General features: G+C 37.7%; 4 protein-coding genes, 1 long non-coding RNA gene and 2 pseudogenes across 6 annotated transcripts; 4 read left to right on the top strand and 3 right to left on the bottom strand.

Moving 5' to 3' along the window:
• Window positions 1–7,230: 7,230 nt before the first annotated feature.
• LOC111876741 (UPF0496 protein 1-like) lies at window positions 7,231–8,621 on the top strand (annotated as a pseudogene).
• Window positions 8,622–38,967: 30,346 nt separating this feature from the next.
• Window positions 38,968–40,913, top strand: LOC111876687 (calcium uniporter protein 2, mitochondrial). Its single transcript, XM_023873255.3, has 2 exons — window positions 38,968–39,610; window positions 40,384–40,913. Exons 1-2 carry the CDS (start codon window positions 39,044–39,046, stop codon window positions 40,837–40,839), a joined length of 1,023 nt encoding a protein of 340 aa, XP_023729023.1. The 5' UTR covers window positions 38,968–39,043; the 3' UTR covers window positions 40,840–40,913.
• Window positions 40,914–41,145: 232 nt separating this feature from the next.
• On the bottom strand, window positions 41,146–42,427 carry LOC111876688 (uncharacterized). Its single transcript, XR_002845078.3, has 3 exons — window positions 42,350–42,427; window positions 42,137–42,254; window positions 41,146–41,843 (listed from the first exon to the last, which is right to left on the bottom strand). It is a non-coding gene; the product is annotated as an uncharacterized LOC111876688 (long non-coding RNA).
• Window positions 42,428–52,846: 10,419 nt separating this feature from the next.
• Window positions 52,847–55,469, bottom strand: LOC111876689 (seven transmembrane protein 1). Its single transcript, XM_023873256.3, has 12 exons — window positions 55,061–55,469; window positions 54,911–54,953; window positions 54,789–54,815; window positions 54,543–54,650; window positions 54,395–54,483; window positions 54,108–54,303; window positions 53,904–53,996; window positions 53,704–53,799; window positions 53,592–53,612; window positions 53,440–53,498; window positions 53,269–53,359; window positions 52,847–53,178 (listed from the first exon to the last, which is right to left on the bottom strand). The coding sequence occupies exons 1-12, from the start codon at window positions 55,330–55,332 to the stop codon at window positions 53,113–53,115; spliced, it is 1,161 nt and encodes a 386-aa protein (XP_023729024.1). The 5' UTR covers window positions 55,333–55,469; the 3' UTR covers window positions 52,847–53,112.
• A 7,753-nt stretch (window positions 55,470–63,222) lies between these two features.
• Window positions 63,223–65,211, bottom strand: LOC111876690 (uncharacterized). 2 transcript variants are annotated; one of them, XM_023873259.3, is made up of 8 exons: window positions 64,948–65,211; window positions 64,767–64,859; window positions 64,496–64,574; window positions 64,337–64,415; window positions 64,206–64,245; window positions 63,979–64,113; window positions 63,737–63,874; window positions 63,223–63,629 (listed from the first exon to the last, which is right to left on the bottom strand). In XM_023873259.3, the coding sequence occupies exons 1-8, from the start codon at window positions 65,175–65,177 to the stop codon at window positions 63,380–63,382; spliced, it is 1,044 nt and encodes a 347-aa protein (XP_023729027.1). In that variant the 5' UTR covers window positions 65,178–65,211; the 3' UTR covers window positions 63,223–63,379. The 2 variants fall into 2 exon arrangements, with proteins under 2 accessions (XP_023729027.1, XP_023729026.1); XM_023873258.3 differs by having other exon boundaries at window positions 63,223–63,632; window positions 64,948–65,207.
• Window positions 65,212–68,505: 3,294 nt separating this feature from the next.
• On the top strand, window positions 68,506–69,118 carry LOC111876636 (uncharacterized). Its single transcript, XM_023873181.1, has 2 exons — window positions 68,506–68,875; window positions 68,961–69,118. The coding sequence occupies exons 1-2, from the start codon at window positions 68,506–68,508 to the stop codon at window positions 69,116–69,118; spliced, it is 528 nt and encodes a 175-aa protein (XP_023728949.1).
• A 19-nt stretch (window positions 69,119–69,137) lies between these two features.
• On the top strand, window positions 69,138–71,050 carry LOC111876746 (uncharacterized; annotated as a pseudogene).
• The last annotated feature ends 1,039 nt before the right edge of the window (window positions 71,051–72,089 follow it).

Raw genomic sequence — 72,089 nt, 5'->3', positions numbered from 1 at the left:
TCTATGGAAAAAAAAAAAAAAAAAAAAAACATCACTGCATCGTCTCCTGTGGTATGGTATAGTTTAAGAAAAAAAATTAAAAAATCAATAAACTAACCTCAAAATGTGGTCAAAAAACGGAATTCCTTTTCTATGGGTGGTGAATCTTCTTCCCAGTCAATAGAGAGAAATGGGGCTGTGATTTAGGGCTCCATATTATTACAAATAAAGGACCAAACATTTAGAAATTAAGAAGCAATCAAGCAACAAAACCCTTACCTTGGTGGAAGATGAACTCGGAATTAGCTTCTAGCCCATGAGATCGCCGACTGCAAGTGCGAGAGGAAAATTGTGAGGCGACTGCAAAATGAAAGCTGATTCTAGGTTTTCTTATCAGGGAAACTCTATACCGACGACATGTCGTCGGTATAGGTCGACCAAAACGCCGTCGTATAGCTTTAGTTCATTAAAAAATAAAATAAAATAAAAAAAAGATTTCACGCGGATCGGGGCCCCCTTTTTCAGACGACATGTCGTCGGTATTGCCTCGAAAAACGACATCGTTTCCATGTTCTGCAACATGGATTAAAAATAAAGGAAAATTAAATTTTAATCAACCTGTACCGACGACAAGTCGTCGGAATAGGTCGCCTAAAACGACATCGTTCCCATGTTCTGCGACACGGATTAATAATAAAGGGAAATTAAATTTTTATTAACCTATACCGACGACAAGTCGTCTGAATAGGTCGCACAAAACGACATCGTCTCGGATTTCTACTACAAGGAAATAAAATAAATGGAAAATATTTTTTTAGAACATTTTCCAGACGACAAGTCGTCTGTAAAGCTTTTCGATATACCGCCAGTTTTTCATCTTTTCCCACCTAGTCTGTACCGACGACATGTCGTCGGTATAGCCCTTCTGGTCAAAGTTTAATGGTCAACATTTTTTTGCTTTTTACCGACGACATGTCGTTGGTATAGGGTCACTTTTTCCGACGACATCTGTCGTCTGGATAGGTGTCGTCTGCACAGGTTGGAATTCTTGTAGTGTTTACTATACCCCAATTTCTAACACACAATAAACATGAAATTAATTTTAGACCATTTTTTGTAACGTATCGTTTTCACGGCAAAACATTTCATATTATTAAAGTAAACTTCCTAACTATGAATCTATTATTAAGAAAACCCTTTATTCTAAAATATATTTGAAAATTAAAGCAATATAAGTAACATGGAATCCTGAATGATGTTGATAAGTGTCTAGAGTCCCCCATTTGTAACATCCCAAAAATTTTATAAAATTTAAATTTTTCAAAACAACCTTTTTTCTATAGAAGTGTTTACAAAAACCGTTGTTCCCAAAATATTATTTAAAAATCAGAATCTCTTTCAACATAGTTTTCGGAACATTTACATTATCAGAGTTTCCCAAAATTCATAAGTCCAAAACGCAAGGATATGTATGGTTACACCTCCACCTTGCCACAATCCATGGAAGTACCTGAAACATAATCAAAACTTGTAAGCATGAAGCTTAGTGAGTTCTCCCAAAGTACCACTACATAAACATAACAAACAACATCATGCAGAAATGAGCCTTCAACCTGACTAGACTGCCTCGCAGGGCCTTCAGCCTATCTGGACCGCTCCCGAGACTTCGGCATGACTGGATCGCCTTATATGGCGTACAACCTATCCGGATCGTTCGTCGGGCCTTCGACCTAACTAAACCGCCTCACAGGCCTTCAGTCTATCCGGGCCAGCCTGGGTCTGTTGGCCTTCAACACAAAGTATGACCACCTCAACCCAACCACACACACACACACATGTCGACATATTCATAACTCATAAACACATAATCAATCAACAGGCAAACACAGATCATACAAATCTATAAGCATAGCTTCATCCTATCTACCAGGATTTAGATTTAACCGATTACTACAGTACTTAATTATACGATGACCAGCATAACAATTTGAAGGGCCGGCCTTGGTGCCTTCGACCCAAGAAGTACAGTGAGGAACACTCACCTCGAATACAGAAGCTCCCCGAAAGAAAGTACTTGGTTGCTGCCCTGTCGGCTTCCGAGCTATCAAAACAAACAACACACCCAATTAGCAATTGGGTCCCACGCTATAATCCATAATCCATACTTGGGGTAAAATGACCATTTTACTCCTAACACAACATGAAACTAAACTGAGGCTTAAAACCAAAAGATCCACAAAGGCCCACTAATGGCCTAATTTTCCGAATTGGGCCTAACCCCATATGGGTCTTATCCTAAGCCTATAGTTTTCCTTGAATCCAAATCAGGTTATCACAAACACCCGTCGGAACAAACTTGGTCAAAGACATACGTCAAAAGTCAATGTCAACGGTCCAAGTTGACCCAACACGCCGAGTTGTCCTTCAACTCGTCGAGTTTCTCCATCAATTTGCACAGATCGGGAAAAACCAAGTCAACTCGCCGAGTTAACTCACCAAATAGCCGAGTTCCTCCATCAACGTGAAAATGTCGAGGAAAACCGAGCCAACTCGCCGAGTTCATCCAACAAACTCACCGAGTTCGCCAGAAACCACCTCTTAACACATTAAGCACTTAATCTATGATGTCATGACACCAAAACATAAATCTGACTTCCTTGAGTTGGAAACCCACATAAAGTTGCCAACTTTATGTTCATGCATGTCTAAATGAAGATCTTAAGCTTGGAATAGACTTAATAATTGACTTAATGCATGCATGACACCAAAGTCCTCATAAAGTTTGCACCTTTAAGCTCAAGGTACCAAAACCAACGCAAATTTGAAAGAACAACCCCTAAAAGACTCTATTCCATCATCATCCCCAAAAAGAGGCCAAAACACAACAAAACCCAAAATAAGGAGATCTAATCAACTATTAAGCAAGGTTAGGACTTTATACCCGAAATGTGTTGGAAATGGAGCAAAGAACCCATATCTGAAAGCCCCTACTCGAACCACCACTCTGCACCAAGCTTTTATTCCTTCAATGTTCTTTAAACACACCCACAATGAACTCACAACGCTCAAGGAAGCCCTAGGGTTTCGAGATTAGGGTTAGGAGAAATGGAGGCTGGAAATGATGCCAACACTTGGGACTTAAGGTGTTTAAATAGGGTGCAACACCCTAAAATTAGGGTTTCCTTATGAGTGGCCAACTCGCCGAGTTGAGGCCCCTTAACTCGTCGAGTTGTCTTATTAAACTTCGCGGTTAATCCAGCTTCTACTCGCCAAGTTGAGGCTCCTCAACTCGTCGAGTAGACCCATTAAATCCCCACGATTCTTCATCTTCAACTCGCCGAGTTGGATCCTCCAACTCGCCGAGTTCCACTTGAAATTGGCATAATTCCACAATTAACCTTCTAGAGTCTGAGTGTTTCAGCATTCGCCTTCCCACGATCACCGATAAAACCTGAAAAAATAATAAACTAGGTAAACACAAAGATTAATGGGTTCTCCCAAAATACCACCACGCAAACATATAACAACATGTATATACTGGGCCCATAACTAACATACTAGATTACGCCTGAGTCCTCAGCATGATTCTGGCTTGCCTATCGGCCCACAATTCATGTCTGGCTAACTCCCGATCCCACAACATAAGTCTGGTTTACCTCTCAGGCCCACAACTTATGTGTAGCTTGCTCCCGAGCCCATAACATAAGTTTAGCTTGTCTTTCGGGAATGCAACTTATGGCTTGCTCCCAGGTTTGTTGGCATCCGCACCAAGCAGGATCGCCTCAACCCACTACCACCATATGTCGACATATAAACAATCATGGATCAAGTAAGCACATAATACAGGAAAACATCAATCATACAACTCACTACCGCCTACTAGTCCTTTCACGGCACATTGTCCTGCTACCAACTAACCTCTATGAAATGCGTAACCATAAGTAACCAGAGGTGAGATAGCCACCCGAACAGATGATCCTACTCTAGAGCCATAACCAAACAAGTAACAAACAAGAAAGCCTAGATCAAGAGGTCTCAGGCTATCCTACATGACTACATACAACCCTTAAGGCACTCCACTAAATAATAACTAGTATACTAATACTACGACATCATCCTATCGTATACGGATATACACAGATCCAACAAATCACTACAACACATCAACATTCTATATACCAGGATATAGATCTAACAGATCATCACATTATAACAACATCATATATACAAGGATACATAACTTAGTGGGCCGATATTTGTGCCTTCGACCCACATGTATAATGAGGAAAACTCACATAAATCGAAGAACTCTGAAACACTGTGATACGTTCCCTTTTCAGCATTGCTTGCACCCGCGAATCCACTAATACCAGAACCAGATAGAATCTTAATCAATAGCCCAAAATCCTCAAGTTTGACCCAAAGTCAAGCTTGGTCAAAAACTCAATGGTCAACGGAAGTCAATTAAAGTCAATGTCCAAGGCTGTTGAGTACGCCCAACGTACGTTTCCTGCTCTTACTCTTTCATTAATCACTTTATCCATTAAGGCCTTTTGTCCAGAGCTCAGTTCTAGACTCAAAACATCGATTTAAGTCATGAAGTTTCCACTTTTATGTCTGTCTATGGCTAGAAAAGGTCCAAAAGCTAAAGCCCTAACTTATTAATCCATTAAGACATCATAACTCTTGCGTGGAATGGATAAAAGGACAAAGATCACATTTTTATAGTTCCTAATAGCTCCACAATAGATAAAGTTTCCAACTTTATCCATTGGGATGGTGCAAACAACCAAGATTCAGTCTTTAAGTCTCAAAGGGACCAAAAGTGCATCTTTCTCAACTTAATCCATTATGCCCAAGTCTCCAACCTTCATATCTAAATCAATATGATGTTTAGATGGATAAATTTTCCAACTCTATCCACAACAAGGTCACAATATTTCAAGATTTAAACTTTGTGCACTAAAGTGACCAAAAGCTCATAACACCCAAAACTAGCTAGATTTAACAAATGCATCATCAAGATTCAAGCTTTATACCTCCAGAATAAAGATCAAGGTGAACAAGGTCTGGATCTACAAGCTCCAATGCAACCAGCACTTCTCAAACGAGCTCTTTCTTCTCCAAGACACACCAAGAACACTCAAAAGCACTCAAAAACACATTCTTTTGCCCACAAGGCTCAAACTAGCGTTAGAGTTTCAAGGGAGGACGTTGGAGAGGTGGAGGTTGAGAATGGAAATGGTTTAGGGAAGTTAAGGAGCTTAAACAGACCTAAAAACCCCGAAATTAGGGTTTGGGTTCTGATCGCGTATGCCCAACGTACCAGGTTGAACTTCTGCGATCAGCCATGCCTAGTACGCCCAGCATACACCTTGTACGCCTAGCGTACTAGACTAAACCTAAAACCTTCCTAATTTATAACAATCATAACTTCTCTGTTCCAACTCTGTTTTCAATGATCTTTATATCCACGGAAAGGTATTGAAGAGCCCCACACTATTATCTAGATATATTGGACTACTAACTTCTTGAATAAAAATCCATATTTCATGCAAGAACCCTGTTTATGACTTTCCCCTTTCTACCCTTCGGCCTACTACAAAGTTCAAGGGTTAAATCTCATAACCATCATTACCTCCTTCCATGAAGACTAAACTTTGCCTCCTTAAGGCCCATTTCCTTTACACAAACGATTTCCGGCCCACGAACCTGAAATAAGAAACGACATGAAATAGGATGTTATATTTTTATCACTAATTTTGAATGCACAACTCAAATACAATTGGTTAAAATTGTTTAGGTGAGCAATCTTACTTATTTATATGTTTTAATAAATAGTAATGACAAACTCATAATAAAAGTATACTCTATAAAATCTAAAATTTCCATACCAAAATAATTCCTATCATAACTAGACTATTAAAATATTAGAAAAAAAAACCTAATTGACTTATATATTAATTTGCAAGGTCGGTGGATGGTTCTACTAACGTTTTGTACCCTTTTATTTTATATAATAACACTTTTCACTTTTGTATTTCGTAAAATGTTACTTTCATCTATTGACTTTGAACTTTTTAAAATATCACTTTCACTCTTACGTTTTCTAAACTTTCACATTTTACCTCTCTATAGTATATATAATATGATTTTCTTACGATCACCACCATTCAACTTTATAAAATATCACTTTCACCCATCGACTTTGAACTTTGTAAGATATCAATTTCACCTCCTTAACTTTCTAAACTTTCGTGTTTACCCCGTCCTTTCTAAACTTTCGTGTTTACCCCGTCCACCGACAATCATCATCCCTCAACTTTATAAAATGACACTTTGATCTTATCGACTTTGAACTTGGTCTGTCGTACTACTTTATAAAACGTCACTTTCATCCTCTACACTTTAACCTTTCTAAAATATCACTTTCTCCACTTCTATTGTCTAAACTTTCATACTTACCTAATAGTATAGATATAATTTGATTTTTTATGGTTATCACCCTTCAACTTTATAAAATGTTATTTTGATTCCATCGATTTTGAACTTTGTAAAATGTCACTTTTACATTCCCAAGTTTCTTAACTTTAATGTTTACCCTATCCACCAACAACTATCTTCCCTCAACTTTGTAAAATATAATTTTGACCACCTCGATTTTAAACTTGGCCCCGCCGCAACGCACGACGGGCAAGCAACTAGTTATGAAGAAGATGTAAGATTTACATTTTTCTTAAGCATTATTGTCGAATATTTAACTCAAACATTATTGTAGGGATGAGCAAAAGGACCGAACCGGCCGGAACCGGCCCGGAACCGGGAACCGACTTCGGCCAAAATCAAGAACCGAACCGGCCCGGCGGTTCAACTGGTTCCCGGTTCTTACCGGTTCTTGTCGTGTCTTCAAATGTTGGAACCGATCTTCGAAAAATAGCATCATACGGTTCCGGTTTTTGCCGGTTCTACCGGTTCCGCTTATATCGGTTCCGGTTCCTACCGGTTTCCGGTTCCAAAAATCCACATAAATAACGTCCCGGTCCCGGCCCGACCGGTTCCATCAGGTTCCGGTTCCGGTGCCGGTTTCGGTTCCGGTACCGGTTACGGCCGGTTCCCCGGTCCATATGCTCATCCCTACATTATTGAGTTTAAATATTAATCGGAAGCATCGATGGTTTTATAACATATAAAAAGAATTATGATGTCAAAAATAGTTTGAACTTTGATGTGTGTAATAAGAAAAATACATATATAGAAATATTTAAAATCACGCTTTTGAGTTTTCTATCTGAAGGCAAAGCAAAGCTTATGTAATCTTTGACTGATAAAAGATCCTCTGGGCTTGCTCCCCACTCTTCTATTCCACTTTCAAACATTTTGGGTGTAAACCCCACAATCTGCTTCTGATTCTGATGGGTTGTATTTTTAGCACAAATTCAACCAACAATCATGCATCGGCGTCGTTGTCGGCGTCATCTTCATCAATGTCGAATTCGCTGCACAACCCAGATCTAGACTCCTACCAAGATGCTTGTCGAACGAATCCGAAGCTTCAGTCCTTCGATTCAACCCTCCAAGACCGAACCAGCAGAGTAATTAACACCCTCGCCGATGGCGTTGATGTTCGTTCCCTTTCTCTTGACTCTCTCCGTGAAGTCACCGGAAGTTTACTCGATATGAATCAAGAAGTAGTCAAAGTCATACTTGAATGCAAAAAGGACATTTGAGACACCAACCAGTTGTTTTCGTTGGTTGAATATTACTTCGAAATTAGCATACAAACCCTAGATTTCTGCACATCTCTTGAGAATTGCCTGAAAAATGCTCGATCTACCTTATCATTTTTCCAAAATGCAATTAACCAGTACGATTCAGATACTAATCACTTAAATACCCTAGAGCAACTCAAAGAATTCAAAGCATTTGACAGTCCGTTTTCAATAGAGTTCTTCGAATTGTTTCAAACTGTTTACTATAAGCAACTTACGATGTTAAAAAAACTGCAAATTCAAAAGGGTAAAGTGGATAAGAAGTTAAAATCAATGAAGACATTAAGGAGATTGAGTAATGTGATATTCGTGACCACCTTTAGCACAATCCTGATTTTCTCAGTAGTGACGGTTGCCGTTGTTGCTCCACCATTGGTAACAACACTGGTGGCAGCTGCCCCCATGCCATTAGGATCAATGGGGAAGTGGGTTAACTCATTATGGAAAAAGTATGAAAGGGAATTCAAAGATCAGGGGGAGATGATGAGTACAATGCAGATCGGGAATTACATTGTGATCAAAGATCTGGATAACATCAAAGCTCTTGTTGACAAAATGGGGACTGAAACGGAAGGTATTTTGCAGAATGCGGATTTTGCCATGAGGGAAGAGGGTGAGAAGGCGGTAGGGATGGTGATGGAGGAGATGAAGAACATTGTGAGTGTATTTGCAAAAACAATTGAGGATTTGAGTGAGCATTCAAGTAAGTGTATAAGGGAAATAAGGAGAGCTAGGACTGTGGTTTTGCAGAGGATTATCAAGCATCCTAGTGACTCACTTTAGGTAATTTGATGTTTCTTAAATCTTAACCTTGTTTTCTGATGCATGTGTACTCTATTACAAATTTACAATCAGCATAAACATGTTTAACTATGGAGATTTCCCAATCGGGATCCTTTCTTCAAGTTTTCGAGTAGTACCCCACATTGCTTGCTTCTTATCAAACTATGGAAATCCCCCACCCTCATACCATCACTGTCATTGAACAACGACACTGCCTACTGTCTTGAGAAAACCATCCATAATAAAAAAAAAAAGAATAAATAAATAAATAACCATCGTCAAACCACTTATCCTTTAACTAATCAACTCTATGTATTTGCTATCTGTAGAGTACATTGAACATACAGAAATGAAGTTTCTCTTATTCGTATTAACTACTACTAATACTGTTTATTATAATTATTTTATAGTTATTCGTATTAACAACTACGAATATTGTTTATTATAATCATTATATAGTTATTTTAGATGTATAAGTCATAAGCATTTTTGAAAAATAAGGAGCATGTGACTTTTCAAAAGCTCCTTTTTGAGGGGTTTAAAATACTAGTTCTAAAAACTCTTATCAATTTGATAAACACTTATTGACTTTTTAAAAACTAATCAGTCAATATTTCTTTTTATAAGCAATCCTCATTAGTTGAAATCGTTCTTGTTCGATCATCTTACAATACGATCGTTGCCTCTGAACTTGTTCTTTGATTATCGATTGTCTATTGTTGTACGTTACAACTGGTATACTTGTTTCTCCCATAATGATCCTAATTGCTCTATGTCATTGCACACGATACTTCCTCTCTGATTGAAGGCTGACCAATACCATCTTCAAAAGAAACTGAGAAGATGAAGGTTGAAAGATTCAAATTTCATCCATTTTAGTGATAAAGTTTATGGATTTTCGCCGATTTGGTCCTCTTCCCCTTTATTTATGTCACCGATTTGCTCCTTTCTCATTTTTTACTGTTCATGGTTCTCTAATCTTCAATTGAGTTTTGGGCAAAAGGTTAAGTTGGAGATGGTTCGTGATAGTGATGGCAATGGTTGATCATGAGTCATGAGAGGTAAATGGTTAGGTTGGAGGTGAGAAGTGTTTAGAAAAAAAAAGAGGGACAAGAAAGAAGGAATATGGTCTCAAATGGACGGGTTGGTGTCACCTTTTGATATTTAATAATAATAGAGTATTAATATAAATAAAACGTATTATAAAATATAATTAAATGGTAAATACGATTTTAGGTCGATCATAATATCAAATCCACTAAAAATTGTTTTTAAAAATAAAACAAAGTTTTTTTGGACCGCATCACTATATAAAACAATAACAAAAAAATAAAAATAAAACAAAGTTTAACCAATTTCTTAGTTTCCTTAACAAATAATAAACCACTAATACCATTTTTATAGTTTTTCTCTTGAAATTGTTTAAAACTTCCGGTTTTTAATGTATTCTTTTTGAAAATATCCATTTATAATATATTTTTATCTTCTATTATTAAAATGTTAATCAGAATTGACAGTGAATGTAAGTTTTTTTATTTTTTATTTATTTATTTATTTTTTTTATATTGAATCATATAGTTAGTTTCTACAAAAAAAAAAATGGCAACAATCCGATATTAGTTTATTGAACGAGTGGAGATGCTCTTCCGGACAATCTGACGTAGCAATTGATAATTATTAGTATTTAAAAGAAAAGTCGGTGTTCATCGTCTCAGCATTATTTATTGTTTCTCTATAAATAAATATAATAAATAAAGAGTTTTTAAAAATGTAGTATCATTTAGTACGAATATGCAATTATTAACCAATGTCAACTATAAATTTGCAGATCATATTTAAATTTAGGACGAAGAAATGAAATATTGTAATCATAACGCAGGTTTCTTATGTGGTTTCGGTAGAATGAATATTTATATAACTGTGTTTTATATTTATGTTTGTTATATTTTATGATTAAGATCATGTTCGACTGATTAATTAAAAAGATAGTTGGTAGCTAATAAAGCTATTTATGAATTAATAGTGATGGTACAAAATAGCTGATTGCAAATATAAAAACGTCATAAAATTTTAAAAAAGTTTTATGATTTTGACGTTCTTAATGAACATCTCAAATATTTATTGTAGTTAAATATTTTTATCAAATTTGTCCAACAAAAATATTTACTTTGTTTTGACTAGTAACCAACGCAAAAAGAACAACGAACATTAATATTTTATAATGAGCCATATATAACATGTTGATAGTTATCATGAATCATCCTAGGGTATTCGTAAAATTGCGTAGATATTGCTAAAAGTATAAGACACCTACTGTATATTTTGTTTCTTCATATTATTTTAGGTTTACTCTATATTAAAATTAATACTGCTAAACATTATCTATAATTGTTTATATGTTCTGGTTCAATATAAATACCGACAATAACCTAAAAATGAATGGTAAAAGGATCTATGTGGAATGATGTCCAAATTGTTAAACTACCCATAATAACTCTGCTAGATAGATTTTAAGTTGGCTTGATGAATCATTTTTTATATTTCTTTTTATTGAAACTATGATAAGAATTAATGCATTATCTTGTAAGAGTATCGCTTAAAAATATTTAATATTAAACAAATGTACAACTCATCAAAGATATCCTCTATATGGAAATCATTTTATACTATATAATAAAAAATATTAATCATATCTTAAATTTTAGAAGATATATTTTATAAAGTTTTCTGTTCAAATCAATTATACATAAATAATTCATTAATACTTACCAAAAGTTTAAAAACTTGAATTAAAAAAGTAATTAAAAAATCCATTTGGAACAAATAAAGATTATAAAATATTAAATGCATGTATATAAATTAATTTATATTTCTTAAACTAAACACCAATATTAATTATATTACATAAATAATATAAACAAACAATATAAACATAAGATATAAACATAAATATTTTATTTAAAAGTGTTAATTTTTTATTACATAATAACTACTTATAAAATCTAACAAATTATTTCCCTGTAAGAAACTATTCGCCAAAAAAAAATCATTTATCGCCGCTATGCGCGGACACACATCTAGTTAATTTTAAATGACATTTTTTAATCGGTTAGCATTTAACATGTTTCATAAAAACTTTGAACGAATCAAAATTTTCTAAACGTTTAAAGAATTTTATATTTTTTTTATTCATTAAGAGATGGAAATTATTCATTAAGAAATTGAAATCGTGCTTTTTATTTCTCCTGTTTTTGTTTTGCTTTCCTTCTTTGATGTACTTTTCCTTAGCAACTTGTTGGGGCTCTATTTTTATATAATTCTTCATTTGCCGGTTCAAAAAAAAAAATTGAAATCGTTAAACATTAAATGATTATGTTTTTACCAATGAAACTAAGATGTTTCCTTAAAATCACCACTTGACCGCTCCAAAAATATTGTCACCTCATTATCGCATCTTATTGTCACATGACTTATATCACCACCACTTCCCTACCATGCACCTACAAAATAGTCACCATTCCACATCATTTTTACTATACTTGTACTCTATATATTTTGGGTTGTACATTTAGTAGAGATGTGAAGAAGAGAAAGATAGACAAAGAGAAACATTATAAGCCATGGTTCGAATTACGACCTTCCCCACCACACCACCATTGGGAGGGTGTTCATGCCACAACACACACAATAACATCCACTCGAGGTGACCTAACATTAAAAATCATAGTGTCCATGTCGTAGGATGGAAAAAACGCCATGTGATGTTTTTTGTGAGACTGGCCATGATTGATGATTGTGTGGTAGGTTGTTTCGATTGTTAGTGGATGTTACGTATAAACCACTTCTTTTTTCTTATAAGGTCTAAGGTGGACCCCTACATATTTATAGAATTTGAAATTATGTTTTACACATTGTTTTGCACATTCGTGATATTTTGTTACTTATTGCGTTGGGTGATGACCGAGGAAAGAATGATTTACACGTGAAATAAATTGGGTCCGATTTCTCTAAGAGTGTATACAACCCCAACAACTAACAATAAAGAATTTAGGACCACAAAAAAAATATTTGATAACAATATTTACCAATAAAAAACAAGTTAATGGTAACAATAGCAAATCAAATATGTGGCATTAACACGTGGATCCGTTAGGACCACTACCACTTAGGTGGTGTATAACTGTGTATCAACATTCAACAAGGAGATTTTGGAAATTAGGGATGAACAGATATGTGATTTGATTAGGGCCTATTTTAAGGACTTGTTCAATTCATTAAATTTAGGCCTCAAAAAAAGAAAAACACATATATTCCGGAATTTTTATTTGATTTTAAAATATAATTTTAAAATGTTTTCATTGAAAACATAAAAATTCTAAATTATTACTTCTCGACAAAGATTGTCATCCTTCTAACATTTATTAAAACAAATTTTTCAATAAAGGCCTTCACAAGGAGTTTTATCTAGGGATGAGCATAGGCGGTTACCCGCCTCATTTGGCGAGAGCAGGGGCGGACGCAGGATTTTACAGTAGGGGTTGCACGGGAGAGTTAGGGGTTGCACGGTAGTAGAAAAAATAAAATTTTCGAAAATTTTCGGAAAATTTTCCATTGCGGCCGAAAAAGTTAGGGGTTGCCGGTGCCACTGTGGACCACCTCTAGGTCCGCCTCTGGGCGAGAACCGGAACCGGAACCGGAACCGGCGGTTCCTAGAAAGTTAAAACCGAAACCGGAACCGCTCTAGGCAGTTCTTAAATGTTTGGAACCAGTCCCGGAACTGACGGTTCCGGTTCCGAGAGCGGGTAACCCGGTTACATTAATTTTGTTGACTTTTGTCGATAAAACTGCAATTTAATTCGATCCAAATCAAATCAATTCGGACCAAGATGGAAAAAATCAGACCAATATATTCTAAACCGGTCTAAGTAACACACACACACACACACACACACACACACACACACACACACACACACACACACACACATATATATATATATATATATATATATATATATATATATATATATATATATATATATATATATATATAAACCGGTTCCAGCGGGTAGCGGTTCCGAAAAAATAAGAACCGGAATCGGAACCGCCTAAGGCGGCTCCATAATTTTAGGAACCGGAACCGAAACCGCTTAAGGCGGTTCCTGTTCCAAAACCGGCAGTCCAAGGCGATTTCAGTTCTAAAAGCGGGTACCCGGTTCCGATACTCATCCCTAGTTTTATCTAAAATGTTATTTTCAAAAGATATCAAAGTTAATCCATAAAGTTGTTTTTGTGTCATTGTAGGACTTTAATAACTTCAATTTAGAAATTTTTTGTTTTACATATGCAACAATAACATGAATAGTCAATAAAAATTATACATGATATAGATCTATTGGGAAAAAATAAATACATCTTAAAAGCTTTAAAATTTAAATACTCGGCGTCTTTTCCTTTGGCAAAAATATAGAGTAATTTTAACCTAACATATAATTCATTCATTCAATATCAGATTGTTCACTTTTCTTAAATGAAGTTAAGACCTTTGGTTATTAAGACATATATTAAATATGTGCTAATTAAGCATCAAACATGTTATCAAAACTTATTATATTCCTTGGTGTCAATTGGAAGAGTTGGAGAAGGATTAGGACCCAAGGGAGCAAAAATTAATAAAAAGACAGTGTTTCTACACTAGCGGGGTAAACACTGACAGCTTCATGCTTAGTGCAAATAAACTGAGGGGGAAAGGGGGGGGGGGGGGCGGGGGGGGGGGGGCGGGGGGGGGGGGGGGGGGGGGGGGTGGTATTTAATGTTTATTCCACCCTTGTAACTTGAGTTTGACTTGTTCGTTTGACCTCTAATTTCTTCCATAGCTTCTATACAAACTCGAAATTAGTATTTAAACCATATAATGAATTAAACAATTATGTGGGGGCATTTTGGTCATTTTGTAATGCTTTAATTGTGTTCAATGGGTGATGATAAGAAAGTATTTTGTCTTAGAAATAGTAAAGAGTTATACCGGTAATACATTTCCTTAAACCGTATTTTATGTTTTGTTCAATGGTTTTTGATATACTATATCCTTGATTGAAATATGTTTGGTAGATGTATTTGTCTACATTTACGAAAATCATTTTAAAGTAACTTTTTGAATTCAAAAAAAGCCTATGCTTGTTTTAAAACATGTTTTGAGCATCCAATATGTGCATTTACATACGATAGGTTGACTTAACTGGCCACAATATTTGGGATCCCTTATATTTGTTGAATACCTAACTATAGGGTTGTGAGAGGTGTTCTAGAATATCGTTACATGCATGAGTGGACTAGCTATCCCTTATTTGGTCTTATGTGATCGTTCATCGGTACCTAGTTTGTAAAATGGACACAAGTTGAAGGTTTGCCATGTGCTCATCATTAATGAGCCCATATTTACCATCATTTTGGGAGATTTATACTTATGATATTGACTTGGGATTGAGAATAGAAAAATATTCATTTTCATTGTTTAGTTTTACTAAATTATTCATTTGTTGTTAGTTATATTGGAACATGTTATTATTTGCTAACAAATGTTTAGCCTTGTTGATTATTTGAAGTATAAAACTTATATTATGGATCTTATGTGCCACTTTTAATTTGAAATATTAGTTATATTTATACCTTAGATTTGGTATACTGAGATTTTTGAGATATTTATGTTGTAAAAACCTTTTTTAGAGGTTTAAATTTGAGTATGGATGGCCGTTGTCATCAAATACTCTTAAAATTCAACAACGGGTATACTAACTAGACTTTTCATGCCTAACATTCCTATTTTGACATATGCTCAAATTATAGATACATATAAGTGATGATTTGAAGTTAGTGAGGATATTTTGAAAGCCATAACTTTTGTTGTATCATTTGAATTGTGGTTTGATTACTTATTGTTACTGCCTATTACTTTCGAATTATTAACTTTTTGTTTTAGGACTTTGGGATCTTATTTTCGTGCTTAAAATCTTTGAATTAATTTAAACTAAAATCAATTAGGTTATCAAACTATTTTAAAATCACTCGTGTGAGGGATGTTTCAGAACACCTACCTCCCCATACAATGCTTTGATCACTTTAATCCACAAAGTGTATTGTTGTTAAAATAAGAACAACATTTAAATAGAAGCATGTCTGAAAGGAAAAAAACTACCATGTAACACCAGTTTCCATAACAGATCGGTTTAGGGCATCAAGGAGTTAAAGACATGGTTTTTGGGTAAAACCAAGTGTCACGACGTGACCATAGAGAGATCACGACGTGACAAGTGAATAAATGAAAATGTTGATTTAACTAAGCTCATGACATGAGATGTGTTGCAGCCCAAGCCCATGATCTTTTAGGGTTTCCTTTATATTTAAATCCTATAAACTTCATTTTAGGGTTCATTAACAACCTCATTTATCCTCAAACACATAAAAACCCTAACCCTAGCCTCTCCTTGTGACTCTTGAGCTTTTGGTGGTATTTTGGTAGCTTAAAGAATAATGGATCACCTTTGGAGCATAAATCCAGCTGGGAAGCTTCATTTGCATCTTCTAGCAACATCTTTGGACCTTTGTGAGTAACCAAGATTCAAGATTTATGATTCCTTGTTGCTAGGTCTAAGATTTTATGAATGATTATCCATGGTTACATGAGTGAGAGTGTTGGGACTCCATAAAGCTAGCAACTTTATGGGTCCTTAGAGTCCCTTGGTGATTATATGTGGTGGATCTGAAGTTTGGGTGATGTTTGATCTCATACTTGAGGTTTTGACCTCCTTTTCTTCATAAATGCCCTAATTTGAGCTCAAGTATTGCATTTGACATGAAAGACCTTAAAACATCGATTTTTATGATCTTTGGGGTGTTAGGAAGCCTTCTAGAGAAAATGTATTAGTGGCTTAATAGATTAAGGGGTTTATTCATGAAAATGGCATTCAGACAGTTCTCACGACGTGAGACTATGCATGTCACGTCATGAGAATCAAAGGTTGCAATTATTTTTTCTTTTAGTGGCTCACGACGTGCCTAGTAGCTTGTCATATTATGAGGACTCGTTGGCCCTTGACTTTTGTTTACCGTTTACTTTTGTTGATTGTTGACTTTTATTAACCGTTGACTTTTTGACCACTTTAACTTTGGGTCAAACTTTAAAGATTTGGGTTATTGGTTAAGATTCTTTCATGTTTTGGTGCTAGATGGCTCATGGGAGCAAGCAGTGCAGAAAGGGAAGCATGTCACAGTGTTTCTGGGTTCTTCGTTTCATGTGAGTTTTCCTCACTGTACCCGTGGATCGAAGGCACCAAGTTCGACCCACTAGTCTTGGTTATCATTTAGTATAGGGATCACATAGGATAGAATGAGGAATCTTGATCTGGATTTGTTGTGTAACACCCAAGATTTTGAAAGCCCATAAAGTAAGAAACCCTAGATTTAAGGGGGACTCGGCGAGTCCAAGGAGGAACTCGGCGAGTCCGAGTGGGATCTGAGTCGAGGAGTAAGTGACCGACTCGGCAAGTTGGCCAAGGTGACTCGGCGAGTCTGGTCTGTGCGAGGAAAACCCTAAATCTGGGGCTTGGAGCCTATTTAATCGCCTCATTCTTCTTCCTAGGGCTCCTTTACTGTCTCTCACACCCAGAATGCCGCACCCTAAGCCTCCATTGTGTTCATTCAAGCTTTTAGCCATTTTTGAGTGGTTTTAAGGAAGAAGAAGAAGTGGGAATCTTTGAAGCATCAAGGAGTGGCCTTGGATCTGAAGTTTGGGGAACATTTCTGAGCATTTGAAGGTATTAAGTCGTTCCTCTCCTTTAGATCTTCTTTGGTTATGAGTTTTGGGGCTTTTAAGCCATGTCTAAGTTTAATCTCGAGCTTGAGGTCCAAATCTGAGGTTGCTACCTCAGATCCATGCTTGTTTTGGTTTAGAATCCCGTAAAGTATCAGCCATTGAGTGGATTTTGGAGCCTCTTGGTCTCAAACCCTAGTTCATGGTGTATTTTGCTTAGATCTCCATCTTCACACGTAAAGTTTGCAACTTTACGTGGGGGATAGGCTTGGGAAGAGTAGATCTTCGGTTTGGAGTCCCTGCATGAATCGAAAGTCCCCTGCATGTTGTGGAACCGAATGGACTCGGCGAGTCCTTCGAGTGGACTCGGCGAGTAGCTTGAAGATAAGGAGGAACTCGACGAGTTGGATGAACAACTCGGCGAGTTGGTTGGAGATTGCCTTGTGCTCGGCGAGTCTGTTATTGGACTCGACGAGTCAGGTCGCGTGGTCCCAAACCCTTCGAGTTAAGACTCAAGTCAGCGAGTCAAGCTAGGTCTCAGTGAGTTGATCAGGATTCAGGAATCAGGAGACTCGGCGAGTCAGGGGCTGACTCGGCGAGTCAAGTCGCGATTAGAAGGACTTGAGCATAAGAACTCGGCGAGTCAGTAGGTGGACTCGGCGAGTAGGGTTGACCTGGAAGGTTGACTTTGACCAGGACTTTGACTTGGGCTAGAGTTGACTTGGTTGACTGTCGGGGGTCAGTTAGACTAAGTGTTGCATTGATATTGATAGCTCGGGAAGCTAGTAGAGCCGGAGTTCAGTAAGTGGTCAGGCAGCAGCTAGTGGGATCATCAGCAAGTTCAGCCAGTGTAGGTGAGTTTCCCTTTGTATGAATGGGTCTACGGCCACAATGTCGGCCCATGTAGTTATGAGTAGAAGACCTGGGGGTTAGCCCTAGGCACAGTATGCTAGTATGATATCCGGACGAGGTCCAATGATAGAGGGCGGGTGCCCAAGAGATGGTTTATGTGATAGTTTATACTTGTTGTCTGTGTGATACTTGTATGTGCCTGGTAGGGAGGTGAGTGTGGGCGAGGTCCCGTATCTCACCAATAGCAAAGTGTGGATGGTGTTCCACATCTCAGTAGCAGCAGCCCAGGGGCGAGGCCCAAGTTAGGAAAGGAGTGAGAGTGGGTTGGGCCCGTATCTCACTATCAGCAGGAGCATGGACGAGGTTCCATGACTCATCAGTAGCAGGACACGGGCGGGGCCCAGAGATAGGCGAGGCCTTGGAGCACGAGTTGTTAGCATACGTTTAGCTTATGTGATGTTATGTGATATGTGTATGTGCTATGATATGTTAGTGGGCGGGGCCCTGTGATAGGCTAGGCCTAAGTGAAACAGATATGTATCCGAGCGGGGCTCGAAGCCAGGCGGGGCCTGGAGCGACGGGGCCGTTGTAGCGGGCGAGGCCCGAAGAAGGGGGCGAGGCCCTGGATAGCGGGCGTGGCCCAGTATGTGCAGTTTGTGGTTATGCATGGTATGTGGTAAGGTGGGGAACTCACTAAGCTTCATGCTTACGATTTTCAGTTTTGTTTTCAGGTACTTCCGGTAGCGGAGGGAGGAGCTCGGGGTGATCGCATGGCACACACCATAGATTAGTCAGCCTGGGAATGTTTACTCTGATAATGAACATGTGTTTTGAAAACTTATACTCAAATTATGTTTTGGAATGATGACTTTGTTTAAAGTAATGTTTTATTAAAAGAAATCTTTTTTGTCTTGAATTGTGGGCCATTACAAGATGGTATCAGAGCCTTGGTTAGAGGGATTCGGGCATACTCTCGGGTGTGCTTGAACTCAAACTGAGGGGTCGAATAAAAAGTTTTCAAAAAATGAAAAGACAGTTTTGTAAAAAGAATTTTGAGAACGAAAAACAGTTTTAGAAAAGCAAAAAGAATCTAGAAAGAGAAGAATTTTGAAAGGAGAGAAAGGGGTGTGGTGCATGCAATCAGCCGAGCTCAAGTAAGTACCCCAAAATACCCATACGAGTCTTTGTTATGAGTATCAGTTAGTAGAACAGTATGCTAGAATAGGACTAAGGATCTAGGGATGATGCCTTATGTGCCTGTTATTTGTGCTTTTAAGCTGCATGATAGTGCTGATTAGACAGTAGTAGGATAGCCTGTTTAGGTTATGCCTGAGTTTATGAGCTTGTGTTGCATGCTAGTTCAGATTCTTGTTATGTGGATATGATTGCTTGAGTATATTATGGTTAGATTTTCCCTTGTTTGAATGCTACTTGCTTTGTGCATTGTGGGATTATGAGTGATGGGAGTTAGCAATTTGGTGGATACAACACGTCACATGCGATCAGGGTTGAATAATCTCAGAGTGCTGGATTTGGTTCTATTGCGCAGCTCTTGTTTGAGTCCAACCGTTGTAGGGACGAGTCTTTTACTTGAAGGATTATCTGAGCCTCGTCGCATGTGATGGTATCCAGGTGATGGCTAATTGGCATCACGAGGAGACCTTCAGTAGCTGAGGACTGGTTTGAGTTGAGTCAAAAGGTTTCCCTAGGGTAAGCCTAGGATGAGATAGTGCTGGGAGCAGTAGTAGTGGTTAAGGGATCTGGTGGAGTCAAAGCAATTCCTGAGGAAAGTACGGATAGATGTGGAAGGTAGTATGGGCCCGTACTACTGAAAGCAGAGGATCCGTACTCGATTCGGGAAAGGCCGAGACAAGACCAGGAACCTGGTAGGGTATGTTTGATCTCGTATCAGTGATGAGTATTCTGATAGTGGTTGTGGTATATTTTCAGTATGGTGACATTGCGAGAGAGACCAGCGGGCGGATTAGGCGTCGGAGAGGGATCGGGCTCAGGTCCAGGGGCCGAGCAGCTCGAGGAGCGGATGAGAGAGTTGATATCAGTTGAGGTTACGCACAGTATTCTAGCTCAGACTCCGGTGATCTTTGGCACGGTCAAGGAGGGTATACTGGAGATCTTGGATGAGAGGCTGGGAGCCTTTCGTACTGAGATGATGGCATTGATGGGAGCATGAAACTTGACGTTTCGAGAGTTCAGAGCCTGCGGGGCACCAGATTATCATGGGGCTAGGGACCCCATTGCTAGCAGCAGATGGTTGGCTGATGTTGCCAACACTTTTCGTACGAGCAAGTGTCCCAAGGGGGACAAGGTCAGACTCGCTTCCTGTCTTCTGAAGAACAGAGCGAGGGATTGGTGGGAGGAGATTGGTCATGCTTTGGGGGATGATGCCGCGTTGGACGCGATGAATTGGAGCGATTTCTCGGCCAGGTTCAGGGCGGAGTTTTCGCCGATGATTGAGGTGCAGCAGCTGGCACGAGAGTTTCAGGATTTGACGCAGACTACTGGGACTGTGGCGGAGATCACCGCCAAGTTCAAGGAGAGGGCTCTTCTTGTACCGCAGTATGTCGCGGATGAGGAGATGAAGAAGGCCCGATATCATGAGATGTTGAGGGATGACATCAGGGAGTTCGTGAGCAGATCCAGCTGTAAGACGCTGGAAGATATGATTTCTCGGGCTAGAGAAAGGGAGATTGATTTGGAGCAAATCCGGAAGAGGAAGCCGGATGAGGTTCAGGTAGTTGTGGGTTCGGGCAAAAGGCCCAAGGGATCAGATTCGAGATCAAGGGATTATCAGGACCGCAGTCGGTGCGAAAAGTGTGGCAGGGCGCACGGGGGCGCGTGCAGGAGTGGTAGCGGTGGTGAGTCTGGCTGCTTCAAGTGCGGTCGGACTGGTCATTTCAGCAGGGATTGCACTGTTACCGCCGCGCAGGGATCAGACTTGATATGTTTTCTTTGCAACCAGCGGGGCCACAAGAAGGCCCAGTGCCCCAGTTTGTCTTCGGCAGGACGGGTGATGGCACCCGCCCCTGCAACCTTGAGGATTACGGATGGCCGTCAGGGCCGGGTAGAGGCACCTGCAGCAGGGAGCAGGGCTTTTCAGATGACAACCTTGGAGGCGCGAGCATCGCCGGACGTTGCAGGTATGCAATTTCCATTTGTAGTTCTTTTATTTTGTGCATGATTATATTGTTATGGTTCTGCATCAACATCGGTTTGAGTATTTTATTTATGTGCGGTTGATTATGGTCGAGTTATATGCCATCTGCATACCTTGGATATTTGGATGGTGGTTAGGGGATGTGCTCTATTGGAGAAGGTTGCGTAGGATGCAGTAGCTGTAGCATGCTTGGGAGGGATTTGGTATGTCTCGCTAGATCAGGGTCGTGTAGTGTCAGAGATGGATTGGTTAGATCCCTAGCTATGGTAAGCTTGGGTTCCTCAGGAGATTGATTATGGGATGGTAGCAAGGATTGGGTTTTCTCTTTGAGCATTGAGCAACAAGGGATAAGCAGGATCAAAGTGGGGGAGAATCCTCCGAGTAAGCCAGGGTAGGAGCACGCAGACCCAGAAGGAGTGCGCAACCTCCGAGGAGGAAAGGAAGTAGTTCAGCGTTCGATGGATTGAGGATTTCAGGGTTGGGAGTTTGAGAAACTCCCCATCAGCTAGAGCGTGTGTCGGAAATGGTTAGCTCGTGATTGGGAATTCGGGTTGTGGATCGCCCGTATGACTCGAGGGAGTCGGAAGGAGGATCTTGAGAGCTAATGGCACATGGGTGCCTTCGTATTAGCAGCCAGTAGTGGAAGTGTTGTAAGACTACAGGGCAGCTGTAGCATTCACTAGCGGTCAGCAATGGATGGTGATGTAAGCCTATGGGTAAGCCGTAGCATTCCTTAGTAGTTTCGTTAGCGGAGTTGGGCCGAGGCCCTTATCTCCTAGTGATCAAATAGGGATCAGGATAGATAGCGGATGAGAATGATAGGGAGTGGCCTGTATAGCCCTAGCAAGGTGAAACCTTGGGTGAGGCCGCTCCAGGATATAGTTGGGTGAGACCCATGGGCGAGGCCCGAGCGAGAGTGAATAGACTAGTGGGACTAAAAGGATAGAGGCGGGTCGGACCCGTGGGCGAGGCCCGTGAGTTTTAGCAGCGCAGGTGGGACCTGGTAGGGACCTTAGTGTCAAGTTAGGGGATCGGGGATCCCAGGTTTGTGGCACCGGAATGGCGCGATAGATTGAGCAGTGCTAGGTGGTAGAAGTTCTTTCAGGAGTCGCTGAGAGCGACTAAGGGTTGTGCTGGGTCCGCAATCGGTGGGAGCCGGTAAACCAGATATTGATAGGCTTGGTAGGGACCGGGGTGGTCTCAGTTCATCCGGAAGTCGGAAGATGAACAACAGAATTGCCAAGCAGTGGCAGTGCGAGTATGCAACGTTTGGTTGAATTCAGTTGGTTGATCGAGAGGTGCTCGACACCAAGTTATGACAGGAGAGGAGTGTCAGTGGTTACTGGCGGTGATGACCCGTACTGGATTTAGCAGGAATAATGGAATGGTGAAGATATGATCTTCACTGTGATAGAGGAAATAGTTGTTTTTGGAGCATCGCCTTGGGAAGGAAAGGGAATCGCGTGAGGAAATAAGGGGGTGAACCCCTATAAGTTCAGTTGCAGTACTCGAAAAGTACCAGAAGGATTGTCGGTTGAGTAAGCAGTGCTTCCAGGATGTTTAGGGTCGGGGTTGACCCAGGATTATTATTCGTAGGGGGGTGGTGTTAGTCAGAATGACCAAGTTGAAGGCCAGCGAAAGTAGGCAGCGGGTGTTGGATTAATTGGTGGAATATTGGAGGCAGATCGCAGGCGGTGGGCCATGGTAAACTTCGAGGACGAAGTTTAGTTTAAGTGGGGGAGAGTTGTAACACCCAAGATTTTGAAAGCCCATAAAGTAAAGGAAACCCTAGATTTAAGGGGGACTCGGCGAGTCCGAGCGGGATCTGAGTCGAGGAGTAAGTGACCGACTCGGCGAGTCGGCCAAGGTGACTCGGCGAGTCTGGTCTGTGCGAGGAAAACCCTAAATCCGGGGCTTGGAGCCTATTTAATCGCCTCATTCTTCTTCCTAGGGCTCCTTTACTGTCTCTCACACCCAGAACGTCGCACCCCAAGCCTCCATTGTGTTCATTCAAGCTTTTAGCCATTTTTGAGTGGTTTTAAGGAAGAAGAAGAAGTGGGAATCTTTGAAGCATCAAGGAGTGGCCTTGGATCCGAAGTTTGGGGAAGATTTCTGAGCATTTGAAGGTATTAAGTCGTTCCTCTCCTTTAGATCTTCTTTGGTTATGAGTTTTGGGGCTTTTAAGCCATGTCTAAGTTTAATCTCGAGCTTGAGGTCCAGATCTGAGGTTGCTACCTCAGATCCATGCTTGTTTTGGTTTAGAATCCCGTAAAGTATCAGCCATTGAGTGGATTTTGGAGCCTCTTGGTCTCAAACCCTAGTTCATGGTGTATTTTGCTTAGATCTTCATCTTCACACGTAAAGTTTGCAACTTTACGTGGGGGATAGGCTTGGGAAGAGTAGATCTTCGGTTTGGAGTCCCTGCATGACTCGAAAGTCCCCTGCATGTTGTGGAACCGAATGGACTCGGCGAGTCCTTCGAGTGGACTCGGCGAGTAGCTTGAAGATAAGGAGGAACTCGACGAGTGGGATGAACAGCTCGTCGAGTCGGATGAAGATGGGCATAAACTCGACGAGTTGGATGAACAACTCGGCGAGTTGGTTGGAGATTGCCTTGTGCTCGGCGAGTCTGTTATTGGACTCGACGAGTCAGGTCGCGTGGTCCCAAACCCTTCGAGTTAAGACTCGAGTCAGCGAGTCGAGCCAGGTCTCAGTGAGTTGATCAAGATTCGGGAATCAGTAGACTCGGCGAGTCAAGTCGCGATTAGAAGGACTTGAGCATAAGAACTCGGCGAGTCAGTAGGTGGACTCGGCGAGTAGGGTTGACCTGGAAGGTTGACTTTGACCAGGACTTTGACTTGGACTAGAGTTGACTTGGTTGACTGCCGGGGGTCAGTTAGACTAAGTGTTGCATTGATATTGATAGCTCGGGAAGCTAGTAGAGCTGGAGTTCAGTAAGTGGCCAGGCAGCAGCTAGTGGGATCATCAGCAAGTTCAGCCAGTGCAGGTGAGTTTCCCTTTATATGAATGGGTCTACGGCCACAATGCCGGCCCATGTAGTTATGAGTAGAAGACCTGGGGGTTAGCCCTAGGCACAATATGCTAGTATGATATCCGGACGAGGTCCAATGATAGAGGGCGGGTGCCCAAGAGATGGTTTATGTGATAGTTTATACTTGTTGTCTGTGTGATACTTGTATGTGCCTGGTAGGGAGGTGAGTGTGGGCGAGGTCCCGTATCTCACCAATAGCAAAGTGTGGATGGTGTTCCACATCTCAGTAGCAGCAGCCCAGGGGCGAGGCCCAAGTTAGGAAAGGAGTGAGAGTGGTTTGGGCCCGTATCTCACTATCAGCAGGAGCATGGACGAGGTTCCATGACTCATCAGTAGCAAGACACGGGCGGGGCCCAGAGATAGGCGAGGCCTTGGAGCACGAGTTGTTAGCATACGTTTAGCTTATGTGATGTTATGTGATATGTGTATGTGCTATGATATGTTAGTGGGCGGGGCCCTGTGATAGGCGAGGCCTAAGTGAAATAGATTTGTATCCGAGCGGGGCTCAAAGCCAGGCGGGGCCTGGAGCGACGGGGCCGTTGTAGCGGGCGAGGCCCGAAGAAGGGGGCGAGGCCCCGGATAGCGGGCGTGGCCCAGTATGTGCAGTTTGTGGTTATGCATGGTATGTGGTAAGGTGGGGAACTCACTAAGCTTCGTGCTTACGGTTTTCAGTTTTGTTTTCAGGTACTTCCGGTAGCGGAGGGAGGAGCTCGGGGTGATCGCATGGCACACACCATAGATTAGTCAGCCTGGGAATGTTTACTCTGATAATGAACATGTGTTTTGAAAACTTATACTCAAATTATGTTTTGGAATGATGACTTTGTTTAAAGTAATTTTTATTAAAAGAAATTTTTGTTGTCTTGAATTTTGGGTCGTTACATGTTGCATGTTCCTTGTTTGGTTGTGGCTCTAGAGTAGGATCATCTATCCTAGTGTCTATCTCACCTATGGGTACATATGGTTATGCATTCCTTGGAGAGCTGGTTACGTATCTTGTGTATAGGATGTTGTCGTGCTGTAGTGATCTGCAATATATATATATATATATATATATATATATATATATATATATATATATATATATATATCCTAATGCGTTAGGATACAAAAGTCGGGGTGTGTTGGTTAGAGTACAAGTAGGCTGGTTATCATCTAATGGAGTGCCCTAGGGGTTGTATGTAGTCACATAGGATAGCCTGAGTTGATAAGTCCCAATCTTGGTCACAAGAGAAGATCACCTATTGCCTATGATTCATCTTCCCATGCTCCACCTCTTCACTTTCTCTTAACCCTTGCAATTCAAAACAAATGTGAAAACCACATCCTATATCAAGGACCCAAGAATGCATAGATCTTGAGTTACTAGTTTGAATAGTGTATGTACCTGCCGACAATGGCTTCACCTTGCCATCCTTGATTTCTTGCAAGTATTTGGGGAAGCTCCTCTTCCAATGTCCCTTGTTATTGCAATAGTAACAAATGGCCTATTTGGGGTCACTAACAATTAAAATGTTTAAGTTGGGCTTCGCCTTTGGCTCATTGCTTGATGACCCTTCATGGGCCTTGTTCTTCCACTTAGCTTTAGGAGCAGCCTTCATTTTCTTCCCTTTACAATTTTCAATGGCGAGAGCGAGAGCATTAGCAGGAGGGGCCGAATTCTTCCCCTCAATCCCAACTCATCATTCTGTCGCAAGTTGTGGAGTTGGGCCAATGTGGTTTCTTTGTTGTTCAAATGATAAGCTAATATAAACTGATCATTACAACTTGGGAAGAAGCTTAAGACTATGTCAATAGCCAACTCCTCGTCAAAGTGCATATGATGAGGCGTTCCACGTATCTTTGCATTCTCTGCACGTGGTTGTAGACAGACTCTCCCTCTTTCATTTTGCAAGCCATGAGGGACTTGACCACTTCAAACTTCTCTTAATGATCTCTCTTGTGGTACTTTTTTCACAAGGTTATTGTTCATCTCAAAAGGCCAGTAGTCCTCATAGAACCTTTGCAATTAATGAGTCATTGTGGCAACCATGATGCAAGCAACTTTTGTTGCATCGTCGTAGTGTTTTCCATAGGAGGTTAGCTGTTCAGGAGTAGCAGTAGCTTCATCGACTTCAACGGGTTTCTCTTCAAGGAAATATTCTTTGCCCTCGAAGAGAAGAGCAATTCTGATGTTGTGCATCCAATCATTATAATTGGAGCCATCAAAAGTCACTTTGGAGATGATGGAGAGAAGGGAGAAACCCGAGTGGTGGGTAGAAGATGATGGGGCTAAAGCATCAATAGGAGTAGACATCTTTTGAGAAAAAGAAGAACAATTTTAGTTAGATGACAATTATCTTTAATATTTTAACCCATAAGAAATAATTAAGAAACCCACTGACCCTCAATAACAATAGAATTATCATGCGTAATAGCATTACTTTTAGCAAAAAAAAGAAACTTGGATGTTGAAAAATAAGGATTTACCCTAAAGTCCATGAGAATTATATTAATGAAAATTAAAAGACAATTATCCCCAAAGACTCTAAGTGTGTACGTAATATATGTATGTGTCATTTTTGTCACTTGTATGCTAAGAAAATTTATTTGATTTTGATGAGAAACTTCTTATCCACAACCTTTTATCCGCACTCCTTGCGCCTTGGATGTTAATAGAAATCCTATTTATTTTTTGGAACTACCATGCTGTCACACCCCAAAACCAAGAACGGCGGAAACGTTCTGGGGCGGAGGACGTCATGTTTAATATCAACAACAATGTAAAGTAGTAAACAAGCAACAACATCATCCATTGCATTAATAAAATAATTATTATACAATTGTATTCTGTCAAATTTTGATAAACACTAAAGCATAAATCAAAATGAAAGATAAGTCTTGAATAAGCTTCATCTTCCTTTCTCCTTGCATCGGTACCTATCTATGATGACCTGAGGATACAAGTAATTTTGAAAACGAGTATCAGCTTTAAAGCTGGTGAGATCATAAGCATTTAGTGTCTTAATTTGTATGTAAGTATTTGTAAGTCTATGTATTGTAAGAATTTGTAAATGTATATGAATTGTAAGTGTTTGAAAAACCCTAGAATCCCTATGATTCCTTCTAGTATGTGAAGGTGTCTTCTACCAAGACCTAACCGTTCTGTGTGTGTGTCTCTTGTAAGAGTATGTGTTTTTCCAAAGTATAACTATCATTATCCAAAAATATAGTTTGTACATTTATGTTTAAGTGAGATTATCACTGAAATATGTACTGGAAAAATTTACGTAGTACTAAATCGTAGCTCTAAAAGGGCTACTATTTATCAACAGATAGTAACTACAATACCGTGCTTCCTATGAAGAATTCACTAAGTGAATGTAATAGGAAAGAAATGGTACTATGGTGTAGTGTCGAGCTACAACCGTACCTATTACCTTAAGTCTAGGGTAATACTTCCAAGTACCATAGTATTTGGACATATATATATATATATATATATATATATATATATATATATATATATATATATATATATCAATACATCGATACTCAACTTGCCTTATTTGAAGGATAAGGTATAATGTGATGTCTAGATCCCAGACTGTTTCGCTCCCCTATCAAAGGGATTTTAGGACCTACCCACGACCCCTGCATGAATGCAAGCCGTGAGCATCCACATTACTATGATCAGGTATACTCGATATACCAATCACAATTGTAGTGTGATTTATCAGTATAGTTAGATCCTGAACTGGTTCTGAGCTATATCCCCTAGTGACGTCTGTTCTATGTATATGTAATGTAAGCGTACTCATGTAAGTGTGATCATGTAATTGTACTTATGTAAGTGTGATCATGTAATTGTATAATGGTGTGCTGAAATGTTCTACGTGTGCTAGCTGTAATGCGTGTTCTCTCTATCTAGCAAGTATTGTCATGTAAGCGTTCTAGTATAATTGTATATGTTCTCGTTTCTAGTATAACTGTATATGTACTTGTTTCTAGTATATCTGTATATGTACTTGTTTCTAGTATATCTGTATATGTACTTGTTTCTAGTATATCTGTATATGTATTGTTTCTAGTATATTTGTATATGTATTACACAGTAATGTTCTAGAAAGTATTGACTCATGAATGAACTGACTCATTGTATGATATCGCGTTCTAGTAATGGTTCTAGTATCTTCCTGAACTACCCATATGGTAGCTTACTAGTAATCTAAGTGGTACGTATGGACGTGGATGTATACCCTTGCTACCCAAGGGCATAGGATGAATTGGAAGGACCTTTTATGACTTTATATGTACACATGATATATAACAAATATTTAAACGACCTTCGGACGAGTATCCGATATCCCACCAGACCACATCTCAAGCGCGAAAAGGAAATAGGGTGGATAGCCTTCCTAAGTCTTTTAAACATTCCTTATATAACTATACATATAGAGGCATGCAATTTATAATATCAAAGCATAAATAAATTTGGTAACATTTGAAATATAAATATTAGTCTAAGGAAAGATCGACTTGATGTCAATCTATAAAACAATTTGAAGGCATAAGTCTGATAAAACGATATAAGTATAAGGAACATTTGTTTGATAAAACAATATAAGTACAAGGAACACTTGTTTGATAACACAGTATAAGTACAAGGAACACTTGTTTGATAACACAGTATAAGTACAAGGAACACTTGTTTGATAAAACAGTATAAGTACAAGGAACATTTGTTTGATAAAACAGTATAAGTACAAGGAACATTTGTTTGAAAACACAGTTGCAAATAAGTTTGAAATCTGATGACAGAGTAAGAAGTACAGTGTAATAAGTAGTTGAAAACATATAAAATGTTTATAAAAATCATTTGAAGGAAACTATTTGGTAAAACGGCTAATGAGTAGCCAAATCTTTTGAATGCTGTATATTAATCACATGTGATTGATGTAATAAGTAATATAATCCAACTTACTAATCACATGTGATTGACATAATAAGTAGCATGATTCTACTTGTATCCCCCCCCATAAAACATTTGAAATAGTTTAAAACATTAGTTAAGGGGTATGAACTCACCTGCAGTATGTGACTGGAAATGAACGGGCTGTTATCGTACGGAAGGATCGGACAAGTGCTTGGTGTCAAGTGATGACTTAGACACACACAATGATCCTAATTACATATGAAGACATATGTATATAAATAATTAGTGATTATAACACTAATTATACAAGTAATAACATTTAAGCGCGAGGACAACACTTTTGGTCAAGTGCTAGGAGGCAAATGGGTTGCAATAAAGGAGTGCAATGCCCCTAATGGAAGTTTAAGGTCAAAAGACCATAATCATTAGATTTTACGGCCCAGGGGAGTAAGCTCCTGGCCGTAAACTCTCAAACAAGCCATGGAATGGAGTTTAGAAGTACTACAACTTTAGAGGGGAATTGCTTCAAGGCTAGACAAGAGTTTAAGGTACCATATTGACTCCTAAGGGGAGTTTACGGCCCAAAGACCCTTTTCCCTTGGAGTTTACGGCCGTAAACTCCCTTGGGAGGGTTCTTATTGTCTTTTCAAGTGTCTAACAATTCTAGGAACAAGTCTAGGCTTCAATACTTGGATTAAGGGAGGTTTAAGGCACTAAATGGGACCATTTGATGGAGTTTACGGCCATAGAACTCTTTGGGCCGTAAAATCCCTCACACATGAGGTCCTAAGAATTTTAACTAGTCCATATCTCCTCTAAGTACTTGCCCTAAAAGTTTCTTGGCCTAAGGAAGTGTCTAGGGTGTCCTTTGACCCCTTAATAGGAGTTTACGGCCCAAGAAATACTCTTGGCCGTAAACTCTTCAACACTTGAGCTTTTCATGATTTTCCTTGGTCCTAAACCCATTAAGGTGCTTGCTAAAAATGAAGACTAAGCCCTAGGAAGAGTTTGAAGGGGTTTTGGCCCTAAATCTTGGAGTTTACGGCCTAAGGAGCATCTTGGCCGTAAACTCCCTTCCAAAGTGGTTTTCTAATTGTTTTGTTGGTCTAAAACACTTGCTTAAGGCTTCTAGGTTCTTGTTCTAAGGCTAAAGGATCACTAGGCACTCATTTGTGCCCTTTACTTGGAGTTTACGGCCCAAGAGGTGGTTCCTTGGCCGTAAACTCCTCAAACCAAGTGATTTTGCTTTGCTTCTAGCCTCTAATGATCATTCATAAAGTCCTTAGTTAGATGCCTAACACGGAAATGGGACTATGTGGCCTTTAGGCTTGATTTTGGAGTTTACTCCCCAAGAACGTTCTTGGGCGGTAAACTCCCGGATCTAGTGTTTTGGACATGAAAACAATGTTATAAAGCATATAACAAGCATTAAAACACATTAAGGGAAGTAGACTCACAATCTGGGATGAAAACCCGAAGATCCGTGAGAGAGTATTTGGCTTTTCTCTAATTGGAAATCAAATAATGAACCAATTTGGTTCAGAATTCTATTTATAGTCCAGAGATTTTTGGCAGAAAATATTTCTATTCTCGGAATGGATTCTAATGACCTAGAGTAACGGATTTACAGTGTTGCACAAAATCCTAGTGCAACCACTCTCCTAATAACTCCTTAGGTGTAAAACCCTAAAACTGCCAAACTTATTCCAAAAGTTTGAATTCTCACTGAAACTGCTCTACTTCTATTGGATTGATGTGGTTTGATTTGAATGGAAAATTTCGGGTTGTCACACATGCTTCCCATTTTGTTGATGATATCGTTCAAGTCACTTAGATATCACATCGCATAACCTATATGTTGACCCATCCATATCGTAGCGAATAGTTCATCAAAAACATAAATACCATTGTATTATGATGATCGCTTAAAACAAAACATAGCAACATAAAAAATATATAAAAATGACCTTAATTCACCATGGACCTATCTACATCGCATAACTTGCAACAAAAAAAACAAGAAGAAGATTTACCATAAATAACGATTCGTGGAGGATGATCGTCTATAATCTATATTAAAGTTCCTCTAAAGTGAGTGCACACAAAAAAAAACAAATTTTCTTCTTATGGATGCTAATCTACGATTATAAAACAAAAACAACAAAATTCCATACCCAAACTAGTATATTGTCAAAAAAAAAAAATCAACACAAGAAGCAGAGATTTATGAGCCCCATTATTTATATACTCAATCTAACTATACAAAACTTTGGTACATATGTCAGGAAGCCAGTGTCCAAAATTCAAGATGATTAGACCATTGAATTTTCAAGAAAAGAATAAACACTTCATTCAAAATTATGTTTCTTGATAGAGATTATTGATGCAAATTTTTTTTTGAACAACTGATCTATTTTTCAATATTTTTGTTTCTTAGAGTTGCCACTCTTGGTGTTATTTTGCTCCTTTAGTCATAAAGTTGCCATTTTTGAGGCTTAGATCCATCCATGCATGAGTTAGGGCCATTTTAATGATAGTTGAATGTTATGTTTTGAGTTTGGAATCATTTGGGGCATGCAAAGTCACAAAGTCAGTGACTTTATGGGTCTAGACATTGATTAGGACTCAGATTTGTGGTTTGGACCTTTGGGTTAAGCATTAAGTGCTTAATGGAAAATTTTGGCTTAATAGAGTAGTAAGTTAGGCGTACAAGTCTATACGCGCAACGTATAAGCCATCAAGCGTGTACGTGCAACGTACAGCTGGGTATGCCCCGCATACTCAGTCAAGAATGGGCTTCACATCTTTGGGCCTTGGCTTGGGCCATTTCATGGACCTAGTTGCTTTAGGGCCTTAATGGGCCATCTGAAAGCAGGCTTTTGGACTAAGGAAATTATTGGGCTTTAAGGTAAGGCCCATAGGAGGGGTTTGGGCCCAACCCTTGTCTAGCAGCTCATGCAGCTGCGTAGACAGCTTCTGCATCTCTGGGGGAGCCAACCGATACGGTGCCTTAGCAATCAGAGCCGCACCAGGGATCAGGTCAATCCTGAACTCAACCTGCCTCTCGGGAGGTATTCCAGGCAAATCCTCTGGAAATACATCCGGGTAGTCTCGCACTACAGGAACATCGTCAACCGTCGTCTTGCCCTTCTCCCGGGCATCTAAAACATAGGCAATATAACCGGCGCAACCCTGATGGAAATAGCGCCTCGCTCTCGCTGCTGAACACAGAACTGGTCTGCGTTGTGGCTTCTCGCCATGAATCACTAACTCTCCCCCACTAGGAGTGCGAACCCTCACTAACTGTAGCTCACAATCTATCACCGCCCCCTTGGGGCTCAGCCAATCCATGCTTACTATGACTTTATTCCCTCGCAGGGGAATAGAGACAAAGTCCACCGGAAACTGCTCATCGAATAATTGTAGAGAACATCCTATGTGTACCCTCGCCACCCTAATGGTCCTGTCAGCTGCTATCTCAACCTCAAGTGGATAATCTAGCTCTCCGGAAGCTCTGCTAAACCTCGTGCTAAGCGCAAGAGAAACGAATGATCGGGTAGCCCCCGAATCAAACAATATTGTGGCGGAAATGCCGTTCACTGAGAACGACCCTATACAAAACATATAACCATAAGAAACAATCAATAATAAATGCAGAGATAAGGGAAAAATACATACCCGTCACCACGTTAAGAGTCGCTCGCGCCTCCTCTGCTGTAAGCTGAAAAGCCCTACTCTTCGCCACCGGCGTCTCAACTCGGCCCTGATAGCCATCTGTAATCCTCAAAGTAGCAGGAGCAGGTGCTGACACCTTCCCCGCAACAGCTAAACTCGGACACTGGGACTTTTTATGCCCCCTCTAATTGCACTGGAAGCAAATCAAATCTGATGCCGCAATGGCGGTAGTAGTGGCTGTACGATCTCTGCTCATATGCCCAGTCCAGCCGCACTTGTAGCAGTCGACACTCCCTGCCTTTCACGCCCCGTCGTGCAATCTCCCACACTTGCCACACCGATCGTGGCTCTGCTGATTCCAAGATCTGTGATATGAACCCTTGGGCTTTTTGCCCGAACTCCCTGAACCTGGAGTCACCTCCGACTTCCTCTTTCTCTCCATCTCAAGGTCAATCTCTCTCTCTCTCTCTCCATAGCCCTAGCAATCATGTCATCCAGCGTTTTACTGTTGGACCGGCTCACATACTGGCGGATATCACTCCGCAGCATCTCATGATACCGAGCCTTCTTCATTTCCTCATCAGCTGCCTACTGAGGAACGAGAAGTGCCCTCTCCCTGAACTTGGAGGTGATCTCCGCCAATGTCTCTATCCTCTGGGTGAGGTCCTGAAACTCTCTGGCTGACTGCTGCACCTCAATAACTGGTGCAAACTCAGCCCTGAACCTGGTAGTAAAGTCAGCCCAGGTCATAGCATCCAAAGCTACGTCATCTCCAATGACATGTACGACCTCCTCCCACCAATCTCGTGCCCTGTCCTTCAGAAGACAGGACGCCAATCTGACCTTGTCCCCCTCGGGACATCTGCTCGTGTGGAAAGCGTTGGCTACATCCGCCAACCATCTAGTACTCGCTATAGGGTCCCACGCCCCGTGATAATCCGGAGCTCCGCATGCCCGGAACTCCCTTAACGTAAGCGTGCGTGACCCCATCATGGCCGCCACCTCAGCACGAAATGTGCCTAGTCTCTCCTCCATCAACTCTAGTATACCCTCCTTGATCGAACCCAAGATCACAGGAGTCTGCTCAAGTATGATGCAAGTAATCTCTGAAGAGAGAAACTCCCTAGTCTGCTCATCCAATTGCCCGACCTCCGGGCCTGGTCTTGATCCCTCTCCGGCACCTGAACTGCCGACTGCCGGTCTAGGGCGCAAAACCACCATTCTGAAAACACATCACGACAAACGTCAGAAACACTGATATATTTCGAGGGATCGCTACTACCGCAAGTTTCCCGTTCTCATCTCAGCTTTCCTTGGTTCAAGTACGGATCCTCTGATTTCAGTAGTACGGGCCCATACTACCTTCCACATCTATCCGTACTTTCCTCAAGTACTGCCTCGACTCCACCAAGTCACTTCTACTGCTACTGATCTCTGTTACTCTTTTCCTAGGCTTGCCCTAAGGAAATCTCTGACTCTACCCAATCCAGTCCTCAACTACTAAAGGCCTCTTGTAATGCCAAATAGTCATCACTTGAATACCATCACATGTGATGAGGCTCAGATAATCCTTCGAGTAAAAGACTCGTCCCTACAACGGTTGGACTCAGACAAGAGCTGCGCAATAGGGCCAAATCCAACACTCTGATATTATTCAACCCTGCTCACATGTGATGTGATGTATTCACCTAATGGATAACTCCCATCACTCAGAGTCCCACAAAGCACAAAGCAAGCAACATTCGGACACATGAAACCACTCAAGCAATTCTATCCTCATAACGATAAACTGTACTAGCATACAATGCTAAGCTCATACTATCAGGCATAACCTAAACAGGCTATCCTACTGTTGTCTACTCAATATGAGCATGCAGTTCTCATAAAGCTGAAACACATATAGCAGGCACATAAGGCATCCTCCTAGATCCTTAGTTATATTCTAGCATGCTGTTCTACTGAAACTGAAACTGATAATCATAATATAAACTTGTATGGGTAATTTAGGAGTACTTACTTGAGCTTGGCTGATCGCACGCACCACACCTTTTACTCTTTATCAAAACTCTTTTTCTTTATAAGTTCTTTTAAAAAGTTCCTTTATCGAAAATGTTTTTCCTTTTAAAATCTTTTACCGTTTCCTTAGTTTGAGTTCAGACACACCCGAAAGTGTATCCGAATCCCTCAAACCAAGGCTCTGATACCAACTTGTAACATCCCAAAATACGACCCAAAATTTTTTGTCTAATCATTACTAAAATCATTATTTCAATACCAAAAAATAAAACCCATACGTCAAAATCTCAAAACCATAACACGTAATCACAAGAAAATTGTATCAAAACTAAATCAAAACATATCAATGAAAAGCTAAATCAACTCCCAAGACAACTGAAGTTGTGGTGTGTGCGATGCTATCATCCCGAGCTCTTCCCTTTAATTGTGGAAGTACCTGAAACCAAAACTGAAACTGTAAGCACGAAGCTTAGTGAGCTCTCCCAAACTACCACCTACCATATAATAACATATAACACATATTAGGCCTTTCCCACTACATCGGACCGAAGTCCAGAACTAACCAGGGCCTTGCCCTTTACATCGGACCGAAGTCTGGAACTGACTGGGATCTTGTCCCCTGCATCGGACCGAGTCCAGAACAAACTGCATCAGACCGAAGTCCTGGCTGACTGGGACCTTGTCCCCTGCATCAGACTGAAGTCCGGAACTGACTGGGACCTTGTCCCCAGCATCGGACCTAAGTCCGGAACTAACTGCATCGGGCCGAAGTCCGGAACTGACTGAGCATAGCATAACATAAACATATCATATGACACATATACTGCATATTGCATCGAACCATAGCCCGGAACACATAACACATAATCCTGTCTGAGTCACGAAGACATCAAACATACTAACTACTGCATCGGACCAAAGTCCGGAAACTACTGCTAACTAAACGGGTCGACATTGTGGCCTTAGACCCGTTCCTACTGGAAGGAAACTCACCTCGTGATGCTGACTGCTGAACTCCTGAATGAGAAATCCCTGACTGCTGCTCTGGCTGCTTCCCAGCTATCATAGGAAATAAAATACTAAATCAGAATAGGTATTCTTCTATGGGTAAAATGACCATTTTACCCCTGTTATGGCATGGGTCGCAACATGGCCCAAAACCCTCAATTCCTTCTAAGCCCATCCATGGCCCCACTAAAGGCCCACTAATGGTCCAATTTGCTCCATTGGGCCCAAAACCCTTTATTGGGCCTTACCCAAGCCTAATACTAATATTTGGCCCATAAAAACTGAATTCTGAAGGCCGCTAAGGCCCAAAGACCCTAAGTCCCAAAACTCAGCCCACACCGAGGCCGAAATGCTCGAAGCCCAAACTGGCAGCGTATGCGGGGCGTACACCAAGGTACGCTGAGCGTACTGGTTGCTGGCTGGTACGCGGCGCGTACCTCCTTGTACGCCCAACGTACAGCCCTGTTAAGCCAAAGTCTCATTAAGTGCTTAATAATCCGGGTCAGAAGCTAAAATCTTAGATCCAGGTCTTATCCCACGTCTTAAACCATAAAGTTGCTTTCTTGATGGCTTACAAGACTCCCTTAAGCTCAAACTTCTAAAAACAACCATTTATAACCAAGAAGGTGGTTAGATCTCATGCATGGCTTCATGAAAGCCTCAAAAATCGAAACTTTATTGCTATGGGGGCACTTGAGCTTCAAGGATAGTAATCCCAAGCTCCAGAAACAAAGTTGCATGATAAAGGTCCTTCCTTTGGACCTAAAAGGTCCAACTTCCAAAACTCCTAGATCTAAGCTTACAAGAGGAAAGTTGGAAGCTTTATACCTCTTTTGAATGCCAAATGAAGGAATGATCCCAGATCTTTGAGTTCAAGGTGCTCAAGTTCTCCTTCTTCCACTTCTCTTCTTCTTCTTCCCAACTTTTCTTCACAAAAAGAGCCCAAAAGATCACACACACACACAACAAGGAAAAAGGGACGAACTAGGGTTTTCTGGGGGTGAAGGATAAGTGAGGAGGCTAAATGGGAGGCTATAATGGGGTTTAAATACGTCTCAAACCCTAAAATTAGGGTTTTGCCACATGGTCGCGTACACTGGGCGTACCTCTAGGTACGCTGTGCGTACGTCTCTCAGAACCCGCGCAAACTAAAGTCACTATGCCCCGCGTACAGCTTATGGGCAACTTACATCTCGGCCCAAAATCATGAAGGTCCACTCCAATCCAAGGTGACAATTACCAATCAAAGCCCACTAACATTAAATTAATTAATACCTCAGAAGATGATCGCTACAGAGTACAAGCTAAATATGAAGGTCACAAAAGTGAGGCTGTTATAGTAATCGTGTGATATACCTTTATTGTGTAAGGTATTAGAAACAATACTTAGAAATGCAATAGAAGCGACTTTAATCACATAGAAATTAAAGAAACAAAGATCATGGTGGTTTCAGACATATTCCTAGGACATAGACAATAGTTTTCAATCCAGAGGGTGGAGACAGTCGTTGTAAATTGTGCGAGGATGAGAGAATGTATGATAAAGAAGTGTAAAGATAATGCAATGTTAATTTTAAATGAGGTTTTTCTCTTCACAAGGACACGAGCTTTGATTAGAGAGCGTTGATGCATAAGATCAAGGTCGTGAAGTAGTACATGAGTAGTCTAGGTGCTAGTTGCCTTTACATTGTTTGTGCATTTTGCCTGGTTTTCATTGTTTTTACTTTCAAGTTGTTCTGACAATACTTTTCTTCTTAATTATTACTTAAATACCTTTTCTATTTGTATGTTGGTTTTATATGTATCTTCTAACTATGCTCCTTTTGATTTTCAATCTATTTTTTGTTTTATTGCTTGTATGTGTTTTTGTCTTTGTGAAAGTCTACAAATTTTTTTTTCTGGGTTGGCGTTTCACTAATACGTGAATAAAGAAACTCTAGTTAAAAGTTGTCTCATTGACTAGGATTAAAGTAATAACTACAACATGGTCATGTGATATACATTCTATTATGTAATACTACTTACAAACACGACACAAAAAAATCATAATGACTGGAATCAAAATTATTAATCTAAATAATTGCTACCAATAAACAAAATAAACTAAGGGATGATTACAAGAAAGAGATAATGAATTGAAATGGTAACTTTCAATTATTTCATATTTAGCTACTGATTTTTTTTTTTTTTTTGTGTTTGATTTATCCATGTATTATTTGAAATATTCACATTTTATCCTTGTAACCGGTTGTAATCAATGTGAACAATTTCAAATAATTCACGGTATATCAAATATGAAGAAAAAATTCAATGGCAAAATATGAATAAAATGGGAAGTTGGTTACCCATTCAAGTCACTAATTTTTATTTAAATTAAAAAAAAAAAAAAAAAAAAAACTGAAATTTATTGATTTGTTTTATTAAAATAAAAAATAAAATCTTAAAAGAATCTTTTTTGGAATTTACGGAGAAACCAGGAATATTGCAATAAAGTAAAAAAGACAAATTTACGGGTTGGTTTGGAGCGTTGAGATAATGTAGGGGTTAGAATGATAATTGTATGGTTTCGACGTGGCGACACGCTTGCGTTTCCCAGGAACTTTGTCCTTAAGTCCACGTCATTTCCACCTTCTATTTTTTTTTTTTTTTTTTCCATACGGGCAAAGTATGATCACGACTTGGATTAATTGAAGGGTAATACTTTACTTTATCGAAAAAATCTTCATAATCATGTTTTAAGTTATACAAACATTATTCACTTTGAAATATTATTAAATTCGAATTATTTTAGACATTAGTCATATTTATTTGAAGAAAGAAACGTATTTTGTATTTATATTGCACAATTTGATCTTATCTTTTTATACGGTAAAGTTTGAGGACCTGAAATACGAAGCACCCAGCGACTGTCATTTGTCGTGAACTTTACGCCCTAATCTTTCACTATAAAAAGGCGATCATTTTTCTTCTTTCCAAATCAAATATCAACATAACACGTCTATTCTCATCAATGGCGTTCAAGCAAAACATAGTTCAGCGGATGTTCAACATCTGCAACAACAAATTCTCCAATCAGACGTTACGCAACTGCCGCATTTCTCCGTCCTCCGCCGCCGCTCAAGTTTTTATGCCACCTAATCCTGACAGAATGGCACCAGATCCGGGAGACGATACGATTTTTCGGAGGTTTCTCCAGCGACGGCCGCTGGACCTATCGTCCTCCGCCATGCCGGAGATCCTTCGGTCGAGAGGAGAGAGCATGTTGGAAAAACTAAAAGAGATGGACATTACGAGAGGCCGGATCCGTCTCGATGTGATCTCTCCTCCGATGGAGAGATCTTCCGAGGGGGAGTTGACGGTGGCGCACGCTAAGAAGATCCTTAGGGTTTCGCAAATCGAAACGTTGAAATCGAAGTTGAGAAGCTCTCGTAAAAATCACGTTTCGTATGACGAGTTCGTTGAGATTTGTATGGAAGGATGTTCGAACAGAGATCAAGGGTTAGATTTGGCGAAAGCTCTTGACGATTCTGGTTCCGTCATCGTATTAGGAAACGTTGTTTTCCTCAAGCCTGAACAGGTTGGCTCCTCTTTTAACCCTAATTTCGTTACATTCAATATATAACCCGAAGAAATTGCTGCTGTTATTCTTATCATTTCGGTTTTTACAGACTCGAAATGCTAGGCATCTGGGGTTTGTTTAGGGTTTGCATACAGTTTTTGATTTATTTCATCAAAGATAGACCGAAATCTGATTGGTTCTTTTGTATTATTGTGTGATTTTTCTCCACAGGGAAGACTGAGAAACCAGATCTAAAAACGTGTAGTCTCACACGTTTGTTTGAGGTGGAGACCGACCTAGAGACTACTTTGATCCATCTTCCTCCCAAACCATCCCCAGAAAAATCAAACTTTTTTCTTGCCCGATTAAAACACGGCAAATCTTTTCCGAAATAAAAAAAAAATAAATATTTTTTTGCATCATTCATTCTATTTACAATCACAAACAGTCGTTAGTTTTTCAAGATCAAAGAGGAATGCTTGGTGTAATTCTTTTCCAAAATGGAATTACCTTTTACCAGATCAATAGTCCAAGTGCAATTTAAGATGATAATATGATGTTCTGGATTTTGGAAAAGGATTTGGAGTTTTTTTTTTTCAAGAATTGGGTGTGGTCAATATTGGGGCTTCTATGTTAAGCTGGTTTCAAGAAAAGAAGAAATTAGAATACGTGTTTTTTGGGCAAAATAGTTTATAGGAAATTGTTAAGTTTGATAAAAAGAGTCTAAAAGAATGTTGTGAAAATGTGAATTTGGGTGTGAGTCTTGTTTTACCAACAATTTTGTATTACAGGTGGTGAAAGCAATCAATGAGTTGCTGCCGTTGACACAGAACCCACCGGTTGAAGAATTGGAAGAGATGGAGAGGTGGAAGTCAGCCATTGATGCTAAAGCTAAAAAAATGGTGGAAAGAGAGCTATGGGGTGGTCTAGCCTACCTAATGATTCAGACAGCTGGGTTCATGAGGCTCACATTTTGGGAGCTTTCATGGGATGTGATGGAGCCTATTTGCTTTTATGTAACATCCATGTATTTCATGGGTGGATATGCTTTTTTCTTGAGGACAGCAAAAGAGCCTTCTTTTGAAGGCTTCTTTCAAAGCAGGTTTACTTCAAAGCAGAAGAAGTTGATGAAACGTGAAGGGTTTGATGTTGAAAAATACATGGAGTTGAGAAAAGCTTATTATCAAGACCCATGGCCAAGGGAAAAGTCATTGGTTGGTGAAGGGACTAAAAAGTCATTTACTTGAACATAAATTTATATTGTAGATGAAATAGAAATTCTATTTAATCCCCCCTGAAAATCTCCCTATATCTCTTTTCATCCCCCCGGCATTCTGTCTTGAGTTTTGTTTCTGTTCTTTTTTTTTTTTTTTTTTTTTTCTAAACATTAAGTAAAGAAATTATGAAAGGGGAAAAACTGCAAAATTGAGAGAGCTGCAGTTCTATATTTAAAGGGTTGATGAGAATATTGTTGGATACAGATAATCAAATTGCAAGACTAACAAACAAGAATATAGCAAATTCAATGGGTAATTATTATTGTTATTGCGCCTTCAACTTTGTACTAATCTTTATTTAACAGTCATGGGTCCAATTTTTTATGATTCACACAAATGGTAAAAATGAAAATGTCAAGAAAACAAAGCCTAATGTTCAGGGATTTACAGATCATCCAAGTGGAACTCATATTGTTTGGATTTATTTGAACTGATAATAAGGATACATAAAGATAATATTGATGCTATTGTATATACATTGACTACAATGATACAATCTGTTTCAGAATTTTGATCTCTAAAACATCATACAACCTTATAATTTAAAAGGCAAATAGATGAACCATGAATAAGGAATGTTCATACCTGTAGAAGCTTCCTGTAAGTTACTTGTACACTTGCATCAAACCGGAGGCACTTGAAGGCGAATTGAGTGAAGTAGCCAAAAATGTTGACATAAACAACTCAGCTCATATATCACAGACATAATTACCGAACACATAAAGAGAAGCAAGCAACAAACATGAAAGTCTAGAAAAATTCAAAATACTAGAAATCCAGCTTAAATAGGTTACCCATCGAAGCTTCCTGTAAATTCTATTTGATTGACTTGAACCTCAGATTTCATTGGTATTTATATCACATTAAAAATTAAATTGAAGAGGGAATTTTGGTTAAAACAATTAGAGTGGACAAAAATCATGACTGATGGCATTTAACAAATCTGTGAAAGTTGGGCAGGCTTCTTCTTCCACCTGAAAATCATGATTATCAACATTACATGCTATGTTCTATTACACAGAAAGAATAATACATTACCTAAATCTTTATGAATTTTGAAAATACAACCTATAGATGTGATCATAGAATAAGCTTTGCAATATCAAGATCAATGTGATTGTTGTGTAAAGCTGTGTTTGTTTAATGTATTAGAAAATTAATTATGTCAATTTAAAGATGATCTGTACAGGAGAGTGTCTAATTCAACATTGAGAAAGTTCAAACAACTGAATTCAGAGCATTAAATAAAAGTAGTCATAGTACATACCATTGCAGTGTGGGCAACTGCATCCACACGTAAGATACAAGAAAGATAAGGTAAACTGAAAACAGATGATGTCTAAATCTGTAAATATATGAAAGGTTGCAGGTTCAAAAAGACAATCCTGCACCATTCAAACGAATAACGAGTCAGAAGGTTTAAATGTTGGAAACGGAAAGTGGAAGTACGAATCACACAGACATAATCACAAACACCTACCCGACAATCCAGAATAGGAGGTTGGTGAGGGAGGCGTCGTGGCCCGGGGCGTAACATAAGCACCGAAACTGGAGGGGCCGAAATTATATATATATATATATATATATATATATATATATATATATATATATATATATATATATATATATATATATATATATATATATATATATATATATATATATATATATATATATATATATATATATATATATATATATATATATATATATATATTAAAAGAGATTATCAATAATGAAATGTTTTTCCATGCTGTTATACGATACAAACATTATTTAAAAATTAACAAAGTAAAATAATAAAATAACATAACTAACTTATATATTAAACCAAAGACTAAACTTAAAAATAATACCAATTTATATAAATAATCAGTGATGAGGACATATATTTTTTGGGGTGCTTTTACATTTTAACAATAATATGATTTTATTTACTTATAAGAAACAAAGAAAAATAAGGTGTTAGTTTGTTTTTTCTGAGACAAAATGTCTGCAGTCTGTGGACTATATCTGTAGACCTCTGCAGCAGAATAGCCGGACCAAACGTCTGTAGTTTGATAAAAGAAGACTGTTTGTTTTTTAACATTTGCAGGCTACTAAAATAAATTAAAATCTAAATAAACTTATTTTTTAACTACAAAGTGATTTTTTTTTATATTTTTATGATTTTTTTTATAAATAATTAACAAATCTAGATCAACTTTTATTTATTATTGTATAAAAGATGAAAATAAAAATGATACAAATTAACGTATATATTTGATAAAAACCAACAATTTTGGTTGCAAAGTTATACTTAAAACATTGTAATTAGGAATCAAAGAATTTGATACATAAATGGATGAAAATAAACTTTGATTTTTTTTTTCAATTAAATCAATTAAAAATGTGTCATAAATATTTTTCTAAGAAATTGACAATATTGTATTAAATAATGTTTTATAGAATTTGATAGAAAAAATATAAGAATATATTATGATTTTTTTCATATTTTATAAACAATTTCAATGACCATTATTGTAATGAATTTTTATTTATAAATTTGTCAAAAATATCATGTTTGTGTCGTCGAACTTTTTTTTAAAAGTATTGTAACTTTTTTTTTTTCAAATTGTTTATCACTAATAAAGTTGGAATAAATATAAATTCAAAAAAACTAAAAGAAAGATAAAGATATATGTGTTTTTTAGGCTAGAAGATATCTAAAGATGTTAGAAGACTCTAGTCCACATCTGCGCCAAGAAGAGGGTGCGCAGACATTTTTATTTCTGCAGTTTTCAAAAAAAGAAATAGTCTATGAATGCTAATGTTAGCGCGTGGTCTGCGTCGTGCAGACAGAAGAGGCCAAGAAGATCTGCGAGTAAAAAACAAACACCATCTAAGTGTTTATTCAATAAACTAAAAGTTGTCTTTTGCAGCTTTTAGACTTTGGTATGTTTCATATCTTTGAGATCGATATATGATGTTTATTCACCACACTTTTTAATTTATGACTGTTAGCTGGTAAGAGAAAGACAAAAAAAAGAGGGAGACGGAATACCTAATGCATACACCTTCTTTGTTATTCCAGCGAAGTGGAGACCGGAGAGGAAAGCGACTGTCGACAGAAGGCACATTGGAGGTCACATGTGGCAGTCTGATGACTAGGAGAGAGTATAGAGGGAGAGCCTACGGAGGTGGCGAGCAGTCCGACGACTAGAAAGAGGAGAGATAGAGAGAGCACTAAAATGACAAGCCGTCCGACAACTGGTGAGGAGGCTAACAGTGGAGAGGGCGTTATTCTTCCAGTCAATTTGAGATGTTTTTTTTTCTTTCTAATTGGGGTTTTATACTTTTATTCTTCAGATAAGCACTGAGAGCTTTTTTTTCTATGACCAGAATGAATTCTTGGGATTTACTGTTTTCTTAAACAGTTAAACTCAAGGATTGACTAACAAGGTTGTAAATAAGATTAGATTGTTGGTTTTTTATATAGTTTTAAGAGTAAATTCTTGATTGATTTAATTTCGAAACAAGGTTAGATTTGATTTTATGCAACGATTTTCGGGATTTCTGTTAATGTTTATTTAATCTTAGTTTTTTTTTTTTGAATGACATCTAATCTCTTAGTTAATAACAACCTAAAACAAAGGGGCCTAATCAGTGAACTTTGTGATATTTCATAATTAAAACACACACACAAACACACACACACACACACACACACACATATATATATATATATATATATATATATATATATATATATATATATATATATATATATATATATATATATATATATAAGAAACACCAAAACCGAGGGGGGGGGGGATGGCCCCTCCTAACCCTAAGAGCCTCCGTTACTGGTCATGGCTAGATAGTACGGAAGTTGATGATTGTAACGCCCCGTTCTAAGAGTAATTATTCATGGATCCCCGAGATCAAGAGTAAGGGCGTTTCGGTCTTTTATGGGCAATGGGTTTTATTCGAGAATGTTTTGGGTCGAGGTGTGTTGCTAGAAGCGTAGGGCTTCTCGCCACCTTTTCATGGATATAAAGTTCGTCGGAAACGGACTTAGAATAAAGGAGTTATGACACTTTGAAGATAGTGTCAATAATGGTCCCTAAAGGAAATATTTGGCAAAGGGGTCCTAGGCATGCATGGAGTGCATGCGTGTAATTGGCTGGGTACGCCCAACGTAAGCTAGGTTATGCCCAGCGTAGAGTGGTTAAATGAACACGGGTGTTGGGGGCGTACGCCCAGCGTACAAGATGTACGCCCAACGTACGTCTAGTGTCCAGAAACCCTAATTTTAGGGCAAGCCACTATATAAGGAACATTATGGTTCCAACCCTAGCCTCCATATCTGCGCTCTTACTCTCAGAAACCCTAAGTAGCCGTTTTCTTCCATGATTATGGATATTTGACGTTGGGGAGCTTGGTTTGGCAAAGGAGAGCATAGGAGAAGAAAGAAGAAGTTGTCAAGGAAGGAGTTGGGTGGCTGGAGCTCGTAGATCTGGGAAGGCATCATCTTCTGGATCCCTTTTGAGGTATAAAGTCTCTTGTTTGACATCTATTTTGTGTAAGATCTAGGTGTTATCAATTTTTGACACCATTTCTTGTCCCAAAAACCCCAAAGTGATGCATGATGCGAGTTGGCTGAGATTAGTTGTCCTTTCAGACCTTAGGAGAGGTCTTGAGTGAGAAAAATGAGGTCCCAATGGCTTTGGTTGTCTCATGAATGATGTAGATAGGTCTTAATGGATTAAGACCTTGAGTTAAGAGCTTTATGGACGTCCCAAGTAACAAAGTTTGAGACTTTATGAATCCTAGGCATGTTTGGTCGATGGATCTGAAGTTTGGGCTTAAGATCTTAAGCCATTAAGAACTTATGTGGAATTTTAGTTCAACGAGATTACGCCCCGCGTAAGCTGATGTAAGCCCAACGTAGTGGGTCAGTGTCCCGTTCCCAGTCCGCGAGAATCGAAGTACGCCCGGCGTACTCCCTTTGTTGGGTTTTCAATTTTGGGCCTTAAGTGATTGGGCTATTTATGGGCTAGCTGGGCTTTTGTCGTGACTGAATATTATGGATGGAGTAATTTGGACCCAATAATTATTATGGACCTTGGATCTAGGCCCATTTGGTAAATTGGGCCAATATTGGGCTTTGCATGAGAATTTGGTTTTGGGGTCTTGGCCCAATAAAAGGATGATGGACTTAATGAGTATTGTGGGCCCTTGGTCTAGAAAGTCATGATGGCTTCTAATGTGATGATTTTGCATGTGATAGTTGGGATTCCCGGTGAATTAGCAGTCAGAGATTTGCAGAATTTCGGCAGTTGCAAGGTGAGTTTTCCTCACTGTACTCAAGGGTCTAAGGCACCAAGGCCGGCCCTTTGAATTGTTGTTAAAGCTTGTTATGTTACGTGATGATACGCTTGCTAGTATCCTGGTAGATAGGATAGTGATATGATGATATGCTTTGTTAGCTTAGTATCCAAGAGAAATGGATAGTTGTATGATGGCTAGTTCTGTTGGATCAGCGCCCTGGTAGTTGGGTAGTGATTATTTATAGACCGATAATTGGTCTTGCCTTATGTACGCTGGTAGGAGGTTACCTGCGGGTTATGTCTGTTGAGCAGTAGCAGAGGGTATTCCATCCCGGTAAGATGATAGGGACCTAGTGTGTTGATTCTGTAGAGTATTATGTGGTGGCCTGTTATGTGTACATGTCTGCTAGTGTATATTGGCATTCTAACCCGATGGTTGTGGGCCAGGAGTATTCCATCCAGGTAGGATGATTGGACTCGTAGTAGTTTGGCATTCCAACCCGATAGTTGAGGGGCCTAGGGTATTCTATCACGAGGGATGATTGGACATATAGTAGTAGTTACAGTATGTATAGTAGTTTGGCATTCCAACCCGATGGTTGTGGGCGAGGAGTATTCCATCCCGGTAGGATGACTAGACTCATAGTAGTTTGGCATTCCAACCCGATGGTTGAGGGGCCTGGGGTATTCCATCCTGAGGGATGATTGGACCCGTAGTAGTTATTGTTGTACGTATAGGGGTTTGAGCATTCCAACCCGATGGTTGTGGGCCGAGAGTATCCCATCCGGTAGGATGATTGGGCTCGTAGTATGTAGACATTCCAACCCGATGGTTGAGGGCCAGGGGTATTCCAACCGGAAGGTAGATTGGACCCGTAGTATGTTGTTCGTTGTTGTATGCGTATGTTTTTGTGTGTATGGGTACTTTGGGGGAATTCACTAAGCTTTCGGGCTTATAGTTGTGGTTTATTGTTTCAGGTGCTTCAGAAGATCGTGGCAAGGCGAAGGCGTGATCGTACCGCTCCTCATGTTTTTATGATATATGTGATATGTGTAACACTCTAAAAATTCCAACCAATTTAAACTTTTCAAAAACAACCCAGTTTCGTTAAGTTATTACAAAAAGGTTTTCATTACAATTATTATCAGAGTCTTCCCAGAACCATATCATAAAACATAAACATGACTACATGAGGAGCGGTACGATCACGCCTTTGCCTTGCCACGATCTCCTGAAGTACCTGAAACATTTAAACCACAACTGTAAGCCCGAAAGCTTAGGGAGATACCCCCAAAATACCAACCACATATACCATACACATAACATATCATATCATAACAGAACACAGAACAGCCATGCACTTCGGGTCTACTGTGTGACTGGTCCGCCGTACCGTGCCTTCAGTCCACCTGGTCCACCCTCCAAGTCTAGCCATATACATCGAGTCTACAGTGTGAATGGTCCGCCTGCACCGGGCCTTCAATCCACTTGGTCTACTCTCTGAGTCTACAGTATGACTGGTCCGCCCGCACCGGGCCTTCAGTCGGCCTGGTCCACGCCCCGAGCCTCGACACGTCTGCTCCGCCCTATTGGGGCCTACAGCCTATCCGGACCGTTCGCTGGGCCTTCGGGATAACCGGTCCACCCTGAGGTACGTTGGCCTACAACACAAAGCAGGACCCGCCTCAACCCAACCCCAGTCCAACAACCATGTGCACATAAACATACAATCATATAAAAATTCACATCCAATCAAACCGATCTAGCAGATCACATAACATAACATCATCCTAACTAGGATACCGACCTAACCAGTCACCAACATAGCATCATCCTATATACCAGGATACCGACCTTAACCAGGTCTCTAACATATACCATCCTAACTACCAGGATGCAAACATAGCAAAGCAATAACATAACAACGATACCCGGATTACAATTCGATAAAGGGCCGACCTTGGTGCCGTAGACCCTGTTGATATAGTGAGGATAACTCACCTCGCCACTGATGACTGAAAAGATAAGATCACGCTGCTCCAACCTCCGACACGAACTCCACCACTGATCAATACCAAAAGCCTGAGCTCAATAAGTACCAATATTTACCGAAATACCCTCGGAGGTCAACTGGTCAACTCTTGGTCAAAGTCAAAGTCCTCAGTCAAAGTCAACCTTCCAGACTAACTCTACTCGCCGAGTCAACCCACTGACTCGTCGAGTCCCTATACTCAGAACTCCCAGTCCACGACTCAACTCGCAGAGTCGCCCCAAGACTCGCCGAGTCCAACAAACTCTGAGTCCTTTCTCGCTCAACTCACCGAGTCGTCCCTCGACTCACCGATTCACAACTCAACCAAAAAGGTTAGGACTCCACGACCAGACTCGCCGAGTCCAAGAACAGACTCGCCGAGTCCAAGGCAACATTCAACATACTCGCTGAGTTGTTCTTCCAACTCGTCGAGTTCCTGTCTATCTTCATCCAACTTGCTGAGTTCACCCATGTGACTCGCCGAGTACCTCTAGTTCTTAATCCATACAGTGTCTTTCCAAGCCATGCAGGGGCTCCAAACCATAGATCCACTCCCCTACAACCCATCTATCACGTAAAGTGACAAACTTTACGTGAATCCAAAGAGATCTAAGCATAATACACTCTTAGGCTAAGGTTTGGGACAAAAGAACTTCACCAACAACTCTTGGGCATAGACTTTATGGCTTCTTGGATCATTAACAGCCTAGATCTGAGGTAGCAACCTCAGATCTTACACCAAACTCGAGATGGACCTCATTTATGCCCCAAAAACCCCACAATTGATAGATCTAGATGCACAAAAGCTCAAACAACAGATTATTACCTCAAATGAAAGCTCCAACTGAAGAATAAGCTAATTCTCTGCAAAGCCCCTTGCTCCAATCTTCTTGCTCTTCAATTTCCCTCCAATATTCCCTCCTCAAAGGCTTTAATCTCTCACAAAGGAAAGCTCACACGAATCTAGGGCTTCTGGAACTCAAAGGGAAGGTAAAGAGGTTGGGGAGAGGGTATCATGTTCTTTATATAGGGCTCAACCCCCGTGATTAGGGTTTTCTCCTTTCAGCATCAACTCGTCGAGTCCCAGCTACTGACTTGGCGAGTTGGTCACTTAACCCGCGACCAAATCCCACTCCGACTCGGCGAGTCGGAATACCAACTCGTCGAGTCCCCGCCTTAATTTACACTTTAGCCCTTGAATAATACTTCTGAATTTTCAGGATGTTACAATATGGTTCTAGGGGAATACTTTGATGTTTAAACTATTTTGAAAACAAGATGTGTGATCGTAATGATTTTTGAATGAATAAAATGTTTTAATTTGGTTGAAATTTTTGGTTGTTACAATGATGATCCAAGGGCTTTCTACCACACCCTAATAGATAAGGCTTATGATTCCTAATACAAATGAAATTTCGTCGTTGACATTGCATAGACAATCTTTGAAATACTCGTGAATCCACCACCCAAATCCCAATACATTGCTTATTCTCTTCAACAAAGTTTACTCCGTAGGGACCATCTCAGGGAAAAAAGTTTCGTAGAGACCATATCAGGGAAAAACTATAAAGCCAAATGACCATCCGTGTAATTTGTTCTAAAGTTAATTAAGATTCAAGTTTTAGGGAAAAGGCCACCTGTCACAAATAAATATTTTCAAAGAACAAAGTAAGGCAATTATATATTTTATAAGATCAGGCTGCTCCAACCTCCGACACGAACTCCACCACTGATCAATACCAAAAGCCTGAGCTCAATAAGTACCAATATTTACCGAAATATCCTCGGAGGTCAACTGGTAAACTCTTGGTCAAAGTCAAAGTCCTCAGTCAAAGTCAACCTTCCAGACTAACTCTACTCGCCGAGTCAACCCGCTGACTCGTCGAGTCCTTATACTCAGAACTCCCAGTCCACGACTCAACTCGCCGAGTCGCCCCAAGACTCGCCGAGTCCAACAAACTCTGAGTCCTTTCTCGCTCAACTCACCGAGTCGTCCCTCGACTCACCGATTCACAGCTCAACCAAAAAGGTTAGGACTCCACGACCAGACTCGCCGAGTCCAAGAACAGACTCGCCGAGTCCAAGAACAGACTCGCCGAGTCCAAGGCAACATTCAACATACTCGCTGAGTTGTTCTTCCAACTCGTCGAGTTCCTGTCTATCTTCATCCAACTCGCTGAGTTCACCCATGTGACTCGCCGAGTACCTCTAGTTCTTAATCCATACAGTGTCTTTCCAAGCCATGCAGGGGCTCCAAACCATAGATCCACTCCCCTACAACCCATCTATCACGTAAAGTGACAAACTTTACGTGAATCCAAAGAGATCTAAGCATAATACACTCTTAGGCTAAGGTTTGGGACAAAAGAACTTCACCAACAACTCTTGGGCATAGACTTTATGGCTTCTTGGATCATTAACAGCCTAGATCTGAGGTAGCAACCTCAGATCTTACACCAAACTCGAGATGGACCTCATTTATGCCCCAAAAACCCCACAATTGATAGATCTAGATGCACAAAAGCTCAAACAACAGATTATTACCTCAAATGAAAGCTCCAACTGAAGAATAAGCTAATTCTCTGCAAAGCCCCTTGCTCCAATCTTCTTGCTCTTCAATTTCCCTCCAATATTCCCTCCTCAAAGGCTTTAATCTCTCACAAAGGAAAGCTCACACGAATCTAGGGCTTCTGGAACTCAAAGGGAAGGTAAAGAGGTTGGGGAGAGGGTATCATGTTCTTTATATAGGGCTCAACCCCCGTGATTAGGGTTTTCTCCTTTCAGCATCAACTCGTCGAGTCCCAGCTACTGACTCGGCGAGTTGGTCACTTAACCCGCGACCAAATCCCACTCCGACTCAGCGAGTCGGAATACCAACTCGTCGAGTCCCCGCCTTAATTTACACTTTAGCCCTTGAATAATACTTCTGAATTTTCAGGATGTTACAATATGGTTCTGGGGGAATACTCTAATGTTTAAACTATTTTGAAAACAAGATGTGTGATCGTAATGATTTTTGAATGAAATAAAATGTTTTAATTTGGTTGAAATTTTTGGTCGTTACAATGATGATCCAAGGGCTTTCCACCACACCCTAATAGATAAAGCTTATGATTCCTAATACAAATGAAATTTCGTCGTTAGGCAATTATATATTTTATAGTATTTTCTAATTTTCCCACATTAGGCAATTATATATATTTTTACACAAAAAAAGCAACAATGTTTAAACATGACCAAATCATGTTTGACCTTGGTTGGACTATGATTACAACCACATTCCCTGGCTATTGTCCACCACCCAAATGCCTTTAAAACACATATGTTAGCACCAAATTGACAAAGAGCACCTGGAGAAACCAACAAAACTCAAGAAGTTACTTGCATAATAAAATACAACAATACTGCTATAATGTGGTATAATGCAAATATAAGAGTGGTGTAAAATATTAAAAATTGATGGTATAATGGTGCTATAATGTGATCATATGTATAACAGAATGGAAAAAACGATATGAAATTTTACATGAATTGTCCTTATATATACAAAATTATTATAGGTATGGTCACTATTTTATATTGAGAAATAGAAAATGAAAGATATCCATCTTAATGCATAAGTGGCATAAAAAAAATTACATTCCATTCTGATTCATGTTCCTAGTCCTCTCTTTTTATGTTTTAATTTACACCATTGTTCCCAGTAATTACATGTTTTTCCTGTCTACAATCATGTGGCTTACACATGACATAGACATGATGTCATTAGTTAAATACATTTGAACAACATATTTTTTTGTTACCTGTTGTAATCATTATTTTGTCGAATTAAAACAAAGTTGAAGCAAATTGGAGGACGAAGACTAAAATTATGAGCGACTATAACTTTGATCGAGTCTCGTACTATGACAAGAAAATGTCACCGGTTATAATGGGTAACATACAACTATACCTTCCAGTGCAATTTCCAACATATTTATAGTTAACCCACATAAGAAGTCAACTACATATAAAATTGCTTGTTCATATCAGTTTGTTTCCTTACAAGCTTTAAACTTCAGTTGAGAATTTGGATTGAGAAGACATGGCAGAAGATATTCACATATTGTTGAGTAGGAAATGCTGTAGGATTAAACCCTAGGAGATTGGACATTTGAAACTTTAAATTAATATTAATGTGATTTGGTTTCTAAAAGTGAGAAGGCGAAATTAAAGGAGGATGGTTATTTTGCTGATGGATAGGAATTGTGTGTTAACTGACTGCTGATTTTTAGGAATGTATATTGTTGAATTGAAGGAATAGACGAGAAGAAGATTAGAGGGTAAAGGAAAAGATGCCATGTGGCAAGATTGTATGTAGAAAATGGACATGTGGCAAGTCTAGGTTTTGTTTATTAAAAGAGAGATTTTATTAAATTTTATGGTTTATATGTTTGTTAATAACGTCCCAAAGTTGGTTGATACTTGGTCATAGTTCCATGTGATGATGTGAATAACAAATTTTTTTTTTTCCACTCAAACGGCGATTTGGTCCCAAAATCCTTAATGATATACAGGAATTTGTTTCAATTTTTGTCACACAAGAAACACATTATATCAACAAAATGGTAAAATGAAAATGTTCACAAATGACAAAATAAAACCTAATATTTCTCCATAACACCCAATTAGTGACATCCAAGAAAGTCTGTCACAAATATACTCCACATAATCCACCTATTCAGATATTTACATACAACATATCCAAACATACAATCATCTAAAACGAACAACACAAGCATTCTTAGTTTTACAGTGAACAAGAAACCTCTCATCAATCATGTCCCCATACAAACAATTCTTGCTTGCTTCCTAGCAAGCTGAGTAGATCAATAGACACTACACCATGGTATTATTCATTCATCATCAGTGTTCAGATCTGGCTTCATGAAGTATCTGTAGTACACATACTGCATTATGATCTGTTGTAACAACCAACTTTGTCAAGGTAATCAAAACACAACAATTAAATAACTAAAAAAATATCAAAACATATAAAAATTAAAGGATACAAAAGCATCAAGTGCCACACAGACTGCAGCATCTAGCAGCCAAGGCATATTTGCTTTAATTTTCTCCCACTCTCTACTTCTTGCAAGAATGCTGCATTCAAATCATAAATTATACATCAACAAAACTTCTGAGAGTGTATAATATTAAGGGATCTAGACAGAAATCGACACCTTCCAACATAAGCTGCATTGGCAATGAGAGCAAAGATGAACATGAGAGGATTCAAACCCTGTATTGTATCAATTACACAGACTTTTTTTTTTCAAGATATTGCAATATGATGCTATCTTTTTTAAAATTAAAAATATCATGACAGGCTTACCTCAACACTGCGTCTTTTGATCTGGGGACAATTAATTACACTAATTGTGTTAGAATTTTGATTATATATTGCAATGAAAATATGATTTGGGTGAAGAAGCATGAGGAGTTACATTTAAGGCGATTTGAGGGATCCTTCCACCCATGTATATAGCAGCCATCATCCAGCCTAGCCATTGCCCATACACAGCTTCACTTCCACTACCATCCTGTTAATTTCATCAACACCAAAATTGCTTATATATATGTATATAGAATCATAAGTTTTCATCCACAAACAAAAGCTAATAAGTAAAATAAGCAGTGGTCATACTTGTAGAAGCTTCCTGTGAGCATACACTTGCATCAAACCCTTTGTGCGTGAAGGAAAGTTGAGTGAAGTAGCCAAAAATGCTCCATAACCAACCTGACATAAACAGCTGATCAGCTCATATATCATGGATCGATATAGGCTTTTTAGCAACAACTAATCAATCAACAGATACAAGAAATCAATCAAGCTTTTAGAAAGACTTACAGAGCGGGGTATCGGCCTAGGCTGAGAAGTAGTCTTTGCAGGTATCTCAAGAGATGACGACTCATCTTCTGAAGAACGATCATCGTCATCATCAGCAGCAGCAGCCATAGCCATAGCTGAGGCTGGACCACTTCTTGTTGTCCACAGATAACCTCTATTTGGTGGAGTTGAACTTCCAGCCAATGATCTTGCTGACCTGCAAAAACAGATTTCACAGTAGTTTCATCAGATTAGCACTGGAGAATTTTGGTCATAAAGGAGTAATTAAATAAAGCATAAAGACAGACATGTAATAGTAGTCACGTCGCTGAGATGGGGATGCTCTGATGGCATGACTTTGAGAATTTGTAATTAAAGGTTTCTTGGCTTCTTCCACCTGAAAATCATCATCAATATTGAAAATCTAACCTAATTGCAGAATGAATATGGGTTTACCTCTGGACTAGCAGCAATGGAATCAGCTTTCCGGGACTTTAACAATGTATAGATGTGATCATAGTACAAGCCTTGCAACACCAAGATCACTGTGCTTGTTGTGTAAAGCTGTGCTCCGGTTTTAGACAATTAGGTCAAATTAAACATGATATGCTAATTCGACATTGTGAAATGTATTTCCAAGAACTAAACTAGAAGCATTAAAGAAGAAGGGGAAAAAAATCAAAAGAGTGCCGTATTACGTACAATTGCAGTGTAGTACTGTGTAGGCAACTGCATCACCACAATGAAGATACGAGAAATTAAGATAAGATGAAATGAAAAGAGATGTCTGCAATCTGAATCTATAAATAGATGAAGAGACTCACTGTTGCAGGTTCGAGAAGACAACCCACAAGATTAAAGATATCCCTGCGCCATTAAAATGAAAAACGAGTTAAATGGCGTAATTGAATGTTGGAAATGAAAAATTGGGAAGTACGAAATCTACTCTCACAGACATAACCACAAACACTTACCCGGCGATCCACGTTAGGAGGAAGATGAGCGAGACGCCATGGCTGGATTTAGTACGGAAGTTGGTGACGATCTGAGGGATTTCCGCCACCCCCCAACAGACAAGGCTTATGATTCCCAATCCGAATGAAATTTCGTCATTGACATTGCATAGACAATCTTTGAAATACTTGTCAACCCACCACCCAATACATTGCTTATTCTCTTTAACACAGTATGATAATGAATTAGTACTCCTAGTCCTACTGCTACCATTCCACAACAAAAACTTCATGTCTGTATCGGTGTTGTTGGGTTGTGAGGTGCTGTAATTAAAGCAGCATTCAGATCCAGATGGAAACCTGATCAAATATTTGGCTGAATGCTAGCGGTTGATGCAGCGGTGGTGTCTGGGCATATGGCTTCTTTGGACTTTGTAGTAGTAGCAGGGATGATGCCATGATGACACCTGGATTTACGATCCAGCCCCTTGATTTATTTTAAGAGTAAAATACAAAAGAAAATAACAATAATAATAATAATATTGATATTTATTTAACTATTTGATTATATAATGTATAGCCTCTTATAAATGTGGGCTCTTTTCGATCTTTCTGTTATTGTTTTTATACATATAATTTCAAAGTATGAAGTGATCTTTATATTTTTATACTCATCAGTGTAGTTTTTATTAATTTTCAACATATAACTATAGAAATATAGAACACTTTTAAAGATTTATTTGTGTGAAAAAATAATACATTATATTCATGGATTTGTTTGGTACGAAGGTTTTATATGCATGGTATAGCGTACAGTAGGGTGCAAACGAGCCAAGCTACTCGCGAGCTATTCAGGATCGGCTCGTTAAAAGCTCGACTCGAAACCGGTTTTAAACGAGTCTGAGTCGAGCTTGAGCTTAATATTAAGCTCGTTTATTAAACGAGCTCGAGCTCGAGCTCGAGCCTATGTCACTAAGCTCAATTAGGCTCGCGAGCCTAAATGAGCCTTTATTAAAATTTATTATTATTTTCGTATATTAAAATAAAAACATATTTGGGAAAATATGGATTTCGGGTATTAGTAAACGAGCTTCTTAACGAGCTTGAGTCGAGCTTAAGCTTATCTAGGCACATCGAACGACAAACGAGTCGAGCCCGAGCCTGAGCCGAGCTTGTATAATTCTTTACGAGCCCCGAGCCGAGCTCAGTAAAAGAAAGCCCGAATCGAGCCGAGCTCGAGCTCGAGCCTTGTATAACTTAAACGAGCCCGAGCCAAGCCTGACCAGCTCGGGCTCGATTCGACTCGTTTGCACCCCTAGCGTATAGTAATTTTTGAAAGGAGTGTAACTTTTGAACAATCACTATTGTGTCATTTGCATGACAATCTATGTGATAAACTCTTGAGAAATGTATTAAATATTATAAATATATTAAATTTGTTAAGATTTTTCTTATGATAATATCAAAAATAAATCTAATTAAAACAATTATAACAAATAACTCAAATAAAATCATGTCAATTTTTGTATGATCTGAACATGAACATTATAACAGTAATAATAAAAATAATAATCTTAACTAATGAGCATCATGATTATACTAATAGTAGTTATAATAACAATATTAACAATAATAATAAGTAATATATCATAGTAATCATGATAATAATGAAAATCATAACACTAATTTTAATATAATAAGAATATATAACTAAAATTAAGAGTTAAATGGTTAAATATAATAAATTGTGAACCTGTATGTTTTTTTATATAATTTGATTTTATGTTAACCAAAGTAATAGTAAAAAGTTTTTAGGTTTTTTTTAATGAATTAGTCTTTATTAAAAATACTCAAATGGTTATATATGATAGAAAAACACAAAAATGTATAAAAAAAACCCAGATATTTATACATTTTTAAAATTTAAACATAACCATAAACCTATGATCTGATCTTGACCTATTGATTCTGATCTTCTATGTTAAAATAATATAATATGATATAAGAGTAAAGTAATAAAATATTATCAACAAAATAATTTTAATGCAAAAAAAAAATGAATGAGTAAGGACAAAATCACAAAATGACACCATGATGTAGTATGTATGTGACCAATGCATCCATGTAGGTGGCCATTATGAAGCCCAGGTTCAAAAAAATGAAACTATTATCTTGAATTTTAAATAAATTTAATGTTTTATTTACTTTGGTATAAATATTTATAAAACAAAATTTCTATAGAATGAAAATAATTGTATATGACTAAGTTGACTGTTAACGATAAACACAATAGTTTGGATTGAAGTTTAGACCATCCACAATAAGAGTTAAGTATGAGTTTAATAAAATTTAATTAAATATAATACAGAAGAGAGAGGGTGAAATTGAATGAGGATTGAACTCATCGTAAACAATATAAGTGTAAAATTGTGAGTTTTTCTTGAATATATATATATATATATATATATATATATATATATATATATATATATATATATATATATATATATATATATATATATAGAGAGAGAGAGAGAGAGAGAGAGAGAGAGAGGTGGGTTCAATTGAGAAAATAAAAAAGGTTGAGAATGGGGGAATCATTCTCAGCCACTCATTTAATCTAAGCATAAAAGACACGGTGGCAAACTTGTAAATATCGTAATAACCTTCAATCTCAAATACGTAACTATAGAGAATTCGATAACTGTGCATTCATCATCAAAATTTTTCCTCCAACCTTCAATAATCATCCAGATTTCTTCAACTAAACCGGAATTTCTTCGCTGTTCATGAAATTGGAATCGGAGTTCTGGACTCGCAGTCACAATCGACATTGAGGGACTTAGAATCGGTAATTACAGGTTCCCAATCGGATTTTCAGAAATCAAAATCAAATTGATAAATCGATCAGAGATAGGATGTCGCATCTGAAGTCGAAATCGGAAGTATATGATGATTTGGAATTGATAACTTAATGTTTTTAACATTTTTAAAATAGTTAACTTATTTGCACTCCAACTGTTTGATGAAATGCATAAACTAAATTATCACGTTATATTCACATATGAATATGTTTTCTCACCTGAATCAGTATATGATTATTAAAAACACAAAACAAATATGCAAGTCTGTATGTTATTCATATGTGAATAACATATAAAAATTATATATATTTGTCAAAATACCTTCAATATTCATAAGTGAATATACCTTGTAATATTCATATGTGAATATACTGTGTAATATTCATAAGTGAATATATCATCTAATATTCACAAGTGAATATACTCTGTAATATTCACATGTGATATACCATGTAATACTGTGTAATATTCACATATAAAATATTATTTAATACTCATAAGTGAATATATCATCTAATATTCACAAGTGAATATACTATGTTAATATTCACAAGTGAATTCATCGTCCAATATTAAAATATGAATATACTATGTTTATTATATGCTATATTCATATATGAATGATACTTAAATTGTAAAAAAAAAAAATCATACTTTTTATTCATAAGTGAATAACGAATGTACTGTAATAAAACCTGATGCATTGTTATTCATTTATGAATAACGATAGCTGAAAATATAAAAAAAAAAAAATTTATTTTATCTTAAAACTATATCAATATGGATGTCTATTTGTAGAGAATAAAAAATTATGAATTTTGGTATATTTAAAATCATTTTTTGATAAAAATAGCTTATAAAAATTTAAAAAAAAAACGAAAAAAAACTATGTTTTTGTATATATTAAGGTAATTATTAGCATAGTTTAAGGAAATATGTTATGTTGGAAAACACATGTGCATTCGTTTCCCATTTCCATCGGTACGTTGGAGGCTTTTGTGGCAAAAATAAATGATTGGCTGAGAATGATTCCCCCATTCTCAACCTTTTTTTTTCTCAATTGAACTCTCCCCTATATATATATATATATATATATATATATATATATATAGAGAGAGAGAGAGAGAGAGAGAGAGAGAGAGAGAGTTAGGTTCATTTATAACCCATAATTACTGTGTGAATGTATAACCAAATGTGGTCCAATCATTTCTTATGGATAACATAATAACTTTTGTCAATTTAATTAATTATTACTAAAATTAAAACTCTATAATTATGGAATATAATTTAAAATCCAAATAACTACCATGTTTAATCCCCTATAATGATGGCTTGATATCATCACAAAAAAACTTCCACCTTCTTGAACTTTCACCCCATCGTCTCTCGGCCACCATCGAGATATACCCACACCACCAGCCATCAACACTACAACCATCATCGAACTTCAACCGGCCACCAACACGATGTTCAGAATCGTCGCGTACACCCAGGCCATCACTAGTTGTCCATTACCGTTCGTCTAGTCTTGAAATATTCTCACAAGTTTTTTATTGGGTAATGATTTAATTTCTATGGTTTTAAATTTTCTTATACGCATGTTTGTGTAATTGTGTGGGTTTGAATTTAGAAGACAATTACGATTCAAGACAGTTACGATTCATCAAGAGATGGATTGTTATTGGCTATTCAAGATTGTTTCCCTTTTATTGCAAAAAATATCAATTGTCAAGCTTTGAGGTAATTTGAATATTATATTCATTATTATATGCATTTTACATTGAATATGGATGCATATGTATCGTTTTGGTTGAGTTAATTTCTTTATTCTTTTGAATAATACCAACATATTACATTAATTCTAATGTGATGAGATTTAGGGTAGAATTAAAGATTATAAAAAAAGGAATTCCTATGTTTTAAGGAAACCTTGTTTAATCACATCTTCTTGTCGAGTGAAATGAAAAAAAAAAAAAAAAAAAGTTAAATTTCTTAACATTCTTGGAGTTTTTTTCCTCGAAGTATCTCTAATTCTTAAAGAATACATAACATTAATGTGATTCTTAAACAATAAATGAATGTGTGCATTGATATGTGATTCTTTAAAAAGAAAACATTTGCATTTCCATGTGATTCTTTAATAGAAAATGTTGGGAAAGAGTGAAACCAACATATATTTTTAAGAATGAATGACTAAAAAATGATTGATTTGTCGAGAATGTTGCAGGTAAAAAAATAGCCGTTTTTGGAAAGCATCAAAAAACAATGAAGATGCATGGAAAAACCATCGAAAAGAAAGGACAAATTTTTCAAGAATAATCATAGATTCTTAAAGAAAGTGATATATTATAATGGTTTTTGTATATTCTAAAAAAAAGATGAAAGGTTCTTAAAGAATGTAGTACACAAGTTTGCGGATATTCTTTAAAATGTTGTATATATTCTTGTTTTATATTATAAAAATGGTTCTTATTTGTATATTTAATATTTTTTAATGTATTGTAATATATTTTTCTCAAAGAATGATATGTTATTATCTTATATATGAGGTGTATTTTTTAAGAATGTTATTATCTTATATATTTTAAGAATGTTGCTTCTCATAAAATTATATTTTGTAAGACCGAGAGAATAAAAAACTATTAAATAACATTATATTCTTTAAGAATGAAAGAATTAAAATATATGTTGAATGAAGACGTATTCTAAAAAAAATCTAATTTAAATTAAATGTAATTAATAAAATATGAGATATGATTTGACTTCTATTAACTAATTTTATGTCATTGCTTAAATTGTGGATACTTATCGTATCTTTCTCTTTATTAAATGTCATAATTGTCATTATAATTAACGGTTGTAATTATATAGTACATGATAGTCTATGTTAATAACATGTACCCTAAAATTATATTCATTCATTTTTCTTAATCTAATGGTTAGAATTTGGTCACACATTCACACAATATTTATGATTCATATTTGATCCTAACCCTCTATATATATATATATATATATATATATATATATATATATATATATATATATATATATATATATATATATATATATATATTCTCTCATGGCACTTCATTCAACTTTTTTCATTCAACTCCTATGGTGGATTTAACCTTTTTCATCGAATTCCTACTGTGGATGCCCTTATATAAATGAATAATTATCTATTAGAATCATTTGTAAATGTTTTCAGAGATGAAGAGAATATTCTTTTGTATTTTGAAAGTTTTAAAAACCAAATATGTATTTTTTTAATAGTTGATCTTTAATTAGTTATGTTTATATGTTCTTATAAACGAACAGTCGAAAAAAGAAAGAAAAAGAACAAATCAAACCATATCTTTCACTGTAAATCATGTCGATTTTATAAGTAAAAAGGTTGGACAAAATATACACAATGAAGTACTCTGACTCAAAAATAAAAAAATAAAATACAAAAATAAAATATCATGTTTATCAAAGAGAAAAAGGTGGAAAGAAACTTGGGATAGGAATAATGGCATGAAAGCCATCCATGTTCATGCATTTCTTTTTTACTTATTTTTTTTTCTATGTCACCGTATTATTAAAGGTCTAGAAAATAACTAGCAAATAAACAAAATTACAAGAAAACTTTCATAATCGATTTTTACAACCACAAAGTCCAAACAATATTAACTTTTTTTATTCCTATTCTTAAACAAATCAAAATAGGAGACCACGATTCTTTCAAAGATGACTCTTTTCGGGAATTTAGAAGTAACAACACCACAACACCCATATAATCTTCATGACAAAAACTTCCAAAGCTTTCCTTTTCATTAGAGACAAAGAGACATTATCGGCCTATTAAACAAATCTTCCAGACTCTAAATTAATGGAAACGAAAGATTAATCCATTTAGACACCCTAAGCGATTCACAATCTGACACTACAAAATCAAGTTAATCGCAACGTGTCAAGACATTTCATACAAAAGCCAACTGTTTAATGATAATGATACTGATGAGGATAAATTAATAATGATAATGATCATGATAAACATATAATGATGGATGTAGGATGGACACAAAGAATATTTTACTCGGCAACTCTTTCGGATTGAAACCTACTCTTTTGGCTACTCTTTAGGAGTTATCCATTTTTTAGCCATTAAAACCATAGGTTTGTTAATTCGGCTACTCTTTCGGATTGAAACCTACTCTTTCGGTTTTAGTATGAAAAAAAACATTTTTGAAATCAAAACCATAGGTTTTAAGATACCTACGGTTTGCTCTTAACGACATACGGTTTCCCAAAGAATATTTCACTCGAAACCTTCTCTTTCAGCAAGAAACTTACAGTGTACAAGTTGTCGATGCACAAATTATGCATTAACTACTTGTACACCGTAGGTTCTTATGAAACCTACGGTTTCTTTTTTTTCTTTTTCTTTTTTTTTTTTGAAAAAAAAATCATCATATGTCTACCATAATACAATTATATACAAAGTAGAAGCAAAAAAATCGGAAAAACAAAAGAAAAAAAAACGAAAACAGTAGGTTCATACGATACCTGAGGTGTACAAACATTTGATGCACAATTTGTGCATTGTTTACTTGTACACCATAGGTTTCATATGAAGCCTACAGTTTCATAATTTTTTTTGTTTTTTTATAAAAATAAATAAATAAATAAATAAACACTATAAGTATAAACTCTAGTCCTAATCAAGAATACACTAAAATTACAACAAGATTCGGAACATACGTATTTGTTCTTTGAATGCTTCATTAAGAAAGAAAAAAATAGTCCAATTGCTTGAAAGACCTAAACTGAAAACTAACACTTTATATATTATGGGCTTTAGTTTTTTTTTTTTTTTGCTTGAGCAGTAGCCAACTACGTTTGACCGTAGAAACCTATGATTTTAGTTGGTAATATAGGATAATTCGTATTTATGGATAAGTAATTAGTGTTTTTAGTTAGTTTAGTAATTTTCTCCGGACATATTAGATTCTCATTATATGCAATAATACAATCATCTTGTCTTTCAATTGATAATATGTTTTTTTTAAAGATAACATCCACCATAAACTAATTAACTAAAGGCAAGACTTTTGAGTATGTCTTTCATTATACTATTTAAAGTCTTTTTGAGAGGTTAACTCTTTTTTTTTTCTTGAAGAAACAGAGATTTTATTTGCATGACTAAGCTTTATGTCATAAACTTATTTTTTTTTAAAAAAATACTATTCGCAAACTAAGTCAGTCCAACTTACATCACACTCTGGAAAAAAAAAAAAAAAAAAAAAAAAAAAAAAAAAAAAGCTACATGAGACATTTAACAAAATGCTTTTGTTGCTTTATACAATCATTTTTACAATTGAATGGGAAGTCCTGCTTATACATGACAACTTGTTAAGAACAAAAAGACAAGAAACTCAATAGTATATAAAAACAAAAACTATACAAAAATATTAAGAGAATAAGTAGATAGTTACAAATGATGCATCTGGTCAGAAATGGTCTGCAATCCAGACTTATAACTGGGATGAATCAACTTCACTCCAAGTTCATTCTTCATTCGCGTATTCACTACTCGTTTCTCTCCCTTTAACTTTAAACTAAATGATTCATTTTCATCCCTTTTCTTGATTTCAGAACCCCATTTCTCATTAATCAGTTTATGAGCAAATGAAAACACTTGTGTTCGAGGGGCAGGATCGTCATCCACAATGTTGTAAATTCTTCTAAAATAACATAATTTTTAATTTACAGTGAGACAAAGACAATAATAAGCATGATGATTTAAGTTGAATTAATAAAAATGAATAATCCAATAAAAAATACATACCCTGGATACGGTTTGCGGATGCTTTCATTCAAAGCGTTACAGATATCAGAAACATGAATACGTGCTGTGTATTTCTTCAATGATCTTCCTCTCTGAACATCTGATAAACTCCCCTGTTTAATAATCGTATCTATAGCACTGTAAACAGACCCCATTAAATCAAAACATAATAAATTAAATAATAATAATAATAATAGGAATTTATAAAATAGTAAATCTATCAGAATTCAGAAGTAATTAACCTTCTGCCAGGACCATAGATGCCTCCAAGTCGAAATATATGTGATGCAACCCCAACATCATGTCCTAAACTTAACCATCCTTCCTCAGCAGCTAACCTTAGTTTAGCTAACTCACTTTCAGGGTTAGGTTCATAGCTGAAACAAACAAGATAATGAGATTCTAAATCAGAACTTGTAGTAATAAGAAAAAATTTAAAAGTGGTATGAATGTGTTGAAATGAGCTTACTTTTCATCCACCCATGCACCACCACAATCACCATAAACACCTATATGTCAAAACCCAAAAACATTCCATAAGATACACATCATCTTGTTCTAGGTTATGAAATGCTCAAAAACAGTATCAAAAAGACAGACTTGTTGTGGAAAGATAACACAGCCATTGAAGGTGTTGGTTGTTTAGCTTCTTTCTCAAAAGTTCAGCATGTTGTAGCATCTGCATAAGATTAGAGAAACAGTCAACCATTACTCAAATCATGTGGTAAAAATGTTGATTTCAACACAAATGAAACTTACCGGGTCACCAATATCTTTCATAGGAGGTATGGAAATAAGGAGGTGAGTATGTTGATTCAAGATGTTTATCACTTCAAGCCTGAACAATATCTAAACGCTTGTTCAAAGATTGTTTCAAACCAGACAATTAAATAGATAGCATTTGTTTCATGTTTGAGGGGATTATGACAATGATTTGGGTTTGGGAACTCTTTTACTTCAGATTTGAATCTATATTTGAGAAAAAAAAATATATGAATAAGCAAGAGAATATAGGAAGAAGAAAACTAACTTAGGTTCAATAGCATCAAAAAGATGGACGTTGAATCCCAATTTCTCCAGTCTCGCCTTCTTCGAAACGTTTGTACACGTTCCAGATACAATCCTGATCAGTTGAATGCACAAAGCATCAGTAAATTACAACATTTCAACTAAAAGCAATGGAAAAACTCTGTAAATCATGCTTAATTTACCATCCTTGATTCACGAGGTCTTGAGCTACAAACTCCCCAACGAAACCCAGGCCGAGTATAAACATCCGATTCTGAGTTCCCTGATTATCTCCATTCCCGAAGAGACGCAGTTCTGCAGATGCTGAAGAACAAAATCGCAAATTTGAAGGTCTTCCGATTGACCATTTTTCAGAGACAGGATCGAATGGGAACCGGAGAGGACCCGCGGCCGGAAAACGACACGCCTCCATATCCAATGTCCAATCTCCGGTTAGTTTTTTAGATCTAAAATTCATACGATCAGATATGATATTGGGCCGGCCCATATATAATTTCTTCATAATCTATTTTCAAAATTAAACCATTTGCAAGATAAATAAATGATTATTATATTTATTCAATTAGGTGTACAACGAGTTTATTTTAAAGAAAATAAATATGAAATTCTAAACATTTTAGAAATTTGAATGGATAAGAAAAAAAAAATAGAAAATATTGAATTATTAAATTAAATTGTTTGTTTTTTTTTTAAATTAAACAAATAATTTAGATAAATAAATAAAAGAAACTAGTGAAACTTTAATTTAAAAAATTTAAATTAGAAAGAAGTCAATTAATGAAATTGATGTGCATTTATTATTACATTTAAAATATTATGTGAAAATTAATAAAATAAAAAACACACACACACATAAAATGTCATGTGAAAAAAAATTAATTGAAAATAACCATAAAATGATATGTAGCCAAATCAATGAGAATGTGACATGTGTCAAAAAAATTCTGTATTTATTAGGAAAAATATTTAAAGTTTGATTTGTCTTTTTGAAATTAAAAACAAATGAAATATATTTCTTTTACGTGTAATTTATTCCCGTATGTTAGAAGTAAATATTTGCGGTTGACACTTAATACACAACTATTTAGATTGTCATTTATGTTAATGATACTAATATAATAAATTACAAAAATGGTTTGTAAGGTACATAGAAAATTATATTATAGGTTCAGTTGAAGTTTATTTCAGTTCCAGAGAAGAATTAAAAGAAGGAAGTAGTTATTTATTGGATGTATATTTTCGAAGACTATTTTATTTAGTCAAAAATAGTCTTTCATAGTTTGAGTACTTACACTAGAAATAATATAATTTTTATTTTATGATATAAATACTTATATGTAAAATACTTGGTTATGTAGAGACCTAGATATTATTTTATGCAGGGATATGAATAATAAACTTTTTATATTTTAGGCGTGTTCAGTAAAATTGGTTGTTAGCGGGTATCTTGTAGCTTATAGCGTTTTGTTAAACGTTGCATTAAGTAGCATTTCGATTCGGAACGTTTTGTTTAAACTAAATGCTAGAAGTTTACAATGTCAAACAATACTTTCTTTTCAAAATGAAACGTTTTGTCAAACGTTAGAAGCTAGAAGCTCTCAAACGCTCAATGTCGAACACGCCCTATGTTGGTGGGTATAAATTCTTATTATATTTTATTTTTTGTCTGCAACATCATCATGTAACACCCTATTCCGAATCGTTTCCTAATTCGGGGTTGTGACCCGAATATCGGTTATCATAAGGCTTAGGGCCTTTGGGAAAGAGATATTTAGACCTATTTGGGTGTGGGTAATGTAAGTTAGTTGATCCAGGAGTCTAGTTTGTGATTTGGAGCCCAAGAGTGCAACCGTAAATTGGCAGTTCGGACCTTTTAGGAATTTTGGATTTTTGTTCGGGAAGTTTTAAGGCAAAGGATGAGTTGATATGTAACGACCCAAAATACAACCCAAAAATTTTTGTTTTAATATTACTAAAAACCACATCATCAACTATTATATAAATAAACCACAAATCGTATGTCTCAAAATGTCATAGTAAATGTATCAATTCAAAACTGAAGTTAATCTCATATCAAAATATTTGAATAAAATTCCCAGGAATAAACTGTAACTGTGGTGTGTGCCATGCCATCAACCCGAGCTCTTCCCCTTGCTAGCGGAAGTACCTGAAACCAAAACTGAAACTGTAAGCACAAAGCTTAGTGAGCTTCCCCAATCTACCACATACCATACATCAACATAATAAACACATACAACAATTACTGCCCCCCCCCCCCCCGACATCAGACCGAAGTCCGGAATAACTTGGGCCCCATCCACTGCATCGGGCCCCGCCCCGGCATCAGACCGAAGTCTGGAGTAACTTGGGCCCCGCCCACTGCGTCGGGTCCCGCCCGGCATCGGACCGAAGTCTGGAATGAACTGGATATAATATATCATAAGCATTTAGAATAATCATATATTGTATCGGCTTGCATGACACACTACATATAACAACACATGCTTGAATCACGAAGACATCAAGCATCCAGGCTACTGCTATCTAAACGGGCCGGTATTGTGGCCGTAGGCCCATTTCTACTGGAAGAGGACTCACCTTAGAGAACTGACTGCTGAAAACCCTCGTGAAAGATCCTTGACTGCTGTCCCAGCTGCTCTCCGGCTATCATGACAAATCAACACTTAATCAAAATGAGGATCTTTCTATAGGTAGAATGACTATTTTACCCCTACTCTGGTGTGGGTCATAATCATGGCCCAAACCCTTTAATTCCTTCTAAGTTCATCACTGGCCCATAAAAGCCCCCACTAATGGCCCAATTATTCTACATTGGGCCTACTTAAGCCCAAAACAGCCCTTGGCCCATAATCTGACTCCTTTATGGCCCACTAAGTCCCAAAGTCCAAAATACAACCCACATCGAGGCCCAAATACTTAAAGTCCAACTGAATGTGTTACGCGGGACGTACTCCAAAGTACGCTTAGCGTAACTGCTTGATGGCGAGTATGTTGGCCGCTTGGTTTAAAAATGCGCCGACTAGGCGCGCTTAAAGCGCTAGGCGCCAATGCGATCAGCAGAAGCGCTTCTGACCTAGTTAGGCGATGCGATTCCTTAATGCGCTCGACTCGGGCCGCTTTTAGCGATATTTTTGTACACGGTAAGCGGCGCTTAAGCGCGACTTAATGGGTGACGGGCTTTTAATTAGATGTGGGCCATTAGGTTAAATAAATGAATAAAAAAACTCTTGGAAACCAAGAGTCGCACATCACACGACAAGGATTCACAGGCGGCAACAACAAAAAAACTTCATCCATCTTTTCCAACCATTTTCTCCAAGAATTCCAAATCTTCATCCATCTTCTTCAACTCAACTGTACTTCCAGACTTCGAGTGTTCGTTCCAGTCTTCCACTAAACATCAAGGTACTATTCTTTCTTTCATTCTACTCTTATATCAACTCTTAAGTCTTAACTTTTCATTATGCATTCATGAATCATGATTCATGATCACGAATGTAACAGAAACAGAGTAACAGTAACTACTATTATATATTATATAATATATTAATATTATTTACTGATGCAGAAAGTGTTATATACTATTATACATCTCTTTTGATCTTTCTTTCCCCTTGTATATAATTTACTTTTTAATATAACTTACTGTTTAATGTATCATGTTTGTTTCCAGTTACACCTCTTTCATGTTATCACGTATGTGACATTGTGACTTACTTATGATTGAAGCTATTGGACAATTTGGTCCCGGGTTGAAACCACCATCTATGTATGAGTTAAGAGTGCCGATACTGAATAACGAAGTAAAAGATGTTCAAAAACAGCTTTTGGAGCATGAAGAAGAATGGGCTGAAAAAGGCTGCTCTATATTATCCGATGGATGGTGCGATTATGTGGTGCAAAAAGACATCATCAACTTCATGGTGAACTCCCCAAAGGGTTCGGTATTCAAGAGGTCACTTGATGTTTCCGATGTTTCAAAAGATGCAGATTTGTTGTTCCGTGTTCTTGATAAAATGGTGGAGGAAATTGGTGAAAAGAATGTGGTGCAAGTGGTGACCGATAATGCATCAGCTTATGTGAAGGCGGGTAAAATTTTTAACTTTCAAACTTAATATCTTATCTTTTATGAAGGCTGATATCTTGTCTAATTTCAACTACTTTTTATGTGTAGGCTTTGTAGGGAAGTTGTTGGAAGCTAAAAGACCAAATGTATATTGGACACCATGTGCCGCACATTGCCTAGATTTGATGTTGGAAGATATTGGCAAACAAGTTCCAAAGGTGAAAAGTGCATTAAAGAAGTCGATTTTTGCAATTGGGTATATATAGCCATGTGCCTCTTGTGAACATGATGAGAAAGTTCACAAACCAAAGAAACTTACATAGGCTGGCTATCACAAGATTTGCATCATCTTTCATCACTCTTGCCCAAATCCACAAACAGAGAGCCAATTTGAGGGATATGGTGGTTTCTAAAGAATGGGAAACATCTAAGTGGTCTTCAGACGGGAGGGGGGTAAAAGTAAAAACCTACTTTATGCAAGACATGTTTTGGAGAAATATGCATTATGCTCTTAAGTTGACGGGTCCCCTAGTTACGGTTCTTAGGATTGTTGATGGAGAAAAATATCCGACTATGGGCTTCATTTATGAGGCCATGGATAGGGCTAAGGAGGCCATTCGTGATAGCTTTTCAAGACCGGATGACTACAAGACAGCTTTTGAAATTATAGATCGCCGATGGGAATGTCAATTACATAGACCTTTGCATGCGGCGGGACACTTCTTGAACCCGGGAATCTTTTATAAAGATTTTAGTGGGGTAGCTTGTGAAGAAGTGGAAAAAGGTTTGTATGATTGCATTATGAGGCTTGTTCCCGAGCAACAAGTTCAAGACAGGATTTCGGAAGAGTTGGACAAATATCGGAATGCACAAGGACTCTTTGGTAATCCTATGGCTGTTAGACATAGAGAGACAAAATCACCGGGTAAATTTCAACTTATTTTTTTCTTCTAAATTCTAATTTATAATCTGATTTTATGTTTTTGTTTTTGTTTTTGTTTTTGTTTTTGTTTTTTATAGCTGATTGGTGGGGACTGGGGAGCATATGGATCTTCAACTCATAATCTAAAAAAATTTGCTATAAAGGTTCTTAGCCTCACTTGTAGTGCCACAAGTTGTGAAAGAAATTGGAGTGTTTTTCAACATGTAAGTCTTTTTTACATGTTTTTAATTTTTACAAATTAATCTGTTTTTTACAGGAATTTTTTTTTATAAAAAAACCGTTTTCTTTGTAGAAAAACTGCTTTTTTTTTTCCAGAAAATATGTTTTTTTTTTTTTGCCGGAATTTGTTTATTATTGCTGGAAAATCTGTTTTTCTATAGAAATTCTACTTTGTATTCTTACTTTCTTTGATTTTCTTACTTGTAGCTTCATACGAAGAAACGAAATAGATTGGCACAAGAGAGATTGAATGACATGGTGTTTGTCAAATTCAATCGGTCCTTGAAGTGACGGGCAAAAGACAAAGAGAACGAGCACCTTATCCTACAAGAGATTGATGAAAGCAACGAGTGGTTGATGGGAAGAATGGAAGATGAGAGTGATGATGAGGCGGTATTTGTTGGTGAAGATTTAACTTGGAGAGATGTAGCTCATGCCTCCAGTGCTTATGAGCCTAGTTATCGAACTAGAGCATCAAGAGTACAAAATGATGGAACCGGAACATCAAACGTTAATAAGGGAAAAACAACCGTTCAACCATCTCATAGACATTTAGTAGATGAAGATGTGGAAGAAGATATCGGTGTCTATAGTGATGATGGAGGAGGAGATGGTGTCGTCCAAGTTGACGACGAAGATGATGATAGTTTAGACGATCTCTAGTTATAACATAATAGTATTTGGGATCTAATATGATACTACTATGAAACTATTATTTTTGGATATTTTAAGTATTTAAAACTATTTTTAAGTATTTACATATTTTTTTATTTTTTTTAAATTCTTGGTGCATCGTGTGCTCTAGGCGAGCGCTTTCGCTTAGCGCTTAGTGCATCAGTCCCCAAAGGCTTTAGTGCATTAGGGCGCATTACGCTTTTTAAAACCAAGGTTGGGCGTACCTACTCGTACACTCAACGTAATACCCTGATAAGTCCGTTTTCTATTAAGTGCTTAATATTCCGAGTCAGAAGCTACAAACTTAGATCCAAGTCTTATTCCATGCCTTAAACCATAAAGCTACTTACTTGATGGCTTACATGACTCACACAAGCTCAAAACTCTAAAAACAATACTCTATTTCTAAGGAAGTGGCTAGATCTCATGCATGGCTCCATGAAAGCTCCAAAGATTGAAACTTTATTGCTAAGAAGATGTTCTGAGCCTCAAGGATGGCAACCCAAGCTCCAAAACGGATTCACGTGGTCAAGGTCCAACCTTTGGACCTTAAGAGGTCCAAAACTCCCATAATCCTAGATCTAGAACATGAGGAAGAAAGTTCAGTGCTTTATACCTTCCTTTGATGACAAAGAGCGAGTTTAGTCCAGATCTCTAAGCTCAAGCTTCTTCTCCAACCTTTCTCTTCCTTCTCCACCACTTTTTTTTCACTAAAAACACTCACAAAAGCAACTTCACAAAAAGGAAAGGTTAAGAACGAGTTAGGGTTTTCTTGTGGGTGAGGAGGCTGATAAGAAACCAGGGAGGGAGGCTATAATGGGGTTTATATAGCTCTTAAACCCTGAAATTAGGGTTTAGTGCCTGATCGCGTACGCTGGGCGTACCTTATCGTACGTTGCGCGTACGCCTCCCATAACCCGATCATCCAATGACACTACGCCCAACGTACGATGGGTTACGCCCCGTGTACGGCTTATGGGCAACCTACAACTCGGCCCAAAAAGTCTAAAGGTCTAATCCAAGATGCCAATCTCAAACATAGTCCAACAATAACTTAAGAAAATTTAATTAATTAATACCTCGAAAGTCGATCGTTACAATTCACCCCCACTTGAATCAAACTTCGTCCTCGAAGTCTGCTGCCACTGAATTTGAAAACAACTATGGATAATGTTCCCGCATCTCCTCCTCGATCTTTCACGTCCACTTCGAACCCTTTCGGTGCTGCCACTGCACCTTCACTAACTGAACCACCTTGTTCCTTAAGGTCTTCGTCCTCCGATCTAAGATTGCAACTGTTCTCTCGATATAATTCAGGCTGCTATCTATTGGAATAGTGTCTAAGGCTGCAACTATATTAGGCAAGTATTTGACCCGATTGTGCATGGTCCTTTTGGGTT

This window comes from Lactuca sativa, chromosome 2 (genome assembly GCF_002870075.4).
Source record: "Lactuca sativa cultivar Salinas chromosome 2, Lsat_Salinas_v11, whole genome shotgun sequence".
NCBI classification, from domain to species: Eukaryota; Viridiplantae; Streptophyta; class Magnoliopsida; order Asterales; family Asteraceae; genus Lactuca; species Lactuca sativa.
The sequence above is the reverse complement of the archived record's forward strand: the minus strand, read 5'-3'. Positions and strand labels throughout refer to the sequence as shown.

Excerpts from the sequence above, each read along its gene's own strand:
- LOC111876687 (XM_023873255.3), top strand. The coding sequence starts at position 39,044 with ATGGCGTTCAAGCAAAACATAGTTCAGCGGATGTTCAACATCTGCAAC. Across the intron at positions 39,611-40,383 it reads TTTTCCTCAAGCCTGAACAG|GTGGTGAAAGCAATCAATGA; the intron begins GTTGGCTCCTCT and ends TTTGTATTACAG.
- LOC111876689 (XM_023873256.3), bottom strand. The coding sequence starts at position 55,332 with ATGAAGTTTTTGTTGTGGAATGGTAGCAGTAGGACTAGGAGTACTAAT. Across the intron at positions 54,304-54,394 it reads CGACGTGACTACTATTACAT|GTCAGCAAGATCATTGGCTG; the intron begins GTCTGTCTTTAT and ends CTGTTTTTGCAG. Across the intron at positions 53,800-53,903 it reads CTCACAGGAAGCTTCTACAA|GATGGTAGTGGAAGTGAAGC; the intron begins GTATGACCACTG and ends TGAAATTAACAG.
- LOC111876690 (XM_023873258.3), bottom strand. The coding sequence starts at position 65,177 with ATGGAGGCGTGTCGTTTTCCGGCCGCGGGTCCTCTCCGGTTCCCATTC. Across the intron at positions 64,416-64,495 it reads TGAAAGATATTGGTGACCCG|ATGCTACAACATGCTGAACT; the intron begins GTAAGTTTCATT and ends AATCTTATGCAG. Across the intron at positions 64,114-64,205 it reads GGTGCATGGGTGGATGAAAA|CTATGAACCTAACCCTGAAA; the intron begins GTAAGCTCATTT and ends TGTTTGTTTCAG.
- LOC111876636 (XM_023873181.1), top strand. The coding sequence starts at position 68,506 with ATGATTGAAGCTATTGGACAATTTGGTCCCGGGTTGAAACCACCATCT. Across the intron at positions 68,876-68,960 it reads ATCAGCTTATGTGAAGGCGG|GCTTTGTAGGGAAGTTGTTG; the intron begins GTAAAATTTTTA and ends TTTTATGTGTAG.